Genomic DNA, 71,905 nt, shown 5'->3' with positions numbered 1-71,905 from the left:
AGGCAAAAAATATGCTGCACTGGGGCCAGCCCCTATCTCAGGGGGCAGATCCTGAGCCCCAAAGTTGTTCCTTGTGTTGGAGGACAGAGCAGTCTGTGCAAAACACACACACAGTGTAAAGGGAAGATTCAGTCTCCAGTTCAGTTCAGCTTCTGGATTTGGAGTGGGGGAAGTGCCAGCTTTTCCTTTGCCTCAGGCAGCAAAATGTCTTGGGTGAGCCTTCTTCACATTGTTCTCTCCACTTGCTATGGTGTGTGTGTTTTCTATCTGTAGCATTTGACCTGTACCATAGTAGACATTGGACACAGAAATTTACACCGTACTCCTATGCCAACTAACCCAGGAGTAAGTCCAGCTGAATTTACTGGTGCTTACTTCTGAGTAGACCTGCATAGGATTGTATTGTTGGGAGAAGAAGCTTTTCCTAGCATGAATGTAAATGGTGGGGGAAGCTTTATCTGTCAGACTTACATTTGCCAATTGCTGGTAAAGGAACAGTGGAGGAAAAAAGGCACCTCTGGAGGAGTTTTGTAAAAGAAAGTGGCTTGAGAGAGATTTTGCTTTCCACAGGGAACACACACATCTTCTTCTCCACTGACCAAACAGGTTTTGCAGGATTTTGAAAGTAAAAAAATAAAACCTACAAAACATGTTTACCAGAATCAAAAGTGTAAGAGGTGTGAGTACCACGAGCAGCAATTCCTCTTTCAAACCATTTTCAACTCACTGGAAACATGCCTTCATGTTTTTAAGATATTCCCTCATTATTATGGATAACTGTCAGTACCATTTTGAAAAGGGGGTAGACTTTCATGTTTTATTTTTGCATGTACTGTGTTAAAAAAACAACAACCCTGCAAATACTATCTGTTTTCACTGAAGCCTTTAAACCTGTTGACACAGTGATTGCATGAAGACTTGGGTGGTTGCAAGAACTTTACCTTGCATGCAAAGAAGCCAAAGAAGGGAAAGCACCAATCACAGGAAAATAAAAAATATAAATAATTAAAAGGGGAGAGAGAAAACATTCTAAATGTGCACAAAAATAACGATTTTATTGGCTCAATGTATTTTGAACTTATTTTTCCTGCACACTTTCTGTGCCCCATCTCCTCCCTGTTTCTCCATGTGTAGTATAATGTGACCTAGCAACTCTTGCACCATTAATCTCTAGTCATGCCTACCAACCCACAGAATGGGAGTAAAAAGTGTGAAGACTGTAGCTTTGATGTATTTCTGTGCTCTGCCACGCAGACTGGAGTTGAGTGTTAAAAGAGGAAATTCTCAGAGCATTGCACGCCCTTCGCCTTTTCCTGTAACACACCCGGCTAAAAACCATTCAGAGGGTTGCACACTGTATGGATTGATTCCCTCCCCCTCAAAAAAACAAATAAAAGAGCCTTTCAGGGTTAGAAGGCAAAATAAATTGGAAACAGACTGACGAAAGCTACCATTTGCTAGCATACATGTCTGGAGCAGGTTGTTTTATAGAGACATGATGCACCACACAATCCTAAACATCAAGGATAGCCAATGTTGTATCCTGTAGATATGTTGAACTCCAACTCCCATCAGCCCCTGGCAGTATGGCAGGAATGATGGGAATTGTAGTCCAAAGCAACTGGAGGGCACTGCATTTGCTACCCTTCTACAGATAAGTGGTAAGGAAACCTGCCCCAAAGAGTTGACAGTTCAAACAGAAAAAGGCAAACTGGATGTTTAAAGTGATCTGTTGATTTTCTGCAACATCTTTCCCCTTACTTTCCATGCACAAGTTACAATTTGCATAAATGAATGAGTGAATAAAATATGTAACTAGAACAATGGGCAATTAATTCCTTCTCCTAATCCTTTCCATCTGTAAAGTGGTCAGGGAAGGACAGTTGTTCTGAGTTACGTGCTTATATAGGTACTCACTAAGAGTTTCAGAAAAGGTGTGCTGGGTTGCTGTGCCATCAATTAACAGGTGTGCATTGGTGCCGAGAGGGGCTATCAAGTGTTGCTCATACTATGGATAATTATGGAACCCTCCCCTGCCAAATTTCTTCCAATATTTTGGGATTCTGAATTACAGTGGTACCTCGGGTTAAGAACTTAATTCGTCCTGGAGGTCCGTTCTTAACCTGAAACTGTTCTTAACCTGAAGCACCACTTTAGCTAATGGGGCCTCCTGCTGCTGCCATACTGCTGGAGCACAATTTCTGTTCTCATCCTGAAGCAAAGTTTCTTAACCCAAGGTACTATTTCTGGGTTAGCGGAGTCTGTAACCTGAAGCGTATGTAACCCGAGGTACCACTGGAATGTTTTACCAGCAGCACTGATGACATAGCAATACACATTTGCACACTTTTGGAAAGGCAGAACTGACTCCCTCCAAAGGTGGTGGACTCTCCTTCCTTGGAGGTTTTTAAGCAGTGGCTGGATGGATAGCCATCTGTCATGGATGCTTTTCTTGAGATTCCTGCATTTCAGGGGGTTGGGCTAGATGACCCTTGGGGTCTCTTCCTGCTCTATGATTCTATTAAATAACTCATTTGATGGTAGGGCTTTTGGTTGGTTGGTTTGGCTTCCTCCTGCTACAATGCTAGTATACTTCAATAGAAAGAAAATGTGATAAAAATCAATATATTACTATAATTAACAACAATAATGCAAACCTTAAAGGATTAAGCATTTATTCTGGAAGAAAAAAAGGGGTGTCATTTTATTTTATTTTCCTGAGTACATGCAAAATCATTAATGAACATCCTGAAATTCTCCTTTCTTATTTTTTTACATCATAAATGCCAGAAGGCATACTCTTGCCTTTTCTTTTTTATGTTGTTCAGGAGGCTTTTTTATGTTGTTCAGGAGCTTTCAACTGTTTCAGACATTCTCTTCCACCAACAGGACTCTGCTTGTGTTCACCCTTTTCTAGTGGGATTGTCTCCTCTTGTCCTTCTCTTCCTCTCTTTTACAAAATAATAATTTCCCTCACACTTGGGGAGTCTTCTACTTTGTCTGATGATGATCCGACTCCACTGCCACACTAGTTGGCACAAGAAACACCCATGTTTGCTATTAGAACATGTTGGCAGGATTGGTAATATAAACTGTATATGTTCGTTGGAATTCCTCACTTTCTTGTTGAGTCTGCTCTCTCTCTGTGCAAACAGTTTGATGCCAAGGAGGCTATTAAAAGCTCTGTGTGCCCCTTTAGATCTGGAATTTCATCTTGCAGGTTTCCAGTTACTACCATCTCTTTTGAAAAATTCCCAGTGAGAATTATGCGCCACTCCTACCTATTCCGTTTCTTTTTCCTCATCGAACATGCTGTGCCTGTACCGTTCTGCAGATCAAGAAAGAAGAGGCACATGGCAGGGATTTCATAGAACTATGCATTTTATTCTGTTTTATTTATTGCTGCAGCAATTAGGCCAAATCTGAGCAGCATTCTGCAAATCAGACTATTTCTAGCAGAATGGAAGAGATGAAAGAATTAAAGAAGTGAACAAGGATAAAGCTCAGACTAAGCCAGGATCTACATTCAACCATCACCTTTTTGAAACTATGAATTGTACCCCTCACCAGCTCTTTGCAATCTAATATTTATAGCTGATTGATATTAAAATGGGCCCTGGTGCCACGCACTGCTGTGCTTTGATAGTTAAACATTAACTGAAGGGAAATCAGAAGGAAAAGCTAACATAATTGTTCTTCATATTCTCTTGGAAGGTTTTTGAAAAATTCCCCTTCCAAGCGACAGTTGCAGTAGCTCAGCTGGTTAGACCGTGGTGCTGATAACACCAAGTTCGCAGGTCCAGTCCCCATATGGGACAATTGCACATTCCTGCACTGCAGGGGGTTGGACTAGATGACCCTCAGGGTCCCTTCCAACTCTAAAGTTCTAGGATTCTCTGTCCCCTGTTGACAAGAGAAAGGGAAGCCTCGTAAACCTGAAGTAAGGGCTGGGATCCGTGTGTTTGAGGGCTGACACCTTCTGATGGCGCTGAAGAGTCTATTTAGGTCAGAGGAGAAGGAGGCTGTTGTGCTTCAGGGAAAGAAGACATTAAGGAGAGAATGGGGTTCCGTTCTTGGCTATGGCTGAAACTTCCTGAGCATCCTCAGGCAAGTCGCATGGCTCTCTGCCATGTGGGGGCTTGGCAGGGTGTGATGAGGCTCCCTTTGTCCATTTAGATATTCATGCAGCTCTCCGTGACCTCAAGTAACATCAGATTACTTCCAATTGCAGAACAGGGAGATAACATCTTATAAGGCCAACCAATAAATAAATTGGGCTCTCAGCTGACACTGATGTGGTTTTGATTAGTTTGGTGATACAGTATAATCCACCAACTAAAGCTGTTGTAAGAAGGATTGAAATAAGAAAAAGTTGGCTCCAAGCAACAGAAATTTAGTTATGCCTAAATCCTGTTGCTGTCAATGGGGCATTACCGGGCCGGCCCAACAATGAGGCAAGGTGAGGCAACGGCTTCAGGCAGCAGGATCCCAATGTAGATATTTGTTCTTCTCGCCCCTTCTTGTGCCTAATGTAGATCTTCAGATTGGGGTAGGAGAACTGAAAATAACGCCAACATGTTTCACATCTGGCAACAAATGTGCCCCTTGGGTTTCAGGTGGTACATAGAAAGATGAGTTTAAAAATCCTAGGACACAAATTTTCACAATCCTCTATGCTGGCTCATTTACTGGAAGCAATGTACCATAATTAGCATTAATTCTGCAAATGTGTGCTCGATTCTGACCAAACTAAGCCTTCTGGTGTGTATATATATATATATATATATATATATATATATATATATTTGTTTTCGTAGATTTTCACGGGTACAGGAATGCAGGTTTTGGTGTCCTCGGGAAGACACCCGAGGACACCAAAACCTGCATATATATATATATATATATATATGCTTTCGTAGATTATATATATATAATCATAATGGAGTATACACTTGCAGAGTTTATACTAAATACAGGGCGTGAAATTTTTTGTCCCGGGCTTTTTAAACTCACCTACCCATGTACTATCGGAAACCCAAGGGGCACATTGGTTGCCAGATGTGGGGGGGAAATTGAGCTCTTCTATCCGACACCATTTTGTCATTTGCCTCAGGTGCCAAAAGATCTTGGTCTGGCCCATGACTAACCTGAGTCCCATTGGTGTCAGCAGGGCCTAAGGGAACCAATGGCCAGAAACACTGAGCCTTGAGTTTAGTCCTGGAGATTAAGGGGTATAGGAGAAAATAGTAGAAAAATGATACCGGAGAAAAGTAGTATCAGAACTAAATTACTATAATCATTAAAATGAAAGTCAGTACAATTCAATAGAAAGATATAATTAAGTTGCTTAACAGTCTAGACCAGTCATACAACATAATATAATTTCTTAACAGAGCTTCATGGAAGATTAGTCATACAAGCATGGTTTGTTGGTGTGCATATTTCCTGTTTTCCATCAACAAAGAAGCCACACAGGTCACATAACTTCAGAAATGACCAGCATTTCTTAACCCAACAGACAGGCTTAATGGGTATTCTTTTCCCCCTCAACAAAGTTCTTAAAACACTGTTGCAGTGGAAATGCAGAAGAATTGTAATTGAGGAGCTGTAGGTGGCCTTGTGCAATTAAGCCTTCCAAAGCTGACTCCTCCTCCTACTCTTGGAAATGGCCCAGCTGTGGATTGATTGTTTTGCAGACTTAGATCATGGGAGACTCTCTCTCTCTCTCTCTCTCTCCCAGGCCAGGTGATGACAACTGAGCAATTAAGCCTCACCTCTGGAGTAGATGAAAACCAGAGGGTTTGAGCCCAAGACCCTCTTGGGGTGTCAACACTGTGAGACCCTCCATTGTAGGGTTGGGTTGCATATATGATGTGTAAATAAACCTAAACACCACAGTCTCTATTGTTTCTCATTCTGAGAAAACCAAAGCCTGGGTAAGTGCCTGGAACCCCTGGAATCTCTTACTGCCTGGAGGGTAGGGTGGCATGCAACAATATTTTGGCTGAAATGATAGTAACCAATTTCTTAAATTTGCATCTATACAGATAGATTAGCATATGCACGTTTTACGCAACTATGTGTGGTCTTTTGCAGTGTTGCGTCTCTTCTTTTTCTCTTACTACTCCAAGCCTGGAATGTGCCTTCTGCATTGTAGCACACCTTTAAGATAATAAAAGCAAGCAAGCCGAAGGCAATGAAAGCATAGAGGAATAAAACAGACAGGCAAGTTAATCATCTCTGCAAGGAGAAGGTTTTTATTTAGCTGACACAAACAAAAGTCAGAAGCTGAATCCTATAGAGTAGTAACTTATCTTGTGGTGGTTTATCTCTGCCATAACAATTAAGGTTTGATTGACTGCAGTTCAATCTTAAATGAGAAACCCAAATTAAAGCTAATTTTAAAAGGGCCAAAGCACCTTTAAATTGAGAAGAGCCCCAAGCAAACTTAGCAACAGGAAAAGTTACTTTAGGCTGCAATCCTATGCATACTTACCTGGGAGTAAGTTTCATTGAACTCTACGTGGCTTAGTTCTAAGTAGACATCTAGAAGAGTGTACCTTCAGTACGTCTTGTGTGAATTAACTTTACTGGCTAAGGCTTCTGTTTCTTTAAAGTTCTATTTTAAGTTCAGTATAAAACCAGACAGTAGGTTCAGCAATGTGCTAATTTCACCAAGCTAAGCGGCCAAGGAAGTCCCACGTGGTCACATTTGACTTCTAAAGAAAACATCTAAAAATTAGGCGAAAGTTTAAAAAGGAAGTGGAGAGTCAAGAGGGTCATCTCTCTCCAAAACAGTGACTGCTTAAAACAAAAATAGTGGAAACTCGGTTTATTTACCCATTTGTGTATTGGCTGTGCTTGACTGCTTTACACCAAAGCAAAGCATTGGGCTGGACATGATGCTCATGTACCTTGTATGGTGTGGTGCATCCTGGTGGTGTGGATGCTTCATTTTGAGAAGTTCGACACTTACTTTAGATATATTGCTCAGGTGTTGTTTCTGAATTGTTTGGCACAAGAAACATTTGCATTGAAATTTTGTCTCTGTTCATCCTTTTACCACCTTATCTATCTTAGACTAGCCTTCCATGAGGGTATTGTTGTGTAGGCAGTCTTGCCGTAGTGCAAATGTCCATGTATTTACATACCTACTGCTGGAATCAGATAGGAAAAGAGGCGAGTCTATGAGCTCAGCACTACCAAATGCATACCCACCACAGTGGACACCCCAAAAGACTGAACAAGACAATTGTTTGTGTGTTTCATATGTCTCCAGGTTGGAGCTAGAGAAAACTGGTCAGCCATATAACCCCAGTGCAACATAGAAACTTTGCCACTGGGAAGCTTTAGGCAGGAGAGCTTTCATGAAGTGAAATCACTCTTGAAAATGAGCAGCGCTAGTTCATTGGGTGTTAGATACTGTGTTATGTAGTGTAGTTTCACCCTGGGCCAACAGGGGGATACTGTATATAGTTTTCACTCAGGTCTGTAGATAGTTTTCACTCAGGTCCGCGGCAGTTATTTTAGGCGGGAACTCTGGGCTGTTGTGGTTACAATGTTGACAGCCGGCTGCCTATAAATACAGGCCGGCTGAGCTGTTCGCAGTTAGTTAGTTCTATTCCAGCTTACCATAATAAAGAGCTACTTGAAGAAATCGCTGTGCCGGCTGCTATGTCAACCCACGACTTAACATACTTGTTCAATTGTATTGTATTATTTATGCAAATTAATTTTCTCTGGAGTTAAAGATCTGACTGGGACAAACCTTGTTATGTTGAGCTCGTATTTTGCACAATTTGTATATGGTGTCTGTTAGATAATGTGTGGTTTGCTATGCCTAATAAAGGATTATATTAAAAAAGATTGTTCAATAGGAGGATGCTAAGCACCTAGCCGCCTAATTTAAGGTTACCAGATTTTTTTTCAATGAATCCAAGGACACTTTTCAACTTCAATGGATTTTATATGGGGACTGATTTGTAAATCTGGGGACTGTCCCGGGGAAACGGGGACGTCTGGTAACCTTAGCCTAACTCCTCCCTCCCTCCCTCTTTGCTACTGCAGCCCCTGCTAATACTTGTGCTGAACAGAAGTTAGTAGGAAAGTGAGTTGCATTTGCAGTTGCAGAATGAGCTCTGCTAACAGCCCTTCCAGAGAACCCGACATGTTGGCAGTGTGATCTGTGGTAGGAAGTGGGGGAGGAGACAGAAAGCCATGACACACACACCCCGCACCCAAAGCACCCACATGCCTATTGTTTGTACTGGAGATGAGAATCAGACCTATCTATTCACGGCCTGTTCCATTGTAGAAATTCATTGATATGCTGTGGCTATAGCAAAAACCAGACGTGTGTTTGGAAACAGGAGCCATATGAAAAGTTGCAAAACTTCACAAGCTTTGATGATAAGAGCTGGGGCAACAGTTGTCCTGGAAGCCCAAGAAAAAGTGACTAAGCCTGAGCCAAGGGTCACAGGAAGTGCAAATAAAATACCAAAGAGATTTGCCCCCTTGACATCCTCTGGTGACATCTATTGGTGCTCCTGCTGCTGTTTTTCCCTAGGGCTGTTCCTCACAGCATTGTCAGGCTCATGATAGCCTTCAACAGCAAGTCAGAATCAGTCTGGGAAGGTGGGGGTGCAGATGTATATAATATGAACACTGAACTTTTTGACGAAGCACCCATTGCGGATTTCGCTTAAATGTACAATCTTCTCTCCTAGATCAAACTTGGTTCTGTATGTTTACTGCAGAAGACACGTGTGCACTGCGCTGATTGGCTTGGAAGCCTCTGTTGGCACCCCTCCTTCACAACCTCCACTCCTCCCTGAAGCAATTTCTCAAGGTATTTGGATTTTATACTGCCTTTTAAAGGGAAAGGGAAAGAGAAAAAGAGGGAGGCCCAAATACACAAGTCCATTCAGCCCTTTGAAAACAAAACAAGTCACACTGCCTGCCTGAATCAGGATTTGATCCATCAGTTTGATTCATGGTAAATTTGAAAGGTGTGATAAGCTAGTTTCAAAATGGGGGGCGGGGTTGACTACAGTTATACCTACATGTGGTAAATCACCACCCCCATTTTGTGGCATCATTCACAGACTATTATTTTTATGTTTTGCATTTTATTTTCTTCTGCAATGTTTTATTTAACATTTTAATGTAAGCTCTAAACGGCTTTGTTATTCCCCCCCCCCAAAAAAAATAAAGCAGTATAGAACTGGAATGAACAATAAAATAATAATGATGAAAAGCATGTGGCATTTCACCTTTTGTGAGAGGAGGTGAAACCTGCCAGCACTCCTGCTACTTCCAAATGCCTTTTTAAAAATGTCACATCACAAGAGCTGTTGTAATATTGTTTGGACATTGACAGTGGGGCATTGCTGTCTCCAATGGCAGTTGCCATTTTCCCACCCCAGCTATTGCTTGGACAATAGCATAGTGCCATTCCAGATGATTGGGGGGGGGGACTCCCCTCACCTCCCCCCCCACCTCCTGAAATTTGGCTCCTGCTTTTGAAAAGCAAAAGGAAAGGGGAAGGGGGGGGGGAGTGTCATCCCTCCTGTTTAGGCCAGGCTTCTGCCAGTTCCAAAGTTCAGCCCCAGCCTATACAAATCTTGAGTTACTGGCCTGCACGAAATGCCTGCTTTAAACCTTTGCCCCCCGCCAAGATGTCATTCAGCTACAGCTCCCGCCCTCCCTAGTTATGGGTCAAGGGTTAATGGGAGTCCAACATCTGAAGGCTCCAGTGGCGTAGCGTGGGGGGTGCAGGGGGGCCGGCCGCACCGGGCGCAACATCTGGGGGTTAGGGTTAGAGGGCGCAAATCCACGGGTTAGGGGGCGCAAATCCACGGGTTAGGGGGCGCAAATTACTTGCCTTGCCCTGGGTGCTGACAACCCACGCTACGCCACTGGAAGGCTCCACCGGGTGATCTTGAGTCAGTCACTGTCTCCCAGCCAACTTACCTCACAGGGTTGTTGCGAGAATAAAATGAAAGCGGGAGAGCCATATATGTCACCTTGACTTTGTGCTGTGGAGTGTCATAGTAGCCTTACCAGCAGAGGTCTTTGGCTAATATCTGAAGGGGATACCCAATGGCAGCCTTGCTTTACCTTTCATCTCCCACCTGTTCAGGGGCTGGTGAGAGGAATCTGCACACGAGACCCATGTGCTCTGGGCAGCAGACGGAGACCCAGCAGGCGAGGGGAGTGGTCTAACATCCCACCCGCCCTTCCTCCAGCCATGGAGCAGATCAGTCAGTTTTTCCACTCGATCTGGACTTTCATCCTCTCCAAACACCAGGAGGGGGTCTACAACACCGTCTGCCTGGCGGTGCTTCTGGGGCTCCCCACCCTCGTGCTCCTGGTCGGCATCTTTGTCTGTTGCCACTGCTGTTTCTGTGGCGGTCGGAGGAAGGACAGCGGTAGCTACAGCACGAGTGAGAAGAGAAGAAAGAAGATGAGGAGGAGAAAGAAGGAAGAGGACCTGTGGATTTCTGCACAGCCCAAAGCGCTCATGCTGGAAAAGAGGCCATCGCTGCTGGCCTAGAGAAAGGGAGGGATGGACAGGAGCTTGTGTGTACACACACACACACACACACACGCCTTCTGTTAAATGTCTCACATTGCACTTTGGGCCACATAGCCTAAGACTGAGGACAAATCCTGCTGGGTCCCTCCCCTTTAAGCACTGACCTTCAGCTGTTTCCTCTTTTTTCCTTTTTATAAAGGTGTTTGGATTGAAGAAGCTATCTTGGCCCATCACCGGGATGATCTGGGGAGTCTTCAGTTGGGCACACATTTACATGCACACTGATGATCACAAACAGGTGGCGTGAGCTAACAGCCATGCCAGCAGACATACTAGTCCAACGTGTACATAACGACTTGCTTGAACAGACTTGCCAGCCCTTTTAGCAGTTAAGGAACAGGTATCTGTGACTCTTAAACAAGCCTTGGACTGGCACTAGCAAACTATGCCCTGACAAACTACCACATGTACCAGCGCTGTCACCATATGCATACCCACAGGGACAGAGGACTTCTTCAAAAGGTTTTATATGGGCACTGGCCTAGATGGCTTTAAGAGGGGATTAGTGGAGTGGGACATGGCCATCAGTGGCTTTTACGCTCAGTTTCTCAAATTGGGTCCCCACTGTTGTTGCACTACAACTCCCATCAGGGCTAGTGGTCAGAAATAATAGTTGTAGTCCAACAACAGTGGGGACCCAGGTTTGAGAAACAGTGGCCTAAGGGGATCCTCTAGGTTTCAAGGGAGTGTAAGTCTTTGTACCACACGCCGGGAGACAAATAATGAGAGAAGGCAGCGACCTTAACACCCTACCTGTGGGCTTCCTGGAATCACCTTGCTTCCTCACTGTTGGAAACGGATGTGGAATTGCATGCACCTTCGCCCTGACAAATGACAAGAGTCCCCTAACCCTGATGACAGATTTCACAAATCCACAATATCTGCCCAAAAGGCTATAATTTGGGCTTTGTGTACTCCCTATTGTTGCCACAGAATTCCATATAACCAAGAATTTCAACTCTTCAATGGGTTCTAGGTTTCTAGCCCACAGTCTCACGAGTCTGGTTAAATCTTGGGGAGGGAGCCTTGAGCAGGATTTCTAGGCAGTGAGGTTCAGCGCCTCCGTCCCTCCCTTTTTTTCTTTCTCAGTTGTAGAAGTGGTGTCTCCATTTCCGTCTTCATCCCAAAGCTTCCTTTCCTCTCTGATCCTGGACAGAGTTTCTTCCCAGGTTCCACACAGCAGATCAAAGCCTCCCTCAAGCCCATATCTAACTCCCTGGAGTTACTGACTGTCACCCTGTGTGTACTTACCTAGGAGCAAGCCCCTTTGATACAGTGGGACTTGCTTCTGTGTAAACGTGAATGGGGTAGAGCTATGAAACTCGTTTCTATGAGGGTCTCATACCCATCAGCATATCTAGGAATTTGGGAGAAATTTCAACTTGGGCCAACATTTCAGGTCGTCTGTAGATGGAATGCTAATGAATTCCCTGACAAGGAAATTGCTGGTATATTTTTAGATACTCCTAGGAAGTCCACCTGATGATCTGCCCTAGTCTTAGGCAGTGGTGCAACTAACTGCCTTTCTTTCATCAGTACTTGTCCTGTGCCTTGTTTTTGTATATGCATTCTGAGATTGCCCTTATATTGCACAGTTTATGCACACATGCAAAACAAAAAAACAAAAAAAGCACCCAACCCAACAAGCCTTTTATTTAAAAAATAAATTTATTTAAATGAAACTAACCTGATTATTTATCGTGTCTCAGCCTCTACTTCTCATTTACTGGGTGGGAGAGAAAAGAAAACAGTTTTATTATTTTACTGGCCGCAGGGAAGCGGTTTGCACAGAGATGAAAAGGGAGCTGAAATGCTTATCTTTTCTTAGCTGAAATCTGATGACAATCACAAAAGCTGTCGTCCACAGATTCAGGCCTGCGCAAATTGTAACCTATCAAGCATAACACCCAGTTGTGTGTGGTGTGCTGGGTGCTTGACATGCACACATAGGGAATTTGTAGCTTTTTTGGTAAGGCAAGTGGTACAGGCCTGTCTGGTTCTTGTTAGTCAGCTGTTGTGCCTATAAGTAGGACTGCCAGGCTAAGCAGAAGCCTAAACAGTTACCCAAGAGTACAGTGGTACCTCGGGTTAAGTACTTAATTTGTTCCGGAGGTCTGTTCTTAACCTGAAGCACCACTTTGGCTAATGGGGCCTCCTGCTGCTGCCACACTGCTGGAGCACGATTTCTGTTCTCACCCTGAAGCAAAGTTCTTAACCGGAGGTACTATTTCTGGGTTAGCGGAGTCTGTAACCTGAAGCATATGTGACCTGAAGCGTATGTAACCCAAGGTACCACTGTAATTCCAACTGAATTCAATGAGACATTCCCTTGTGTGTTTAAGTTTATAGCCATATTATTATTCATTACTTGTACCCACCCCCCATCTAGTTGCCCCAGTACTCTGGGTGGCTTCCAACAGACTATAAAACAATACACAGTACACCAGACATGAAAAGCTTCCTGACACAGGGCTGCCTTCAGGTGCCAATGGAAGGTCGTATAATTGTTTATCTATTTGATGTCTGAAGGGTGGGCGTTCCACAGGGAGGGTGCCACTACCAAGAAGGCCCTTTGCTTGGTTCCCTGTAACTCCCCTTCTTGCAGTGAGGGAATTGCCAGAAGGCCCTTGCAGCTGAATCTTAGTTAAGTGGGGGTCAACTTAAATTGAGTGATGGAGTTAAGGACATAGCTGTTTACTTTTTGAGATTGCTGTGGTGCCGTTTCTGTCACAGTAAATGAAAAGATACTACAGGTGGCCTAGCTTCTAATTAAGAGTGGTTTTCCATGCTTACTTCCATTGTGTTACCTCACAAAAAAGGCACAGATACAGAGATTTTGGATATGTACAGTTACATAAATGTAAGCAGTGAGTCAATTAATTTAGTCAACAAGAGAATTCTTTCCATTGTGGCAGTAATCATTCCACAGGTTTATTACCAATATATTGGTGGGTGGAAGACTGCAACCACTAATCTTCCTAGCTCATCCCTGTCATGCGATCAATTCCTGTGCTTCACAGTTTTAAAGGACTAAAGCAGATGGTACAACTTTTAAGGTTGTTGGGCCAGGGATGGGACAGTCTGACTGGAGCAAGCCTTGATGTTGTCTGTGCCTGCCTCTCTCTCCTCCTCCTCCTCCTCCTCCTCCTCCTCCTCACAGGGCAGATGCTCAGCTGTGGCCGTGCCTCGCATACTGGCATATTCACAAATCATGACATCAGTGCAACATCACAACCACAACGTGCGATTCTTGATGTGCTGCAGCAATTCCTGTGCCCGAGTCAAACTGGTCTACTTGTTGTTGCAGATAATCTTCGCTTAGCTTAGCTTACAGGTATTACTCTAAAGTGTAAAATGTTTTGTCAAAACAGAGCATGTGTGCGGACACTGGCCAACTAAGTTGGGCGCTTTTCAGATTTGAGAATCCATGTAAGTTCAGCAGGTACATTGGCTTCAACTAGATGTGTGCTCCTTTGCACAACACATGAAGAACTCTAGACTAAAACTGCCATTTTATGTTCTGTGTAGGTTGGATTGCATAAAGAATTCTAAGAATATAACTTTAAAATATCTTTATTTATAAGTAATAAGGATCTCCCCATTACATTCTGTGGCTAAAGTATAAACTTTGCTAAACAATGTGAAATATTTCTGAAATGTTTCAAGATCCACAGTATCAAAATTGGCAATCGTATAGAAATGCATTTTTTCTAACAAGCATAAGTAATTAACCATACTGGTCAAAAATAAAATTTAAGCAGAATGCAGAAGCAAACAAGACAGGTACTAACTTGATTACGGCAGAATTTAAAGCTTTCTTTAAACTAAACTATTATGTTTCTGTCTATAAAGAGTTACTTAAAAACAAAAAACCAACAAGTTAGATACTTGGGGCCCTGTATAGTTTTGGTGAAATTTGTGTCTCCTGGACTTCTCGGTATTTGTTATTTGAAGTGTTTTTATATCAGTTTTTGTAGTTATTCATTCTCCCAAAATCTGATATCCATTTTTAAACTGGAAGTTAAGAAACACTTGTCCAAGACTCTCCTCTGTGTTCCTGACTCAGCTGGGATTTAAAACCAGGCCACTAGATAGAAATCTAATCACTGACCCACATTTGCTTTCACTGTGACTTGCAACTGATACAACTACTAGAGATTACGAACTTTGTTTCACATATGCAATAGGGAGAAGTTATGTTTTTACTAAAGAAAAAGAATCTTCCCCTACTCTCCACAAAAGTAAGAGTATCCTGTTGGGAAAATTCTGGTAGTGGGAGGAGAGGGACATAACGCTCATCTTCCTCTCTCCCTATACACATAAAATTATAAGGCTGTCATCACACAGCCCTCATTGGAGGATTTGTCGTGCTGCACCACAATACCAGAATTGCGTAAAATCAGCTTAGCCATTGGAGGATATGTAGGGAATCATCACAATCCCGGATTTGCATGAAGTCGGGGCTGGGAAGGGGGTTAAAGGGAAGGCAAGTTGCACAATAGCAGTGCCCACGGAATGGGACTGAGAAGGAAGAGCCACTCAGAGGGGGAAAGTGGTGGAAAGACAATGAGAGGGAAATGGTGGTTTAAAACAACAGCAGAGGTATGAATAAAGCAGGGATGGAGAAAAACTGAGCGGGAAAATGTGGCAGTTTTAAACAATGGCAGGAGTTTGAGCAGAGTGAGGAAGGAGTACCAGTGAGGAGGGAAAATGGCATTTAAAACAAAATTTGAGAACTATGAAAAGGGAGTTGGGAAAGGCTCTGCTGTGTTAGCTTCTGGGTTGAACCCATCTCTGCTATTTCTCCTTGGTAAACCTGGTTTGTTTATGATTTAAAGAGTAAGCCCTCAGTGTACATCTATCCCTGCTTACACAAACCTCTGCTGTTGTTTAAAACCACAATTTTCATCCCAATCTCTTTCCATCTCTGCTTTATTCAAACTTCTGTTATTGTCTGAGTACAATGAGAAGGACACTGCCAGAAAAAATGGCTATTTTCCCTCTTCCATTCCTCAGCTGCCTCATGTGAGACAGATAAAGGATGTGGAGCCCTCACATATTTCATAGCACCTTCATACAGCCTATTTGCCATATGAAGCAAATCTGAACATTAACATTATTAACAAGCAAAAACCCAGACATGCGCCACATCCATCAACTGAAGTTAAGCTTCTCTAACTAAGCAATTAGGTAGAATAAAGGTACGAAGGTTATCATGATGTGGGAAGGGGAAGGGGAACATGAGGGGAAATGGGGAAATGCAAAAGAGATTGCAAAAAAGGAGGGAGTATGAGGGATGGAATGACACTGGAGATGAAAGCAGGGACATGAATGGTTCTGGAGCACAAGAGGGGATGGTGGCTTCATAAGAGAAGGTGAAAAGGATGCTTAATAGTTGCAATATACAGGCAACCCCCATTTTAGGTGTGACCGATATGTGTGCAATCACACACATAGCACCAAACCCGGAAATGACTCAGAAAGGTAATAAAAGACATCACTAAAAGGACAGAATGGGGGCAGAGTGGGATGTTTCAATTGCATGCGATTTCACGCAAGCGCACAATGACCCGGAACACAACCATGCACAAGTTGGAGGTTGCCTGTATGGAAGAAGAAAGTTGTGGGACACTGCTGTCAAACATAACTATGCACAACTGATAGTTAGTGCACGGAGGAGGAAAGGACTACAGAGTTGTATTGCTAGATAGACTCAGCTAGGTCATACCCGGGAATGGAGGAAGTAAAGCCTTTGTACTGTGTGTGTGTGTGTGTGTGTGTGTGTGTTCGCGCGCGCATAATGTAACAAGACGGAGATGTGTGAGCTTGCTCCATAGCTCACAGCACACGTTTGGAACTATATTCTGTATTTTCTATGGAGGGGTATCTTGCCTGAATTATCCTTGCTGCTGCATGGAACATTGCATGATTAGACCTTGAATCTGCTAAGTAAAGCATTTAAAACTTAAAAGGTGTGTGGTCTGCTCATTGCAAGAGGGGTAGAAAGAGGTCAGCTGATGGAAGACACAAGATCTACCCACTCTGGAAGAATGGCAGATGAAGGTGATCGACTACATGGAACTAGCTGAGATGACTGGCAGAATCCGAGACCAGGGAGAAGAGTCGGTGAAAGAAGACTGGAAGAAATTTAAAGACTACTTAAAGAAATATTGTAAAATTAATGAATGTTAGAAAGATGTTGGATAGAAATTAAGTGGTTTCCAGCTGTAATGCTTTAGGAGATATGAAAAAAGGATTATAAATGGGTAAAAGTTCTATGGTAAGGATTTGCTGAACCAACAAACTGAACTGGAATACAAAGAAGGGAAGTATGAGGAGGTCGGAGGAAATAAGGATATGGAAGTTATGTTACTGAAAATTAATGTGTGTTTTTAACTGCTTATTATTTTGTATGTTTATTTTTCATTTTTTCTTATATTCAATTTTTTTCCCAATAAATATCTTTTTTAAAAAAAAGAAAAGAAAGAGGTCAGCTGCTGTGCGCAGATGAACAATCTATAGTCCTAATGTTGTACTGCAGCTTAACTTTTGTGAGTTTAATCTCTGCTACTGGGGCTCTCAGTATGCTAGCCCCAAATTTTGAATCTGGGCACCCAGCCGATTCTTTTGTTTATCCACACACGTAGGTCCTCAGGGAATCATATATTAAATTCCCTCAGAGATGATACACAAGATTACTCTGGGGATGGTTTGTGTACAGGGAGGTTGCAGAAAGAGAGTGCAGAGGAAGTATAGACATGAAAGCGAAGGTGAAAACAGGTGTGCAAAGCAGGCCTGAAGAACAGAAGTGGCTTCAGAAATGGTGTTGAGAAGGTGAAAAATTGAAGGAGTGAAGGCCTGGGGGTCGGGGGGCATTTTTCATTCTTCCTAAATGCACCCATTTTTGCTTTTTGTCTGACAAAAACCAAATAAAATATAAGAAACTTTTTCTCAAAGAATATTGCTGCTTTGACTTTTCATTTCTGGTTGAATTCTGAGTCCCTTACAAAATGAGCTTAGCAGTTGAACAGGGTGGGAAGGGGAAGCTGGAGGGGGTGAACGTGTTGGTGAGCAGAACAAGGAGGAGCGCACCCCCCCTAGTAAAGCATATATACAACATTAGAAATACTGACTTGCTATAAGCCCCCTTTTAGTCATACTTGAAATCAACATTAGGTGGTGCTATAACTAAAGTTTTACACATGGCTTGGCAAGCTTCTGTCAGGGCTGAGTCACTTCAGGCTGCAGAACAGAGGCTTAAAAGGACTGTATGCTTCTCCATAGCACAATATCTCTGCACGTAGAAAACTACATGTCTGAGAGGAGTGTTCCCCTTAGCAAGGCATTTGGGGCAGGAGGATATGAAATGGTACAGTTTTGTGACTTAGTACAGAAACAATTTCTCAAGTGAAAAGAGCGTGGGAGAAAAGGGGATGAAACAATTTCTCACATGGGAATGGAGCCAAAGAACAAGTCCGTCCGTCCGTCCGTCCCCCCCCCCCCCCGGTCCCTGCTGAACCCTGCCTCATCTGCGTTGCACAGCAGTGCTGGCTTCCAGCGAGATCTCACATGCTCTGTGAGATCTTGCAATATTTCAGTGAGATCATGTGAGATTCGGTGCGATCTAGCCAGAAACCAGTGCTGCTGGCACTTCTCTGCCTGCAGGGTGGGGCCCTACCTCATGGGCTTCTGCCGCCTGAGGCCTCACCTTGCCTCACCTTGCCTCATGGACAGGGTCGGCCCTGAAAAAGAGCAAATGGAAAGCTAGAAAGATCATGCTTTATTTAGGAGAGGCATCTTTGAGATACAACCGCATCATTCTCAGCAGCGCTTGAGAGTTTGATACTGTTGGCTTTTGGTGTCTTGCAGGGAACACCATGGATAGAAAAATATGTTAAATTAGCACCTTGGGTTTTGCAAAGCTACATCTCAGAAATCAGAGCGCAGCAGACCAATCGGGTCCTTGTTGAGCGGAATAAGCAAAGCACCCAAGAGACAGAGCAAAGAAGGAAAAGAGATGGTGTGGTGACTTCTTTGTTTTCTCTGGCAAGGAAAAACAAGATCCTGCTGTGGGGGAAGTTCTTGTCAAGAACATGGAACAATTGGAGGGCTGGAATGGGCCCTCCTGATCCATGGTAGCTGTCAGAACCAGAGGCCACTACAAGCAGAGGGAGCGTCGATAGACATGGCCCTCCACAAGAAGAAGAATTCTGAGCCAGCCCTTAGTCCCCTACCTTATTCTTTTCAAATTGCACTCACAGTGCAGTGCAGGTTCTGTGCTGATCCCAACCAATTAAACCAGATAATTCTTCTGAGGAAGCCTGTAACCAGTTGTATGCGATTATAAATGTACAAAAATAAGCAACCCAAGGTCACATGGTTTACATGATAATGCATCGCCATGTTTCACTTGACAAGCACCACATTTCATCCATTTTAAACCCTGGGTTCCTTCCCTGCTAGAGATCTCCTTTTTCTACCCAAGATTGGGTGTGAGCGTGGACGGAACTTCATCTCGGTGTAAGGGATGGAGAACAAGTGGCCTTTCCATGGCTCCCAGTTAATTCCCTGGAAAGAGAAAAACAGGTATTCAAGCATCACACCGGAACAAAGGACACTGCCCTGAGCTATACCAAGTCAGACCACTGGAGGCTTGTCCTTGTCGACTGCTTCTCTGGGGCTTCAGGCAAGAGTTTTTTCCAGCTCTTAACTGGAAACACCAGGGATTAAACCTGGGATCTTTTGCATGCCAAAGAAACTGCTTGAATCTGTGGGCAAAAATTAAAACTCCTGCCCAAATTTATAGTAGAAATAATACCATTTCAACCATATTATTTTTCACTTGCTGTTATGGATAATAATAACAACAACAATTTATTATTTGTACCCCGCCCATCTGGCTGGGTTTCCCCAGCCACTCAGGGTGGCTTCCAACAAAGATTAAAAATACATTGAAATGTCACACATTCCCTAAACAGGACTGCCTTCAGATGTCTTCTCAATGTCAGGTAGTTGTTTTTCTCTTTGACATCTGATGGGAGGGTGTTCCACAGGGCGGGCGCCACCTCCGAGAAGGCCCTCTGCCTGGTTCCCTGTAGCCTCACTTCTCGCAATGAGGGAACTGCCAGAAGGCCCTCGGTGCTGGACCTCAGTGTCCGGGCAGAACAATGGGGGTGGAGATGCTCCTTTGGGTATACAGGACCGAGGCCGTTTAGGGCTTTCAAGGCCAGCACCAACACTTTGAATTGTGCCCGGAAAGGTACTGGGAGCCAATGTAGGTCTTTCAGGACCGGTGTTATATGGTCTCGGTGGCCACTCCCTGTCACCAGTCTAGCTGCCACAACAGCTCCACGGATTAGATTCAGTCCCCAAAACCTTTCAATAGGTGTTGATAAACTGCCATGCACCTATGCCATGCACCTATGAAAGTCTCTCCAGATCAGAGTGTCCCCACCAGCTTATTTTTGCAGGTCTTCAGAGCACAGATGGAGAAACTCTGTTTGTCTAACTGTCTAAAATGTTTCCTGCTCCACTGGCTTGAACATTGATGTCATATCCTATTGTTATCATGTATTACTGTGAATTGTGGTTTTAATTTCACTTTTATACTGCATTTTATGAATGTTGTTAGCTATTCTGGTCTCTGTATGAGGAAGAGTGGAAAGAGGAGGAGGAGGAAGGAAAGTGGGCAATACTTTTGAGCATAGTAATTCCAAGTCATCAAAGCATTTCACATACACTGTCTTGTAATCTAGCAAGGTAGGTCAATATTAAAGGTAAAGGTAAAGGTACCCCTGCCCGTACGGGCCAGTCTTGACAGACTCTAGGGTTGTGCGCCCATCTCACTTAAGAGGCCGGGGGCCAGCGCTGTCCGCAGACACTTCCGGGTCACATGGCCAGCATGGCAAGCTGCATCTGGCGAGCCAGCACAGCACACGGAAACGCCGTTTACCTTCCTGCTGGTAAGCGGTCCCTATTTATCTCCTTGCACCCGGGGGTGCTTTCGAACTGCTAGGTTGGCAGGCGCTGGGACCGAACGATGGGAGCGCACCCCGCAGCGGGGATTCGAACCGCCGACCTTTCGATCGGCAAGTCCCAGGCGCTGAGGCTTTTACCCAGAGTGCCACCCACGTCCCATAGGTCAATATTATTAGCCTCTTATTCTTTGGGCAGGAAGAGCTTGCCAAAGGCTACCACCTGGCTGTGAGATTCAACCTGGGGAGGAAAAGCCTTTCCTGAGTCATAGTTGTCTCTAAACCACTAAGGCGCTGCTCTGTGGCGCCTCTTTCTCCATAAATCTGCTGCAATGTGCTTTTCAGCAGAAATGCGGCAAGAGGGCACAAGGGCTCATCTTCCCATCTTTCAGGCTCTTTGTTCCAGACCTCAGCAGCCATTTTCTGACATATTCGGGGGGGGGGGAGTCTGTGCTCGTGATTAAGTTTTGAGAATTTCAGTTTTCAGATTTTCCTAACAACTGTATGAGAAAACCTAATACTGCAATCCTATATACACCTGTACCTGGGAATAAGTGTCCGTGGGGCTCACATTTGAGTAGACATGTGTAAAAATGTTTTAATGGATGGATCCAATGAAAAAAAACAAATCAAACATTGCAGCCCAAGGAATAACAACTCCTGATATAAATTCAGAGTTAAGAAATGGCAGAATAGAAAGGGTTTCCATTCCATTGTGAGACAGGTAAGGCAGTTCCAAACTTTTAATGACAACCGCAGGGAAGTGCCTCATGTTGCCAGCATTTTAGTAGGCACTTGGGGGAAAATCGCATACCTGATATATAAAAGGAGAACCATACAGCAGGTGGGGGGAACCTGTGGCCTTCCAGGTGTTGCTGACTACAACTACCATCAGCGCCAGCCAGCATGGCCAATGGCCAGGGATGATGGGAGTCGTGGTTCAGCAGCTTTTGGAGGGTCAAAGGTTCCCCACATCTGCTGGGCAGAGTGCCCAGTACTCACCTCACTGTGCTTGTCTTCGCCATATTTGCCATTCAGATTGGCCAAGTGGCAGTTCTTATACCACCAGCCACCGTGATGTGTGATTGCGCAGTTGCTGAGAGCGATGTCGCTGTCCCTGTCCCAGGTGGTAAATCTCCAACCATTGTGGTAAGTCATGGCATCCCCTGAATTGGGGGAAGGAAGGCAGCATTAGGACTACGGGGATCCTGGCTTCATTAAAACCCGAGTACACCTGGGTACCTGAAATAAGAGCTGCGAAAGCCTGCCTAGAGGAATCAGAAATGCAAGGTAACTTTTCTCAACTACACAACTACTGCTAAAAGGAGAGAACACAAATGGCCAACTATACAAGATTTGTATCAGCATCGGCTTCTCCTGCATAAATGTGCAGCTCAGATGGATGTTGGAATTGTAGTCAGCTCACAGTGGACTTTATTCACTGCTAGTAAACCTACATGGTTATACAGATATACTGGAAGTAAATTATTAAAAGTATTATGGGGAATTTGCTACTGCAGGATTCTGTAATGGCCCCTTTTTTGTTCTTCTGAGCTGGACATACTTCTGAGTAGACAGACCTAAGACTGCACAGTTAAAGGAGTAACTAATAATGAAGCAAATAAGTAGCTAGTAATAAATCTCTTCATAGCACCTACCACTGAGGCACCAGAAAGTATCCCTCCTGGCAGAGGAGTGGCTTTTGGGAAGTTGAGAAATCGTTACACTGATGAAGTCAACAGACACGACTGGAGTATGAGAAAGGTGTTAAAGATGTTTTTCTGTCAATATGCTATATCACCTACTAAAGGGAATAATGATTTTTGTTGGAAGGGTAAGGCAAAAATATTACTGGCCCCTTAAGTGCCAGGGTCATACTCAATTTAGGCATAAAATTTATGTTGTCTGTGCTAGTGTTGTCTCTTTACACATATTCCCACTTATGTATATAGCACACAGGTGTGGTTTTGCTCCATCTATAAAACCACACATGTATATCTCCCTCTTTGTACGCAGGTCATAAAGTGATTTCATGGGGAAGAATTGCAAAGAGAGCTTTTTGCTTTCTATAAGACTATACTGTTAAACCAGCCTTCTCCAACCTGGTGCCCTCCAGCTGCTTTGGACTACAGCACCATGTGCTGGCTGTGGCCCAGAAGAGCAGCAGAGCACCAGGTCAGTACGTAAACTATTTATATTCTGGCCATTTTAACACCTGACAAGCTAGTTAGCTCCACCCAGTGAAGGGTGTCTCACTGCTTCTGTGTCCAGTGTCTACACATGATACTGCCAGCCAAATAACGTTTTCCTTACCAGCGGTGCCTCTGTACTTCCCCACGGAGAGCTTGTATCGCTCCCTGCTGGAGCCCACCTGGAAGAGGTCGTAGACGGCGTAGGCAGACTCATTGTGCGTTCGTAAATCCACCCTCAGTTCATAGGGAACGGGGGCGCTACTGGTGAGCTGGTGCAGCTTTTCAAGGCCTGAAAGAAACAGTCCAGAGTAAGTTTGCAGACAACCACAGTTCCAATTGTCCGTGGCCAGTAAGAAATATTTCCAGGCAACAAAGCCAGAAAGTTTTCATGACAAAGCTATAAATTTCAGTATGTCCAGAGTAAACTTAGCTGAACTCCACCCATTGTTTTTGCGACATAAATGCAGACCGAGAGCTCTTCAGAGGCAATGTGCCTTCACCTCTCCTGCTGCCTGGGGGCTGCTCCCTGCGCCTGCTCCGCCAGCCTGTGCCAAGCGCAAGCCGGCTGGCCAGGGCAGTCTGTTGGCCAGCTTGACTTGAGCGGTGAGGCAGGGTAGCTCAGAGGCAGCGGGGACAAAGTTAGAGGTGGCAGTGGCAGCTCAGCTGCAGCTCTTGCAGGGGACTCACCAGATGTGTGTGCTCTCCTTGGGGAAGAGACAGGGCTGGCGGGGGGGGGGGTTGAAAACCACCCCCCAGGCACACCTGGGTGAGACCCAGGGATTTGCTTTGAGTGATTTGCTTTTCCCTGCTTGGAGCCCTCGCTCCTCTCCACTCCGCCTGTTTGCCCTTCCTCTCCTCTACCTGCTCAGCTCCTGACAACTGATTTGAATGCAAAGGGAGCAGCTTGAAGAGTCCTCTAGCACAGACAGGCTTCCAGCACACCCACGCCAAGAGCTGAAGACACACACACGCAAGGGGAGAAGGACTTTTGGGGGTGTCGGCAGCAGCAGCAACATCCACCAATTGAAACCAAAGAAAAAAAGCACTAAGAGACTCACCCTCTGTTTTGTGGTTCCTTTCCTTCCCACTCCCTCCGTTGTGCATCTTCTCCAATTCAACTAGCTGGCGATACTGGCAGTTGCACCCCTACAAATCTTGCACCCAGGGCCACAGCCCCTCTCGCCCTGCCCACCCTAAGCCACTGAGCTCACCTATCCATAGCACTGGCCAGAAAGACCAGATAACTATATATGCACGAGCAGTGGCACTTTTTACAAAACCTGTGGCACCCTTCCCTGGTCGCATACAGAATGCAGATACAGTACCAAGCCAAAATTCCCCAGCAGGGTCTCCAAAGCCTTCAACATAATTCCTCCAGCGCTTAAAGAAATCCAGCTGCCCTGTGTTCCGTCTCTGAAACACCTGCGAAAGCAAACAAAAGCCAAGTGATAGGTCTAGTCCCTTGAACACAGAACACCAATGATAGGATGATAGATGGAAACTGAAGATAAGAAGGCTCAAACAACAGGCACAATAAGAAATACCTAACCTGATGAGGCCAACTTAATTTGACCATGAATTATAGAATTCTCCCCATCTGAATATCTCTATTTTGTTTGGGGAGTAACACCAATGCCTTTGTGATCCAATCTTTCTTTCTTTCTTTCTTTCTTTCTTTCTTTCTTTCTTTCTTTCTTTCTTTCTTTCTTTCTTAGCAGTTCTATGCAGCTTTTGGTTCTCCTCTCCCCCCCCCCCCACTTCAACAGGTTATCAATGAGCTCAGGCACATGTAGTTATTGATTAAATCACAGGAGGAAAAGGAACTCCTTCTCTCACCAATATTCCTTTTTCTGCAGAGTTTTAACCATTGCGTGCATGAACCTGTGCATGTCAGTAAGCTGTAAAGGCAGGGAGGGGAGAGAGACGAAATAAACAGCGTGGAGAAACCAGTTCCCAAATTAGAAATTCTCCTGGTTAAATGATAATGCAGAAAAGAGGAAACCAAGGGACAGAACCAGCCCACAAGCAATAACAGGAATGCCACGCAGGACATCCACTCACCCCTAACAAGGAAACTTCAAGGTAGGCTTTTTGAAGCATATGAAGACCCTGCCTTGTACTGTTGCATTTCTGACTACCACTGCTAACTTTCCAGGGCACCCCTAACCTGTGGGGTTTGTGCTTTGACCTGCGTGCTGCTACTCACCTCATCCCCCACAATACTGTCTGAATTTTGGTGCAGGTGCTGCAGGGGCAAGTATGCTTTTGGTGTGGTTCGTTGCAATATGACCACCAAGTGATAGTATGCTGCGTCATCCCCCTTGGCGAAAAGGGCCAAATCTGTCGCATGAGTGCTTTGTGAAAGGATTGAAAATAGGGCTGTTTAAGAGCAGAACTCACTATCCATCCGCCTCCATCAGTGGCCATGTCACAGTACACCTGCAGGGGTCTGTTGACGTCACCGTTCAGGTAGATGGTGTACATGCCGCTGGCAGAGTGTCCATTTTCCTGGGTCTGGCTGCAGTCCGCAGGGAAGGGATAGCGCAAACTGACTGCAGGAGCAAAGGAGGGGGAAAGCCAAGTGAGCAAGTTCAAAAAGAAAGATGAAAAACAAAGAATATTTGTACAGCACAGCAATATAAAGGAGGCCAAGGCAAGCGTTTCCCTAAATTTTCCAGTTTTCCATTCTTAAGTTCAGTTTGCAAAAATGTTGGGGAGGGGGAATTTGTATGCAAGTTCACATGCATTTTCTGTGCCTTCCTCCTAATACACATTTTTGCACACAGCTTAATCAAATGCATTTTATGCATTATTTTCACTAATGTGTGCATTTTTGTGCACTCTCCCTGTTTTTTTTATATACGGTTTTTTGTTTTGACAACTGCTTTGCAAAATTTGGAGAACTGCAAATTTCAATTGATAGCTGCATTTCAGTTTGTGTCGGAAAGAGCAAGAATAGGCCAAATAAATCTATCCCCTGTCCTACACAGACCACGAATGGCAGAGAGCAGGGAGACCTGAAGGGAGGCATGAACATGATCAAATGCAGTTCCATAAACCAAGGCTAAGGCTGCCAGCCTGTACATACTTACTGTTAGCATTTGTTTGGAACACCCAGCAGAAACTGTTGGTATTAAAGGGTTAAGAAGCTCTAATCAAGACGCTCTAGTCACTGAGCAGCTGAAGGTCGTTAGGCTTCCAGGAATGTGAGTTTGTATAAATAGTCAACTCACTCCTGTGTTTGCCCCTCCTTTTCCCCCTTCCCCTTTCTTTTGGGGCGTGTTTGCTGAAATGTGTGATTCTTCACCAGGGTTTTTTGTTTTGTGTAAATAAACCTTTTATTTGAGTTCCAAACCGCTTGCTCCAAGATTCCTTTATTGAAAAGATGCTGACTCTCCAGCCCTTCTTGAGCCGCTGTGCGAAATGCTCTGCTGTAATGGGACATTGTGGTATCGGAAGCGCACTGGACATTTGATTAGCATTAAACTAATTAAAGTTTAATGGGACAGGTTATGGCTGTTTGTACGTCAAGAAGGAGATAAGGAGTGCAGTTAAGAGTGATTTATGCAAGGACTGGAGCGAAGACAGAAGCGGTTGCCGACAACGAAAGCCTTCAAAGCAGCTTGAGTCCTGCAACGTGCCTAGGAAAAGTTTTAAAGAGGCACTGCGCAGTTTGTACTCGCTGGAAGACGCCTTATTCCTCGAGGAGCCACCTCAGCAGCTGGGAGACGGTCTACAGGTCTGTGAGTATCGTTCCTAAGCCCCAGGGAGGATGGCAGAGTCCCAGGAAAGTTTTGCTGTCCCATTTACGCGACTCAATGGGAAAAATTGGCGAGATTGGAAGGCTAGAGTAAGGGTTTGGTTGCAAGCAAAAGAGTTGTGGAGTTGTACTGAAGCACCGCCTTTACAGGCAGCTGCAGACGCGTCTGCAGAAGACAAAGCAGCAGCGGCAGCTTCTCAGAAACGTGACAGGAAAGCCCAAGGTCTACTAGTTTTGGCAGTGGGACCAGAGCAAATGCCTTATGTTTCTGAGTTAAAGAACACGCATGAGGTCTGGACGGTTCTGCAGCGGCTAAATTCCAGAAACACTGCGGGGGCCAAGATCCATACTACAAGATGTTTGTTTGATTTACGTCTCCAACCGGGAGCGTGTGTGAAAGAACATATTGCCAAAATGGTGTCTGCCTTTAACCAACTAAGACAGCTGGGCATTCCTTTCTCTATGGAGCAGCAGTCATACATATTGTTGTCTTCTCTTGATAAAAGCTATGAGACTCTAGCTTTAACTTTGGAAGCTATGCCTTCAACTGAATTAACCCTTGAATACATTTCTTCTCGACTTGCTGATGAACAGGATAAAAGGCAAAGAGAAAGAGGTTTGTCTTCAAAGGGGAGTTATGCTGTGCCTAAGAGTGGGGATGCTGAGTTTGAGAACACAGTAAATGCTTTTGCAGCTAGACACTGTTTTCGCTGTGGTTCCTCTTCCCATTTAATCAGGAATTGTACACGTGAACCTGGTCAAGATAGCACCAAGGCCGTTGCCCCTAGTTACCAGACAAGGAGTTCCAGGGGACGTCGAAGAAGAGGAGGAGGTCGTGGCTACTCCCACAGCACACAGCACATGGCTTCAGCAATGGCGTTGATGCAAGGGCGTGGCCAAGGCAGCAATCTACGCTGGTTGATCGACAGTGGTGCATCTCACCACCTGGTGGCGCCATCTAGTGTCCGTTTGCAGAATTGCAGACATTTGCAAACCCTTAAAGTTGTGACAATGGCAGATTCAACTAAACGTTCCTTAGAGACCGTAGGCACAGTGTTTTTGAAGTGTTTGCAAACAGAAATTGATGCCTACGTGCTAAAGGGAATGAAGGGGTGTATTTTGTCTGTGTCAGAACTTGATAGAAATGGGTTTAAAACTGTGTTTGAAAATGGGGTTTGCACTATTTCAAAGAACAACGTATCTCTTTTGCAGGTGGAATGCAGAGATGGGTTATATTATTTTGAGACAAGTCCAGATGAAGTTGAACAGGTTCATGCTGGTTGTGTGAACTCGCCTACCCATAATTCTTGTGTTCATTTATGGCATCGCCGTTTGGGACATATTAATTTTCAGTATGTTAAAAGACAACCTGAATTATCAGAAGGGTGCAAATTGAACAAATGTGCTAAGTATTTGGATTGTACTGCATGCAAAAGGGCGAAGGTTCATAGATGCAGCTATCCCAGTTCAAATAGGAAATCTGACAAAGTATTCCAACTTGTGCATATGGACCTATGTGGCCCAATGCCTGTTGCTAGCATGGGAGGTTCGAGGTATGCACTGTGTCTCTCGGATGACAAAACAAAAGTCACATGGTTTTTTCCTCTCAAAACAAAAGCAGATACTGCAGAAACAGTTAAAAATTGGGTTCATGCAGTAGAACTTGAATTCGGTACTAGAGTACTTGCTTTTCAGACAGACAGAGGGTCAGAATTTACCGGGTCTGTGTTGCAGAATTTCTTTAAGAGAAAGGGAATTAAGCATCGTCTGTCTACACCTTATTCCCCCCAAGAAGGAGGTGTGGCCGAACGTAAGAACAGGGTTCTGCAAGAGTTGGCAAACTCTATGTTGTTTGATGCTAAACTTCCTCAAAGTTACTGGGCGGAAGCCTGGAAGACGGCTACTCATGTTCTGAACCGAGTATATAATTCGGTAATTGATACTACGCCATATTTTGCTTTATATGGGAAGAAGCCCAAAGTTAATTACTTTCGGGTGTTTGGATCTCAAGCCTATGTACTTATCCCAAAAGCGTTAAGGAAAAAGGGAGGTCCAAGGGCTAGGAAACTCATCTTTTGTGGGTACGAACCACATGCCAAATCTTGGAGGTTCGTGAACCCAGATGGGGATACTACAAGAGTGATCCTCAGTAGGAGCGCTGAATTTTGTGAGCAATCCGGATGGACTCACTTACATGCTAACCCTGACATTTTGAGAGATGATTTAGGCATATATGCTGAGAATGAAAGTCCAGAGGGTGATGAGCCAGAAGGGGACGGTGCACATGGTCCAGATGCAGATTCTGACCAGGCACAAGGTTCTTCTCCTAAGGTAGAAAAGCCAGAATCTAAGAGTGTTCCAACATCGCCAGTCAGTAGGCCTAGCAGACAGCAAAAGCGAAGCAGGTCGCCTGCAACACCAAGCCCAAGGGAGGTATCTAAACGGAGGTCTTTATCCCTAGAGGCACGTCCAGACATAAAGTCTGAGACAGATTCTGACAGCCAACGGTCAGAGGGGGCACAAGAGGAGCAATTGCGCAGGTCAACACGTGCCACAAAGGGCAAGCCGCCAGAGCGGTTTAAAGTGACAAGTGTATACGTAAATATGGCACAGTGTGAGCCAGATAGCTATGTAGAGGTACAACAGCTTCCAAGCTCAGAAGCCGCAAAGTGGCAGGAAGCAATGGAAAAAGAGATGGCTTCAATGAAGTCTCTCGGTGTGTTTACAAGTACAGAGCTTCCAAAGGGGCAACAAGCTGTAGGTTGTCGATGGGTATATCGTTTAAAGCCCACAACTACTGAGGAGTTGCAATATAAAGCCCGACTAGTTGCAAAAGGGTTTTCGCAGCGCAAAGGAGTTCACTATTCTCAAATTTATGCCCCTACTTCAAGATCGGAGTCATTAAGAATGCTTTTAGCCTCTTCAGCTAAGAAGGGAAATAAGCTGTTTCATTTTGATGTCAATGTGGCTTATTTAAATGCAGACTTACAGGAGGAAGTCTATATGACGCCACCACCAGGTTTTGAAGGAGACAAGCCAAACCAAGTCTGGCGCCTACACAAATCCATTTATGGGTTGAAACAGTCCGCCCGTAATTGGAATTCCTGCTTAAACGATGCTCTAGAGAGCATGGGGTTCAGAAAGAGCGCAGCAGATGCGTGTCTTTATCTAAAAGGCTCGGGATGTGAACAAGAAGCAGTCTTGATATTTGTTGACGATTTATTATACAGTGGAAAGGACGATAAACTTGCACAACAATTTGCCACAAAGCTTGGAGAAAGGTTTCAGATAAAATCACTAGGCAATGTATCTGTTTATCTAGGAGTTAAAATTCAGCAAGATGAAGATGGGAACTATTGGCTCAGCCAAGAAGCTAAGATCCAGCAGTTGCTGGAAAGGTTTAAAATGGACAACTGTGCTGGTGTTAAAACCCCAATGGAGTTAAGTTACACAAAGGATGCTCAAACTGAGCAACAGGCAGAGTTCTGTAATCCCGGGGTTTACCAGTCAGCGATAGGCAGTCTACTCCACATTGCACAGTGGACTCGGCCCGATATAACATATGCTGTCAACATGCTGTGTAGACAAGCTGAAAAACCATCAATGCATGCTTGGCAAGGAGTAAAAAGAGTTTTAAGGTATCTCCAAACTACCAAAAGGTTTCGCTTAAAACTATCAGCAGAGGGCAGCACACAACTTGAATGTTGGGCCGACAGCAGTTGGGCAGATGCTGGACCAGATAGAAAATCAGTGTCAGGAATGGCGATAAAATTTGGAAATGCACTAATTGGTTGGAGATCAAGAAAACAATCACTTATAGCTTTAAGTTCAACTGAATCTGAGTTCAATGCATTATCAGATGTGTGTAGAGAACTGGAATTTTATAAACAAATGGTACAAGAATTGTTTGGAGAATGTTCCCTACCTATCAGAGTGTGGGAAGACAATCAACCTTGTATTAAACTAGCTAAATCAGGTCAATTCAAGGCACACACAAAACACTTGGATATCCGTTATCAAAATGTATGCCAAAGTGTAAAACAAGGTTTAATTGAACTAAAGTATTGTCCAAGCCAAGAAAATCTCGCAGACGGTTTTACAAAAGCTTTGGGTCCGCAATCTCATAAATGTTTCTGTTCAGGTTTAAATTTGAATTAAGGTTGGTACAGCTCAGTGTTACAAGAGAGAGGGGGTGTTGGTATTAAAGGGTTAAGAAGCTCTAATCAAGACGCTCTAGTCACTGAGCAGCTGAAGGTCGTTAGGCTTCCAGGAATGTGAGTTTGTATAAATAGTCAACTCACTCCTGTGTTTGCCCCTCCTTTTCCCCCTTCCCCTTTCTTTTGGGGCGTGTTTGCTGAAATGTGTGATTCTTCACCAGGGTTTTTTGTTTTGTGTAAATAAACCTTTTATTTGAGTTCCAAACCGCTTGCTCCAAGATTCCTTTATTGAAAAGATGCTGACTCTCCAGCCCTTCTTGAGCCGCTGTGCGAAATGCTCTGCTGTAATGGGACATTGTGGTATCGGAAGCGCACTGGACATTTGATTAGCATTAAACTAATTAAAGTTTAATGGGACAGAAACTGAACTGGATATAGAATCCCTGCTGGAGGAGCACACTTTACCCTGCATACAATCACACTTGAGACACACTGAGTTTAGGAAAAGAAGCAAGCTAATATTTGCTACCAGAAATGCAGGCTCGACAGGAAATATCTCTAATTCTATCTACCTACAATGGAGATGCAAGAAGCGATGCTTGCTTTTGCACCTCAAGAGGGAGAGCTCAAAGTCATCAGGGAGGCATGAAGGAGAAGGAAGGTGAGCAGGAAGGGAAACCACGAACCCTAAGATTATCAGTCTGAAGGAAGGTCAACAAAAGGAGGACAGCCTAGGAAGTCTGGAGTTTCCTCTCTCTGTCTTCTCTTTCTCATGCAGTTACATCAGTCTGCAGTGCAAATTGATCAGCACTCTGTCACGTCCAGCACTTACCTGGGAGCAAGTCCCATGGAATGCAATAGGATTTACTTCTGAGAAGACATGCATAGGATTGCACAGCATTTATGTCTAGCTGTGTTTGCTTATAGCCATCTCTCCAAACCCTTGTCTTTCCTTCTCTCTTACTGTTTTTCCCACTGTCAGTTTTTCAGATTATATGCTTCTCAGGGAGCAAATGAAGGATGGAGAATCCAATCAAATGAACAGTAGGTCTGTGACCCTGATGGCTTTGTCCATATATCTTACTGAGTTGAGGCAGTGTAGCAGATAACCCAGCATGACTTGTGAGCTCCCACTTCAAATCTCACTTGAGTCATGAACTCACAAAGACCATATAAATGGATAGATATTATAGTAAATTGTTATGTACTAAGCTTGGATCCTAGAACAATAGGCAAGTAGGATCCTAGAATGCAACAACTGATTGGCTTGCAGGAGAAGACTAATCAGGCTCCAGGAGGGAAGCAGAATCAGCCAATCAGCCGGGACTCATTGTGTAAATAATATATATAAAAGCCTGAGGTTTGGGGGGAAATTCAATCACGGTTTTACAAGTTGCAATAAAGAGCATGAAATCATTGCAGGACTCCGAGTATATTTCATAAATCTAAATGGAAAATACTCCTGTTTAAGTTCAAAGAAGGGATTTTCTGAACAATCCAGCTTTAAAGCTGTCTACTTGTTATTAGACAACTGTTTTGTGCTTGCCCACTTAATTCTTAAGTATGCCAACATTTTAAAAAATGGATTTTTTTGTAGCTTTTGTCAACTTTAAGGTTACCTTTGGCTCCATCAGCACACATTGGTTGTTCAACAAATTATCAAATGCCCAAACCTCTAGCCATTTTGTGTAAGGATGTTATATTCAAACACCAGTCTGAATGTAAGATTTCATCACACTGAACTCTTCTTCCACTGTATTCCCAAATCTAGTAGCATCAAACAAGGTTTTATACTGGAGCCTCACCTTTTAAACTTATTTAATAATGATGTAAACATCTGAATTAAAACAGGGTCCCTACTTTCTGGTCATCTCTGAGCTGATGATAAGATTCTCCCATCTCATTCTCTGTTGAGGCTTCACAGATGGTTAGCATCCTTGAATTCGTTTTGCCAAAAAATGTCTCAGGTATAAGCTAAAACAAAAGTCCTTCTTGCTCACCACAGATGAGCTCTTCCTAACTGGTGCCTTGATGATCAATCTCATAAGTGAGTTTACTTTTCTTCAAGTTAAGGGGCTCAGCAGTCACATCTACATTATGGAAAATTAAAAACTAGACAACATGTATGTGGTACTTTGAAATTCTGGCATATTTACTATGAAAGTGCCACCAGTTCTTGACCTGTTAAAACTTATTCCACTATTACTATTCACATCTGACGTGCAAAATCATCAAATTTAGAATGTCTTCAGAATAGGCTATTAAGACATTGTTCTTAGGATTCTTTTAAATACACCCATAATGTTTCTCAGATCACCAGAAACAGTTGTTCAACCTCTCAAAGCAAAAATACATGTTAAATGGTGATGGGCACATTCCCTCAGCTCAATTCAGTACTGGGTTTGGCAAACAAAACTATATTAAGTTTAATCTGAGCTCAATTTGCGTTCCATTCTGCTCCTGATGACATCATCAAATACTTGGTTATAAAAATGAATGTGTATGATTTGTGATTATGGTTTTCAGTCACATATTTTCCTACTAAGATTCGGTGTGGTGCAAATTACTTCTTCCCCTGGAGACCCCGGGAAGGCGGCTAAAATCCTGAAATTTCAGATCCAAACCCTGAGACCAGACTGACCTACTCCTTGAACTCCGGGCCTTTTTCCAAGCCTTCATAATACAAAAAATCCTCAGAAGATCAACACAGATTCAGCTGGCAGTGCCACGTGACCCATTTTGAGGGCAAGCACCATCTTGAACAACAGGTCGAGGAAGTTTTACTGCAGTTCCCAAAGCCTACCTGTAGAAAAGGTGGTGGTTGTTTTTCGACTCCAGCGGTCTCCCTTAAAGGCCATGATATGTATGGTGTATTTGGTTCCGCGAGTAAGGCCTTCTAGGACAAACCTTTCCTCATTAGGACCTAACCGCACTTCCTGACACACAAAAGAGAGGCAAAAATTATATTTCATTGACAATTTGGCTCCAGCCCTTCTTGACCTTCGCCTCCAATCCCTGTGAGAGGCAGGGAGAGAGATGATTGGCTACCCAAGGATGGTTGTGATCCATGGGGAAGTGAAAAATGCAGTTTCTCTAGAGGAAGATAGTGGAACGTGTTGCTGGATTGCAGCTTCCATCATCCCTGACCATCAGGCATGCTGGCTGGGGCTGATTGGAATTGATCCCACAGGATCCAAAGAACCACAGACTGCCCTTCCTAGAGGAGCAAGTCAGATGCACACAGTACTCGCTGAATAATAGTTGAGGTTCGTAGTTCAAAGCATTCATAGAATAAGTTCCAGTATTTGAAGGGAATAGGCTGTATTTATATTCCCAAAACACAAGGATGGGGCAAGTCAAATTAAAAGCTTCACTTTTAATCTCTGAAATCAACTGTTCTTTTTCTGTTTTTTTAAAAGGCTGTTAAAAATACTGTTTTATCTCTAGGCTGCATTTCAAGATTGCTTTTATAACTGCTGTTTCTATAATTTGCTTTTATGTGGTTTTAATGCCTTATTATAATTGTATATCATAAACCATCTTGCGTGTGGGCTGGACATTTTCAGAACTAAAATGAGGCAAAAGGGGGCCCCTGACTATATACTGGCTACATGCCAAATCTTCATGATGATTCAGTGTTGCTTTACAGTTATGCCACCTGTACCAACTTTTCATATAACTTAAAAACATTAAATGCAAAGCATATGTAGCGAATCTCTGTATCAAATCTGGGTTCATGGGTGAAAAGCTTGTGTGTTTTTGAACTGTTGGCTTAGCTAATCATACATTTGCTCACATAGCAATTTACAGACTTACCTTGATAGTACCATCTGGTTCCCGATAGGTGATAAGATAGCCACTGATCTGAGCATCGGGTGGTGTCCAAGTGACCAGTCCACTGGACTGTGTTACATCTGACACACGGACATTCCTGGGAGGGTCAATTTCTAGGCAAAAGACAAAGTGGGTGAAGGTGTTTTAACCTGCTATATGGTTTGTTCATTACAATAACCTGTGTAGGAAGAAAGAGATTTGAACTCCCCATATTCCTAAGAGGAATTGAACAAACTACTGGAAGAACCATTTTCCCCTCCACAATTCCCTGAGTGGTTAGAAATTCCAAGGTCTGCCTTTATTTTCCTTGTTAGGAGTATTAAAATATTTTGCAAAACAGTCTAAAGCAGCATCAGTCCCACGCACCCCCCCCATCCTGCTTTGCGAAAGACAGTAGCAGTTTCTCCACCTCTGCTTCATGCCACCTCTGAGTTAGCATACATCATCTTATTTCCACCAAGATGCTGTTTTATTCAGCCTCCAGCCCAAGGAGTTTGGGGATGCTGCATACAGTGGTGCCCTGCAAGACGAATGCCTCGCAAGACGAAAAACCCGCTAGAAGGGTTTTCCGTTTTTCGATGCGCTTCGCAAGACGAATTTCCCTATGGGCTTGCTTCGCAAGACGAAAACGTCTTGCAAGTCTTGCGAATTTTTTCGCTCCCCCCCTTTTTCTAAGCCGCTAAGCTGCTAATAGCCTTTTAGCCGCTAAGCCACTAAGCCTTTAATAGCCGCTAAACCGCTAATAGCGCTAATCCGCTAAGCCGCTAATAGGGTTGCTTCGCAAGACAAAAAAAACGCTAGACGAAGAGACTCGCGGAACGGATTATTTTCATCTTGCGAGGCACCACTGTACTTCAGTGCCTCAAAGTAGTGAACCAAGCCATTAGAAACATTCAGGGCCACCAAGCTATCACAAAGTGTTTACATTTGATATAAGTAAAAAAAAACCTGCTCCTTTTCCCTTATGGGGTACCCAAGAGCCCATATAGAGTCCTTTTGTAGGTTCTATATCAAGGGGGAGAAAATAACAGAGACAAACCAGAGGATACTGAGAAGCAAAGCAGCTAGTAAGCCTGATCTTTATTGACTGCTGCAACAGGGTCCTGCCCCCACACGCAGGAGAAAGGAGGAGGAACAATGGCGCGCATGGCCTTATATATCCATGTTGAAATTCCCTGCCCTGGAGCTCCAGACCACCCCTCCATACACACATCACAGAAGGGGTGTAGCCCAAGATCACCCCCCACAAACATCATACCTACATCACAGAAAAGGCGGTCTACAACAGAAATTTGAATGTTGTTGTTTTTCCTGTCTGCCAAGCTATCTGATAATGCCTTATCTGATTGCCTTTTCTGGTGGTCCAGCCATTCCTTTGAGATGGCAATTACCTAATTCCTGATACAATGGGAAGGTTTTTTTTCACCCCCTCCATCCTTGCAGAGAAACACTTGGTCAGCTTGGGAGTCAAAATGGTTTCAGGACTGTCCCCCTGCGCTGCTCCAGACACACGGTTCACACACTCATGTATGTGCCTGCCTGGTACATTTATGAACATTTACAGTGGTGCCCCGCAAGACGAATGCCTCGCAAGACGGAAAACTCGCTAGACGAAAGAGTTTTCCGTTTTGGAGGTGCTTCGCAAAACGAATTTCCTATGGGCTTGCTTCGCAAGACGACAATGCCTTGGGAGTTCCTGCGGGTTTTTTTCCCTCCCCCCCCCTTTTTCTAAGCCGCTAAGCCGCTTATCAGCTGATCCGATCAGCAGATAAGCCGCTAAAAGCCGCTAATAGCGCTAATCCGCTAATCCTTCAATGGGCTTGCTTCGCAAGACGAAAAAACGCTAGACGAAGAGAATCACAGAACGGATTCTTTTCGTCTTGCGAGGCACCACTGTATTATATATCTAAGACCTTAAAATTCTTATAACACGTTATTTAGAAAAAAAATGTCAGGATGGAACTAGACTTGTGAATGTGGTTTCAGAAATTATTTAGAGCCACATTAGATTTTACATGGCAGTCTCACGGTTTCCCCCCCATGAAAATCAGCTACATGGGAATAGCCAGGGGGAGCAGGGGGTGTCTGCCCCCCCAATCAAGTAAATAAATATACTTAACTAAGGTTCTCCCCCCCCCCTCATGCAAGAGGCTGTACAGTGGTGCCCCGCAAGACGAAATTAATTCGTTCTGCAATTTTTGTCGTCTAGCGAATTTTTCGTCTTGCGAAGCACGAAATCCCATAGGAATGCATTGAAAATCAATTAATGCGTTCCTATGGTCAAAAAAAGTCCAAACAAAGCCAAATTTGGTACAACAACAGTTTATTAACTGCTCTTTAAAGTCACACATACTGTAAAGAGCAGTTCAAAAATTGAAGGGAAAATAAATTAACTTTATAAACATGACAGAAAAACATTTAAAAATCAACAAAGTGTACAGTACATTTTCTAAGACTCTGAGGGACCACTCGAAGAAGGCTCCTCTTCCACTCTTTGCTTCTTGGTCAAGAACCTGTCCATAGTCTGCTGCTTTATCCGCCTTTTCAGCAGCTCCCTGAAAGACGACATGACCCTCGTATCATAAAAGTTCCCAGCGTCATGTGCCACGTGCTTCTCATGGTGGTGTAGATCTGCAAAAGTCTGCACCTCCTTCCACCTCTGGCAAATGTCCCTCAGTCTTTCGGAGGACAGCCGTTCCTCAGTTGCTTCCTCCTCTTCCAGTGAGGCCTGCTCCTGCGCAGCCTCTGCCTGCAGTTCGACCAGCTCCACGGTGGTCAGCTCGTCGTCGTGCCCCTCCACCAGCTCGCAGACGTCCTCCTCCGTGACCTCCAGGCCCATGGTCCTCCCCAAGGCAACAATGTCCTGCACCACTGTTGACTCTGGTGCATCAGAGTCACTTGGTGCCACACAGTCCGGCCACAGGCTGCGCCAAGCGCAATTCAAATTTCTCTGGCTGATCCCTTTCCAGGCCGTGTTGACCATCTTCAAGCAGGTGACGATGTCGAAGTGGTCCTTCCAGAATTCCCGCAGGGTGATGGTGGTGCAGTCAGTCACCTCGAAGCATCGCCTGAAAAGCTCCTTGGTGTAGAGTTTTTTGAAATTGGCGATGACCTGCTGATCCATCGGCTGGAGCAGTGGCGTGGTGTTAGGCGGCAGGAACATGATGTTGATGAAGCTGAACTCCTCCAACAAGTCCACCTCAAGGCCTTTAGGATGGGCAGGAGCATTGTCCATCAGAAGCAAAGCCTTCAGCGGCAGGTCGTTGTCCAGCAGGTACTGCTTGACAGCAGGGCCAAAAGCAAGATTGACCCAGTCCACAAACAGCACACGTGTGACCCAAGCCTTGCTGTTGGATCGCCACATGACACTCAGCCAGTGGCGTAGCGTGGGTTGTCAGCACCCGGGGCAAGGCAAGTAATTTGCGCCCCCTAACCCGTGGATTTGCGCCCCCTAACCCTAACCCCCAGATGTTGCGCCCGGTGCGGCCGGCCCCCCCTGCACCCCCACGCTACGCCACTGCACTCAGCCGCTCCTTGTCGATCTTGTGTCTCTTGAAGGCCCGTGGGTTCTCCGAGTGGTACACCAGCAGGGGCTTGATCTTCAGGTCGCCGCTTGCGTTGGCACAGAAGAGCAGGGTCAGACGGTCCTTCATGGGCTTGTGGCCAGGCAGCCTGGACTCCTCCTGAGTGATGAAAGTCCTTTTGGGCATCCTCTTCCAAAACAGCCCGGTCTCGTCGCAGTTGAAGACCTGCTGCGGAACGTAGCCCTCCGTCTTCACAAGCTCCAGGAACTCCGCTGCAAAGTCTTCAGCCGCAGGAACATCAGAACTGGCAGCCTCTCCATGCCTGACCACGCTGTGGATGCCAGATCTTGTCTTGAACCGGTCAAACCAACCTCTGCTAGCCTTGAAGACTTCTGGCTCGGCTGAGGTTCCTGGCTGTTCCCGGATGAGGTCAGCGTGCAAGGCCTTGGCCTTCTCACAAATGACGGCCTCAGACACTGTGTCCCCTGCACGCTGCTTCTCTTCTATCCAGATGAGCAGCAACTTCTCGACCTCCTCCAGGACAGCTGGGCGGTTCTTCACGATCCTGGTGACTCCCTTGGCTGCATCAGTCGCCAGGATCTTCTCCCTCATCTTCAGGATGGTCCTGATGGTCGATGGGTTCCTGCCGTACTCCCTGGCGATGTACGTCACACGCATTCCGCCGTCGTGCTTCCGGATGATCTCCTTCTTCATTTCCAGCGTCACCTTCTCCTTCTTCCTCTCGCCGGCCACCGCAGCAGCAGTCTTCTTGGGTCCCATGGCAGCACAGCTCCTACCTTCGTAAACTCAGAAACAGAAAAAAAATCAGTGATGTGCTTCAAACCCAAAAAATACAAAAGCACCCAGCCACCCACCACACAGAAATTAAAACCCAGAACCAAGGCCTTGAATCCCAAGCACCCCAACCCCAAATCCAAAATCCAAAAACCCCCCAAAAAGTTTTAAAAGTTTAGCTTACCAAATGGATGAAAGAGAAGTTCTGGAAAAGCTTCAACAATCAACCACCGAAGTCCTCAGAAACCTCAAATGGCTGAAAAATAAGTTTAGGAAAAGCTTCAAAAATCACCAATGTCTTCAAAAACCTCAACTGCTCCCACAGACACGCACCAACCCACCCACAACACAGAAATTGCAAACCCCTCCCCAACTGCTCCCCCAGCCCCTCCCCAACTGCTGCAAACCCCTCCCCAACTGCTTCCCCACCCAGACAAAAAAAAAAAAAAATCAAAAAATAACAACATGGCCAGCACTCAGAAATTCAAACTCAGAAAATTTTTTCAAAAATAAACAACCATGCCTAGTGGTCACAGAAAATCATAAAAATTCCAAAAAACCCCCACAAGCCCCCAGATTCCTGCAGAAACCTCCCCCACTGTTCCCCTAGCCAGCCAGCACTCAGAAATTCAAACTCAGAAAAAAAATTGAAAATAAACAACCATGCCTAGTGGTCACAGAAAATCATAAAAATTGCAAAAAAAAACCCCACAAGCCCCCAGATTCCTGCAGAAACCTCCCCCACTGTTCCCCTAGCCAGCCAGCACTCAGAAATTCAAACTCAGAAAAAAAAAATTTGAAAATAAACAACCATGCCTAGTGGTCACAGAAAATCATAAAAATTCCAAAAAACCCCCACAAGCCCCCAGATTTCTGCAGAAACCTCCCCCACTGTTCCCCTAGCCAGCCAGCACTCAGAAATTCAAACTCAGAAAAAAAAAATTGAAAATAAACAACCATGCCTAGTGGTCACAGAAAATCATAAAAATTCCAAAAAAACCCCACAAGCCCCCAGATTTCTGCAGAAACCTCCCCCACTGTTCCCCTAGCCAGCCAGCACTCAGAAATTCAAACTCAGAAAAAAAAATTGAAAATAAACAACCATGCCTAGTGGTCACAGAAAATCATAAAAATTCCAAAAAACCCCAAATGGTCCCAGATTTCTGCAGAAACCTCCCCCACTGTTCCCCTAGCCAGCCAGCACTCAGAAATTCAAACTCAGAAAAAAAAATTGAAAATAAACAACCATGCCTAGTGGTCACAGAAAATCATAAAAATTCCAAAAAACCCCCACAAGCCCCCAGATTTCTGCAGAAACCTCCCCCACTGTTCCCCTAGCCAGCCAGCACTCAGAAATTCAAACTCAGAAAAAAAAAATTTGAAAATAAACAACCATGCCTAGTGGTCACAGAAAATCATAAAAATTCCAAAAAAACCCCACAAGCCCCCAGATTTCTGCAGAAACCTCCCCCACTGTTCCCCTAGCCAGCCAGCACTCAGAAATTCAAACTCAGAAAAAAAAATTGAAAATAAACAACCATGCCTAGTGGTCACAGAAAATCATAAAAATTCCAAAAAACCCCAAATGGTCCCAGATTTCTGCAGAAACCTCCCCCACTGTTCCCCTAGCCAGCCAGCACTCAGAAATTCAAACTCAGGAAAAAAATTGAAAATAAACAACCATGCCTAGTGGTCACAGAAAATCATAAAAATTCCAAAAAACCCCCACAAGCCCCCAGATTTCTGCAGAAACCTCCCCAACTGTTCCCCTAGCCAGCCAGCACTCAGAAATTCAAACTCAGAAAAATTTTCAAAAAAAACCAACCTGGCCCAATGGTCACAGAAAATCATAAAAATTCCCAAAAAAACCCCAAATGGTCCCAGATTTCTGCAGAAACCTCCCCCACTGTTCCCCCAGCCAGCCAGCACTCAGAAATTCAAACTCAGAAAAATTTTCAAAAAAAAACAACCTTGCCCAGTGGTCACAGAAAATCATAAAAATTCCCAAAAAAGGCCCACAAGCCCCCAGATTCTTGCAAACCCCTTCCCAACACCAAGTCCTTGAATCCCAAACACCCCAACCCAAAATCCAAAACCCCCCCAAAAAGTTATAAAAGTTTAACTTACCAAATGGATGAAAGAGAAGTTCTGGAAAAGTTCTGGAAAAGTTTTGGAAAATCTTCAAAAGTGAGCAAAGTCTGAGAAAAGGCTACCAAACCACGTGCTAACAGTTGCTCCTCGAAGCCAAGTCGCAACTGCAGCTGCTCAAGCTAAGCACCCTTGGTTTTAACGGTTTTTACACAAAGGAAACAAAGTCGCGAGACGTTTTCGTTTTGCGAAGCAAGCCCATAGGGGAATTCGTCTTGCGAGGCAAATCGCGGACGAAAAAACCTTTCGTCTAGCGAGTTTTTTGTCTTGCGAGGCATTCGTCTTGCGGGGCACTACTGTAGTCTTAAGTGGAGAGGGGGAAGAGGCCATAGCTATGTCTCTTCTCCCATTCATTGAACAGAAGCTTGGGGAAAGAAATTTGGGCAGAAAAGTAATCAGAGGGGAAATAGTAAAGCAGCTCTTGTGCACTATAGCTCCTCTGCTGAAGCTCAGCAAGATGGCTTTTGGGTAACAAGGAAATTGACTTCCCCTTGGCCTTCTCGGTGGTGGCCACCAGTTCCAGAATGCCCTCCCCAGGGAAGCCTGCCTGGCGCTGAGGAGACTTTCCTGACTGAAAGGCTGTGCCCACTCCAAGTCAAGTTCAAAGGTAGGAAACATGGAAAAGGCTAGCAGGGGCCTTGAAGCTGCCCTGGGGAGCTGAGCAAGCACAGAGGTGACCTGGGCACAGACTCCCCCTGCTATGGATGGAGACACGGCGTGTTTCAGCTGCCATCAGCCCCAACCAGTAGTGCCAATGGTAAAGGACTATCTGGGGGGCCAAAGGGTAGCAAACCCTAATTTAAATTATAACAATTATCTATAAATTTGTAACTATACTTATAAATTAATGTATTTAGATTAATGCAAAAATGAACCCGCTGTTGTCATTTTGAGGTGATGCAGTTATTCTTTTTTGGTAATGCATAAAGTGCCCCCCCCAAAAAAAATGATAAAATCATTTTAATTTATCCATGCTTTTCAAGAGTTTCATTTTCTTTCAATTACAACTGAATTTTAATTTTTGTTTGAGTCCTCTGCTATTTTTGTAACATGTTTGCTGATTTTATTTACTTTACTGCTCTCAAGCTGCTCTGAAAGTTTTAACTGAACAGCAGGGTACCGAATTCATATAATAAGTAACTACTTTGGCCCCTACGCTGGGTAATAAATCAGTATAACATGGGAACCTGTTTCAACCTGGCTTAAGTAGGAAAAAAATCTCACAAGTTCATTTAAAAAACAGATAGTATACCATATTTTTCCATGTTTAAGACTATATTTTTTCCTAAATTTCTGAAGTTTAAGATAAGGAGTCGTCTTATACATGGATAGTGCATACTGCATTTTCTTAATTTTGAGTCCCAAAAATTAGGGGGAGTCATATATGGGGGCGACTTATACACGGAAAAATATAGTAATGAGTACTTCAGATCTGTGTGAGAAAGAATGGGTAGGTTTTATTTTTGTCAGACTCGTTATCTAAGAACTTGCTTACATAAATCAGTTTCAGAAAAGATTTGCGGCAGTTGAAGAGGCCGGAAGGCCTTCCATGAGGGCAGGCAGCCTCTTATCTTGTGCTGAAACGCCAATATTATGAATTTAGCTCTGCGCACAAAGCCGCCTGTGGTTCTGTGTTCTCTGGCTGCCCTTCCACATGTCTGGAACTCTCATCTTGGCTGGCAAACTGGCAGACAAACAGCAACACACATGCCAGACCAATCCATGTTTCTGGCTGGTAGCTCAGCCCATAGGCTACTATAAAATAAAATTTAAAAATGCCAGGACACATAAATCAATGCTTTGCCAACCTCCTGTTTAGTTGACTCTTGAACTGCAGCTGTAAGAGCAGGCCGTGCTATTTCAAGGCAAACATACAACATAGAGTTGATAGTGACAACATAGCGTTGTCACAACTATCAGATCTCCATAGCCATACAGCTACAAAAAATTACAGAGTATCTGTAAACATCACCATCCAAATTCAATCCCACTAAAACAAAACTTATTTTCATGAGCATAATAAAGCTCCTCTTAGTTTTTAAGAGTAGTTTAATAGAGACTTTGATTCCCACCATGGGTTCACACGTATCTTTCATCCCACAGTTGCATTTGGTCAAACAAGTTTTGCAGTTTTTTGAAACAATATAAGAATCCACAAAACCTGTTTACCAGAGGTGATGTGGGATAAATGAACACATCAGCCAGGAGCAGGGTGAGAATACATTCAGTTCATTCTCCCATGAACACTTACCTGGAGGTAAATCACACTGAACTCAATGGGGCTCAGATCTGAGTACAGTGGTACCTCTGGTTACATACTTAATTGGTTCCGGAGGTCCGTTCTTAACCTGAAACTGTTCTTAACCTGAAGCACCACTTTAGCTAATGGGGCCTCCCGCCACTGCCACGCCGCTGCCACACGATTTCTGTTCTCATCCTGAAGCAAAGTTCTTAACCCGGGGTAATATTTCTGGGTTAGCAGAGGCTGTAACCTGAAGCATATGTAACCTGAAGTGTATGTAACCCGATGTACCACTCTATACATGATTAAGCTTGTTTGTAAGCTGACTGTGGGTCTAGCCAACATGGTGCCCTGCAAATGGGTTGGACTCCAACTCCCATCAGTCCCAACCAGCAGGGATCACCTGGCCAGGTCACACATTAGCCAAATCTGATATAGGGGATGTTCCAGCTTAAGAAGTGGTTTAGTCCTGCTGGCCACATGACCTGGAAAGCTGTCTGTGGACAAACACCGGCTCCCTCGGCCTGAAAAGCGAGATCAGCACAGCACCCCATAATTGTCTTTGACTGGACTTAACCCTCCAGTGGTCCTTGACCTTTACCTTACTGTCCCTTAGAGAAGTCAAGTTCCCAGTCGTGCGCACACACACATCCCAGAAAAGTTAGTGTTGTCTAATAAGAGAGTCCAGCTAGGTATGCATGAATTTGGCAGTTTAAAAAATAAATTATGCTGTAATATGAAGACTCTGAGCAGGCAATATTGGCTGCAGGAGAGGGAAACTGGCAGAGGAACAGGCTGAAAAAATGTCCAGTGCAAGCTTCTTCACATGTGGACAACAGAGGGAGCTGCAGGGCCTCAAATTCACCTTCCTAGGACAAGGTATGTCCGTAGGCTTGCCATTAGTATTGTGCAGTACTGCTTCTGCAAATTTTATAGTATCTCACTATGTCCATAATACTGCTATTTGTATAATGAAGGAAGCTCCATTAGTATTCCATTATAGCACGGGTGTCAAACACAAGGTCCGCGGGCCAAATCCAGGCCGCCAGACCTCGTCATGTGGCCCGTGTAGCCGCCGCCGGCCGCCAGCCTTCACCTTTTATTCTCGCTTCTTCTTTTTTTTTTGACACAAGAAAGCCGCCTCTTCAGCGCATGCGCGGCAGCCTACAAGCCAGAGAACGTCTGCCCTCTAGCGGCGCTGGCCGTTCTACACAGGAAACCTCCACTTTACATGCATCCAGGAAACCTCCACTTGTTTTTATATTGAGCACATGCCATCCTGTGATGTGATAATTGTACATTTGAATATCTACTTGCCATTATTCTGACTATGTTTCTGCTTTCAGAGCTAGTTATTACTTACATTATTACAAAAAACAGTAATAATTGAATGCAGTGACAATAATTTATGATAATAAAGAGTGGACACATAGTCCTACAGATACAACCGGCCCTTTGAGGGTGACCAAACTGCTGATGCGGCCCCTGATGAATTTGAGTTTGACACCCTGCATTATAGTGTTGGGAGAAGTCCATAGAGCAGATACCCATATTGCCCTTTGGTGTGATGTAGCACAGAGCCAGAAGCATCACTGAGAGCAGAATTTTTTCAGTGCTGCCTAACTGCTAAGCCTTAGCAATGCTAAGGGTCAAAGCATACATGGTGTTAGAAATGTGGTTTAATCTCGCTTGTATCACTGTTGCTTTTTTAAAATAAAAACCCTCTATGATTCTGTTTTATGGCTTTAAAAATGAGTTGGGCGCTGAAACCAACACAGAAACTAGTGGAGATATCCGAACACAGCTGTACAATGCCCAGAGTGGCAAGTCCACTTAACAAACTGACCACTACATTCTAGACCAGCTGTAATTTCAAAAACCTCTTTTAGAAACAGCCCTGCATTATTATGATTTAATTAAGAGAGGATAATACTCCTGGGCGTTGCATTATACGACTGAGGAACAGATTACTGAAATACGGTATTTTTCGCTCTATTGGACGCAGTTTTTCCTCTCCAAAAATTGAGGGGAAATGTGTGTGCATCCTATAGAGCGAATGCAGGCTTGTGCCAACGGCATGGAGAGGCTGCGTGGGGCTATGGCTTCTTTAGCCCCACACAGCGTCTCCCGGCAAGGAGAGGCTGCACGGGGCTAAAGGGGAAGCCAAAACAGCGAGCGGGATCCATCCCACTCGCTGCCTTGCCTTCTTCCATAGCTGCACGCAAACCCTCCGCAAGGAGAGGTTGTGTGCAGCCTGTACGCTGCTCTTTGGGGCTGGGGGGGGATTTTTTTTCCTTGATTTCCCCCCTAAAAACTGGGTGCACCCTATGGTCCGGTGCGCCCTATGGTGCGAAAAATACGGTAAGTATTATTGTCAGCATCACCCAAAGAAGCTCTGGAGCCAATAGAGATTTGACAGCCTTGTTAATGCTTAACTCTAGTTAATACACGGAGGGGTTAAGACCATGGAGTAAGCTGCCCTGCCAGGCTTAGCTGGATCACATCCCCTCACCTTGGGAATAAGGGTTACCAAACTCTGTTCTCTCACCCTCCACCATGTGAACCTGACCAGTAAGGATGTCTAAGCTGGATGGCTTTAGCAAGCCACATTTGTGTTTCTATACAGATAATTTAGAAACTCTTACCATTTTTGAAACTAAGTTCTACTGCCCATCTTTTCTTGCTGCTTTATGGAAAAGCACATGAATCTAACCTTTGAAGAGTTTGTAAGTAAACTATTTTTAAATTGCCAAATGTGTGGTCTCTTTGCTAAGGGAAGGGGGCGACTTTGGAAGGGGTTTAGAAGGGGAGATCTTAAAGGTCTAACACAACATTTCCATACTTTGCTGCATGTTTTGCTATCTTAAATCTCTGCCAAGCCTCTCCCACCAAAGAGTACTTGCCCCAAACCTGGATCTAGGCATCTTTAACCACATCATTAAAAACCAACAATCCCATCACCTCTCTCCACTGCTCCTCACTTAAGTTACCTGTCAGTGTCTTTGTGATTGTCCTCTTGCTCTGCTGGCTCCCCTTCATAGCCCAGATGTAGATGACATACTCCATGCCTGGCTTCAGTCCAGTCAAGGTGGTGCTGGTCTTATCCTTCCCAACTGTGATCTCTCTGGTGTCTCCATCAGCAGAGGTGTAGCTAAGTATGTAACGGTCTATAGAAGCCAATGCCTTATTCCAAGAGATAGTGGCTGTGTTCTCTGTTGCTTGGTCTGTTTTCAGGTTTGTAGGGCCGTCTATCTCTATGAACCAAAATGGAGGTATTATTATTGTTTTCTTTATCAGTTATAACCTTCTTGAGACTTTGTTCTGCAACTGTAAGTCATTTGTTATATTGATCTGTGGGACTTTACTTTGCTATGGCTAGAATGGCAAGTAGATTTTTTACTCAGAAGTAAAATGTCATGCATACGTGCATCTTGATGCATAAGAATTTTAATTAATGTGAGGGAGCAGGGCAGAATCTGGGAAGGTGGAATTATCCATTGATAATGCAACGCGGGTGGTGCTTGGGACGCGGATGGCGCTGTGGGTTAAATCACAGAGCCTAGGACTTGCCGATCAGAAGGTCGGCGGTTTGAATCCCCGTGACAGAGTGAGCTCCCGTTGCTTGGTCCCTGCTCCTGCCAACCTAGCAGTTCGAAAGCACGTCAAAGTGCAAGTAGATCAATAGGTACCACTCCGGCGGGAAAGTAAACGGCATTTCCGTGCACTGTTCTGGTTTGCCAGAAGCGGCTTAGTCATGCTGGCCACATGACCTGGAAGCTGTACACCGGCTCCCTCGGCCAATAGAGCACCACAACCCCAGAGTCAGTCACCACTGGACCTAATGGTCAGGGGTCCCTTTACCTTTACTAATGCAACTAAATTACTTAACAGAATGCTTGTCCATCAAGGAAAAGGCAGGAACACTCTCCTTCTAGCTCAGATCAGTTAGCACAGCTGAACTGGAAGCATTCACAGAGATCAGGTGGTATCATATATGACCCTTTCTGGCCTAGAGTAGTCAAGAAATTCCTCACTGGTCTGGCAGTAGTTCCTTCTGTTGGCCTGAGCTTGGCAATGAATCTCCATCTGGCACGCTTCTAGACCTAAGTTCAGAAGCTTGTCTTCACAATGTGAAAAACTCTCAACTCCTTCCATCAATGACTTACAATGTAAGTGCTCATCCTCCCCCATGAACTGATCCTAAAATTTTATAACATTTAACAAGGGCTGCATACTGTATGAAAATAAGAAACAAAATACAGGCAGAAAGGAACACAGCACAAAACTTCATAATATCACATCTCTGGCTTACCTGTTTCAACTGTTATGCTTGCCTTCCTGCTCTGTTGGGTTCCCTTCACAGCCCAGATATAGATGGTATACTCCATGCCTGGATGTAAACCCACCAGGGTAGTGGTTTTCTTGTCCTTCCCCACAGAGATCTCTTTGGTGTCACCATCGGCTGAGGTGTAGCTCACCACATATCTATCTATTGGAGCCTGGGCCCCATTCCAAGAAATGGTAGCTGTGTCTTCTGTTACTTGGTTGGCTACCAGATCAGTTGGGCCATCAATATCTGTGAAAGGAATAAGGACTTTTAGTCATGGCAGTGATCCTGACAAGATTTCTGTAAATCTCCAGGAGCCATTTCTTCGAGGCAAACCAACTCAAAGCATTTTGATGCACAAGGGAAATCAATGGTAGTCGTGTCAAAGCACCTCCTGGAGCTTGATCAGGAGACTTTTCCAGTGATCAGTTCTGTCTGTCTCCAGCTCAGTCAATCCACCAGTCAATCATTTAATAGGGAAGCTTTTAATGTCTGATGGATTACTGTATTTTAATGTTTTGTTGGAAGCTGCCCAGAGTGGCTGGGGAAGCCCAGTCAGATGGGTGGGGTATAAATAATAAACTATTATTATTATTATTATTATTATTATTATTATTATTATTATTCAAAAAATTACCACCAAAGGTTGCTCCTTCACCTTATTTCATAGCAGAAGCATCTTCTGCATTTGATTTCAAACACTTGCCAGCACCTGTCTATATTATGAACCCTTTCAGAGTTTGACAGTAGCCCCCTCCAGGCATTCTACTTGCATGCAGAAGCAACATGTGAGCAAGGAGACAAGTGTAGGAAGCTCCTCCACCACTCCGCTGGCATCATGACTGTAACACTCCACAGGTTGGAGAGCAAAGTTCTGAAGTGGGGAGCTCCCGTACTGGGGAGATTCTCTGGGTGGTTTGGTGTAAGGGAAGGTCAAGGGTCTAAATTGTGCAGGGAGCCGCCATACGTACAGGAGGCTCCCTTCCACGCTGGAGAGGCCAAAGAGGACAGCAGGTGGGCGTGTTTGAAGGTTAATGCACTCATTCCTGATCTCATCTTGCTTTTACATGCAGGCAGATTGCCCAAACGGGGCTAATATGACTCACAGAGACCTTACACCATGGTCAACCATCCAAGCAACCTTTAAGAATGAAACACTTCACACTTTTAAAAATAGAGATGTTAAACCAAAGAGTTGCACAGTGGTGCTAGAGTAAGACTTCCCACATTCCCATCCGTTTGAAGGACTGTGATGATCCTGAGTTTGAATGATAAGATTAGAGCCATTTTATAATGCTCAGATTCTATTCCAGGAGGCAGCAAAATGACTCTGGCTTGCATTCACACTGCTGCTTGCTGTGCTCTCACTGCATTTCCTGAGCTGGGTTTCTAATCCGTGCTCACATGGCTTTATCAAAATGTGTGTGTATCTTTTGTCATTTCTCAAACCAACTTCATACCAACTAGAGTCCTTAAGCCGTTCCTGATTCATCTCTAGCCAAGGTGTGAACACCTTTGCATAGGGTAAAGACATCTCAGTCCCCTCAATGCACCCTGGTTTAAACGCTAACAGAGATGGATCTGACACTAATGAAGCCGTGCTGATGTGAACAGCTAGGTGGGGAAAGAGCAGGTGGGAAAACACATTGGTGGGGGGCAACTTCACTGCTGTCTAAGCCATCACTCTGTGTTCAGCCGCACTTACCTTTTCTCCACTCTTTCCAGGCATGGTTTTAGATTTAAAGCTATGATCTTACCCACGAAAACCTACTCTAAATCCAATCCTTTAAAACTCCAAATTGATGTTTGCTCCAATTAAGCGCCAAAGAGTGGGTTAACGCAGGGCCTTGTTATCCAAACAGCATGGGAGTCTCTTTTCTGTGAGTGGCTCCCATGTAGCTGGGAGAAAATGATCTAATCCCATGGGCAGGGAATGATGGGATGAAATCTTTCCCAAAAATGGGCGCCCAAAATCCTCCCAGCAGGCTGCCAATTCTCTTGTTATGATCTGTGCAATCTGTGCCTGTCCACGTGGTTGCGTTGTGCACATGGGTAATTCTGTGCAATTCTTGCAAAGCAAGTTCTGGAACTTTAATTGTGTGTGGCAGCTTTTTCCTGACACCACTCATTGCTATATAGGGTGCGTAGCTTCGGTGTAGCAGAACAGTTTGTAACAGAAAATGTGCACTCTTTCTGGAGCTTGAAGAGCAGCCCACATGGATCCAAACAGCTCTTGCTTTTACAACCAAACCACTGGACAGTTTGTATTTTTGGCAATATAGACCAAACAGTTGGCTTGATATATTTTGCCTTTCAGATTCCCTTCCCAGTTTCTAGGAACTACTTTGCTGTAGCTACAAAGGAAGAAATGGTGCTTCTCATGTCCAGCCCAGAGCACAACATGTTCAAATCAAAACTGTTAAAATGGACACATCATCTGCAAAGTCAGGACATTCCACAGCAATGATTTACTGCCCAAGAGGAAGCAGAATTTCAGTGCTCTAGTCTGACTTCCTCCCACTGGCAAGAAAATTCTGAAGACAGCAGGAGTAAACAAAAACACTGATCCAAAGTCAAACCCAAGGCTGCCAACTATAGGCATCTGGTGCCGCCGGGTCTGCCCTCCTTTGAGAAAAAACAGTGGTCTGGTAATTCCATTGATGAATCCCTACATTTCCAGTAGCAGAGGGAGGGCTGTTAATTCATGGCCTCTTCACAAATCAGAGCAAACATCAATCTGGAGAATTGCTGTTTGCTCCAGTTGAGAGCTTAAGAGTGGTTTTCCCTGGGGGAAAGCAGTGGGACAAGGGGAAGCGTGGATGAGGCCATGCTGAGATGTTGCAAACCCTTCTGAACCCAAGCTCTGGGCAAATGACTAAACTCTGTCTACAATTAACACAGAGAGGAGAACTGGGATTGCAGCGGCAGGCACCAGCCCCAGCCACCATACATTGGCCTATTGTCTTGAACACAGAACCTCTGTGTGTACAAGCTGCATGGTGCGCACAGACACTGTCCTTGGCAGTGGAAGAGACTATGCACAGAAGCTTTGTGCAGAATAGCCAAACAACACGGAGGGGCTTGAAGTGGTGCCAGGGGGTGAGATCCCACTCTCCCTGCCCATTCATGTACTGATTGTACACAGATTTTAGTTAACTGTGAAGAGAGACATCTGGAGAGAGTAATTGGGACACTCTGGAAGGCTCAAAGGATCACACTGTATGAGCGATTGCTACGGCAATTGTGACAACCAGTAGCAGCTGTGCTTGTGGAATGATGTCGCCAAAGCCCTAGATTTATACCTGTCCAGCCGTTCACAGAGGACGGCTTCCCTTCCATCTCATCCTTCATAGATATGACGGTGATCACATACTGGGTTCCTGGCTTCAGGCCTATAAAGAGAACAAGAGGTAAATTCTTCTGAGACACAGCTGCATCTTTGATTTCTCTCCATATTCCATACTAGATGTGTTTCAAAGGCTTTCCTTTGTTGCATGTAGGATTTGTCTAGCCTGATCTGAGAGGAAGGGGAAAACTGCATCTCTCCTGTTCACAGTGAGATCCATCCCAGAGGAAGAAGGCCTTGGTCTGCAAGTGGGAAGATCAGCCCTGAGACTCCGTTGCAGGGCTTTCCCTCTGAAATCCCCTAACGGTTGTTCTTTGCAACACTTGTGTCACCAGCTGGAGGGGAAACGTGTTTGTCTCAAAAGGCATTTATTTGCTGGAGGCCTGCAGCTTGTTGGCTCTGCGTTGTCCTGTTTTCAGTTGGTTTTATCCATCTAAGTACTTACTATTCAGACAGATCCATTGAAATTAGTGGACCTAAATAAGTCATGCCCATTAATTTCAGTGGGTCTGCTCTGATCATGGCTAATGCTGGATACAGATGACACTGGGCTGGGTTTTTATTTTTAAAATGTTGCATAACACTTTTGTAGCTCATTAAATGAAACAAACAAAAATAAGTTAATGTTTGGAATGCTCTGTCCCACGAGACTAGGGCCCTGCAGGACTTGATCTCCTTCCACAGGGCCTGTAAGACAGAGCTATTCCGCCTGGCCTTCAATTTGAATTAGCCTGATCCTCTATTCCCTTTTCCCTTTCCTTTTTTATGAAGAAACCCTTCTGGGACCCCACACTTAAACTCTTCCCTGGTCTCCTTCTGGCCCTAGTAGGACCAACTTGGCCAGTTAGCCCTGGTGATCATTTGATGTGTACTAACTGGGGGTTTTTTCCTTAAAATTTTTGAATTTTATTGACGTTGATGATGCATTTATGTTGTAATTTATGCTGTTTTTAAGTCATATTTTAAACAGTGTTTTGTATTTGCTGTAGCTGCCCTGAGCCCGGTTTTTAAACCAGGAAGGGTGGGGTATAAATAAAAAAATATTATTATTATTAAATGCACATAAATCAGAACTCTGTAAAAACTGCTTAGAGACCATGTTCAGTACAGATGCCTAGACCTATATAAGCATATTTTTATTTTATTTTATGCAAGGGGCAGGTAACCTATGGCCCTTTGTGTGTTGCTGAGGAGAAGAAGAAGAAGAGTTTGGATTTGATATCCCACTTTATCACTCCCCTAACATTCTCCTTTCCCTTCCTCCCCCACAACAAACACTCTGTGAGCTGAGTGGGGCTGAGAGACTGCAGAGAAGTGTGACTGACCCAAGGTCACCCAGCAGCTGCATGTGGAGGAGCGGAGACACAAACCCGGTTCCCCAGATTACGAGTCCACTGCTCTTAACCACTACACCACACTGGCTCTGAGCTACAGCTTCCATCACCCCTGACCTCTGGCCAGGCTGGCTGGATCTTGTGAGAGTTGGAGTCCAGCAACATCTCTTAACAAAATTACAATTCCCTTGATTCTTGCAGGGAAGCTGTGACTGGTTGGTGATATGGTAGTGCTTTCAAAGTATAGTGCAGATGGGGCCTAAATCAACAACCAAATGTCAGTTCTCTTTCCAGTTAACAGTGAGAAAAATCAACAGATCTTCTCCACTGACCTCATTCCTGATCGTAAGAAACTTACCACATCACCACTTACCTGTGATAACATATCTGCTCTTGGCATCACTGCTTTTAGGGACCAGCACCTCCTTCTCCTCCCCTGGCCGGAGCAAAGAGCTGATCCTCAGCTTGTAATAATCCACCTCTGTTGAAGGATTCTCCCACTCCACTTCCAGGGAATTATCTGTCTCTTCTGTCACCCATATAGCACCAATGGCAGAGACCTCTAGAAAAGAGAGAATAATCGAAAGCAAAGCTGAAACAGCACATTATTACAATCAATCCCCTTGCTCTCTAAGGAATAATTATAACAGAACTTTGGATGTAATGCACTTGCTTAGATGAAAGGCAGATAGGGAAAGGGAGGAATTTGGGCCAGCAGTTTCCCCATTAACTCCTAAGAACACAAGAGCCCTGCTGGATCCAGCTGGATGCCTTTGGGAAGTCCGCAAACAGGACTTGAGTGCCACAGAACTCTTCCACACTTGGGCTTCCCCTCAGCTGGCATTCAGAGAGATGCATGGCCTTCAACGGTGAGGTGAAACTGTAGCCGCGTCTGCCAGCCTTATCCACCATGAATTTCCCTAAACTCTATTTAAAGCCATCTATGGTATTTGCGGCTATGTCTTGTGGTAGCAGATTCCATAATTTAACCATTATGCACTGTGTGAATATGTACTTTCTCTGGACTGTCGTGAATCTTCCAACATTCATCTGCATCGGATGCTCCTGGGTTCTTGTATTGTGAAAGAGGAAGAAAAACTTCTCACTATCAACTTTCACTGTGTTGTGCATGGTTTTATGCACTTCCGTCATAGTATCAGGTCAGACATTATACCAAAACTATGGTTTGAGTTTAAACATGCATAACGAGCAAGCCATTGTTTGGTGCAATGGTTTTCCAATTTAGACATCGTACCAAATAGTAATGAGCACAAATCATGGTTGGTAAACTGACTTCAAACCATAGTTTTCAGCTGTAGTTTGTCAGCTAATCGCCAATCATAATGTGTAAATTTCAACACCGCATCAAAATCATAGCAATCTTTAAGCAAGGTTGGAGTCATGCCTGAATTGAAGCGCTTTTTCAAAGTTTTCCCTTTGCAATCTGCTGGTGTGAACCAAGCACCACATAATTTAGGACTGGTTTTAGTGTTCTTACCTGTGCTGGCTTGCAGGAGTTCTGGGTCACTGGCAATCCCCTTCTTTACATTGCGGAGAGTAATGATATACTTTGTGCCAGGAAGAAGACCCAGAATCTCATAGGTGGTTTGATCTTTGGACACTCGCACTTGCTTCACAGAGGCTTCATACCCAACAGGAAAGTAGCTGATGAGATAACCATCCACATCCACCACCTGATCCCAGCCAATGGCCACGGAATCTTCTGTGGTCTTGAGGACTCGTGCATTCTGGGGAGCTAGCACTGGAGGGGGAGACGAGGGCATCATCAATCAAAGGGATGAAATAGTGAGTTCAACAAGAGTATATTCCCCAGTGCTGTAGACTGTCACCGTATTACATTCATTAATAGGAACAGTGTGCCAAGTTGGCTTTGTGAGTCAGAAGGTGAAATGAGGGTTTGCAGTCTAGTAAAATCTAGCAACTCTTAAGCTGCACTCTCAGTTTTCCCACATCCTCATGCAAAAATAGATAAAATGTGGGAGATCAATCATTGGATCTCCCAGTGTTTTCATTTTCTATTAGCAAATTACGGAGGTTATATAGATTTTTCAAAATGCATACACACACACAAAGAAGAAAATGCAAGGTAAGCCAGAAGCTAGTAATGTGTGTGTGATCATCCGTGTGCATTACTACAACCCTGTGGTTTAGTTCATGATGCTATAGGCTGGAGCGTTGACAACACAACCTTAACTTTACATGCTTTTGTATTGCCAGCCCACTTGGTTAAATGTCTTGGCCACCAACTCCATAATTTTGTAAATGGCACCGTAATTTGAAGTCACAATAAAGCAGTAGTCAACGTCATTGCTTTGGAGCTTTTGCAGTATGAATGCAGAGCTGTGACCACAACTTAAGTTCTGCTGTTATGACTACAACTGAAGACAATGCCAGTATTTGAGATCTGAGCTAACAGCAAAAAAATCAGTCTCGAAACATCTCTTGGTGGTTGATACTGAAGCAATTACCAACAAATCACACATACAGTATGTGTATATTGTAAACACATTACTGTTCCTGGCTTTCTGCCATTCTCTCATCTCATCAAGCCAAGCCTGGCATTGCAAGAACAGGTAGATGATCAAGATGCTACTTTTAACTGTTTTACAGTCTGGCTACAGCTCCTAGTTTGCACACACAAAATAGTGCCTAAAATGTAATATATTTTCCTTATTCCTGGTGATAAATTAATGGTTATTCTGTGGCATGGGGAATTTCAAATGTTATCTACAATGGCAATAATTTAACACATTTGGCACAAAAAACAATTGCTTAGGTAATGATCATGACATCAAGTAGAATGATAAATAATTTTAATTTGCATTCATGGGTGAGATTTTCCCTTGAAACAAATTGGGTTTCTTATTTCCCCTTTTCATTACTGCCCGTTAAATGTTAGCATTGCCTAAACTTACAAATTCCTCAGTCACTGTTTGCAGTTATAGTGTTCATGCAAAGAGGAGACTTTGCCCATTCCTCAGTTCATGTTACAGGTAGGTTTTACAAGTTTGGACAAGGCATCGCTCCCAACCTTTAAAGGAACGTGCAGAAGCTTTGAATGTAGTGAGGCAAGAAGTGGAGACAATGCAGAAAGAGTTGTTTTCATAGATGAACAGGATGGAGGAGGAAAGAAGAAAAATAGTTTGGGGCCAAACTTGGATTTGTGTCACTGAATCCTTTTAAAATGGTGGCGAGGAGGATTTACAAGACGGCAAAGGCAGCAGGCAGGGCAGGGTAGCTGAACTACACTGCTTCTGCCCCAAAACTGCTTATCATAGCCACTCTGAGACAGACTGGAACCACATTTGAGTGAAAAATAACCAAATACAGTATGGAATGCAAACACATGAGTTCAACTCCCCCCCACCCCCCACCCCCGCTACTGCCCATCCATGCAGCACTTTTAATCACCTTCCTCACATCTCTGCAATTGAGCCCCATGGCCATGGTATCTAGTTGTGCTCTCGTGTCTCCTCTCTGAGCCTCCCCTCTTTGTTGCCCAGGTTGTTCTTGGTTGACCCAATTGGTGCAATACTGAGTTAAGGACAGGGAGGACAACACCAAAGGTTGGGCGGAGGGGCAGATGATCCAGAGAAAGGGGCCACTGATTTGCATGGTTCTTGTGTCACCTGTGAGGTGGGGGACAGGTTGGGCACTCCAAGGCAGGAGGAAAGGAGACGGGGGGGAGCTGCAGGGGGCACACAGGTGAAAGAGATGGTCCCAGAGAATCTCCTCTGTCCCCTCACCCACTGTCTCCAAGGACAAGGAGGGACAAGGAGGGAGCAGCAGATGATGCCGTGCAGGAGAAGTCCCTGGTTGCTTGAGGGCACCACGTCAGAAGTGGGGGTTTACATGGGCTGGAGGAGGCATGGCGCACAGTTTCTCCAACTGCTGGGATCAGAAAAGAAGGAGGTGCTCAGCTAGTTATTTTAGCAGGAGCAGTGCATGTGATTCTTGCACCTTGGGAGCTGATTATAATTGAGTGCTTTGCCAATAAAGAAATAAACTTCCAATTGTGTGTCTGCCTCCGGGGAGGGTGGATGGGTTTGCTCAGGACAGACTGCAACCTTAGGCTTGCTACTTAGGCCACTTCTACCAGTTCGGCAATTAGTGCCTGGACCAACAACCTGGGCATCACCAACAACATATCAAATATAGCAGACCGTCCAGTGGGCTCTAAGCTGTGTCCAGTATGATTAAACCAGAAATGAGCCAAGTCATAATTCCAATTATTTGGTCTCCACCTACTTCTCAGAACACCAAGGACCTATGGGACTTCAGTTATGTCCTATGTCCTCTGACATATCCGTGTCTAATGGTTGGAAACAAGCAACTCATCTCTCAGACCCCACATTAACAAGAGCCTTGTTTCTTGTCTCTAAAACCAAGTGGAGGCTCTTGTGCTAGAGCAATAGGGGCACATATCTGTCAAAGAGGTAAAAGGTAAAGGTAAAGGGATCCCTGACCATTAGGTCCAGTCGTGACTGACTCTGGGGTTGCGGCACTCATCTCACTTTATTGGCCGAGGGAGCCGGCGTACAGCTTCCGGGTCATGTGGCCAGCATGACTAAGCTGCTTCATACAAACCAAGATGGCGAACGGCACTTAGTCAGCGTGAGTGTGAGCTCCTTGATTTATCTTTTAACATTGTTTTAATGAGTATAGAAACCTTTTAACTTTTATCTTTTAACTTTAGTTTTTAGTTTTTAGTCTTTTAACTTTAGTTTTTAGTCTTAGTTTTAAATTAGTAAGTAGGAGGACGCCTTTTTCTATCGGGGAGACAACCATTAACCTTGAAACTGAGGCGGTTGCATGAAGAGTGAAATGACTAAGCAACTATACAGCCCTGCTTGTGGGAGAGGAACTGGGAAACGTACCAGAGATTCCAGAGATATAGACGACACAGAGGAACTGAGATGCCTGCCTCTTGCTAAACAAACGAAAATTAGTGAATCTGAAAGTACAAAGGATATTTTTAATATCCCGGTTTCAAACTCTTTCACACTGCTAGCAGAGATGAATGATGAGGAACCCAGTGTGAAAGAACCTTTTGATAACCTGCCTACTAAACCTTCAAGCAACAATAATACTGGCATCCACTCGAATGTTTGCACTAGAGCCCGTGAAAGCTGCATTGACGAGATACTATTTGAACACTCGACTACTTTAGACCTGGTTGCTAGAACAGTGGACTACATCTTTAAATACATAAAAGACATCCGAGGATCCTTGGAGAAGATTATCTCGCTTGTATCCCTACCAGGTAAAGACAGTTCCCCTGATGTACCACCTGAGATGAAGCCCTTACAAATGCCCAGAGCACCCGTTTTACCTCATACCTCCTGTATAACTCCTCAAGCTGCTGGCAATCAGAAAAGTGAGCAAGGTGAGCAAAATAAGAAGGAACAACACTCTGCACCTCCTCACAAACTGCTGCTGCAAGCTACCAAAATCTGCCTAACGGTTTGCCCCTTTAGAGGCAAGGTGATAAACTGGCATTATAAGAGTGATATAAGGAGACACCTAGCGGAGCTTCTGAGGGTAACCCCTAGCTCTATCGACCTGAAGCATATTGATCATATTAGCAGCAGACCTCAGAGGCAGAGAGTGCTGCTCTCCTTTAAAACTAAAAAGCTCCCTGCACTTATTATGTCCTCAAGAAGCCTTCTAATTAACTATGGAATCCTTGCTACAAGAGTCTTTACCAATACCAAGATCTGCCCCCTCTTACCAAACTGCTTGTTCAAAAAGAAAGCAGATAAGTCTGAGGGTCCGCCAATTGCCACGACCCCAACTCCCCTGGCCGCAGACCTAATCAGCTGGATTGACGCCCCCCTGCCTCCACTGACAAAGGCTATACATCTGGAGAATTCTACGGAGCGTGAGTTACTTCTATCCTTCTCCCAATTGCCAAAACTGGAGCGGACTGAGATAACAGACAGATTGGACGAGTTGCTACTCTGTCTCCGTAACTCAGAAGATCATGCTCATGTAAATAAGATGAATTCCTCCCCAATTGTAGATCAGTCTACACAAGCCCAAGTGGTACCTGCTTTAACGACCTTTGATCTGCAACCTGGCTGTGCACGGCCTCGGGATGTCAAGTCCGGGCAGGATACAGTGGAAGATTCGACAACCCTCTGGTCAAACTCGGAAGCTGTGGCAAGACTGGATGCTCTTTTGGAGGCAAACCGAAAAGGATGCCTTCCACCTGCCTTACACTGCATGTTCCCTACAGCATCTGCAGATCCAAAAGGCCCACCCCCCTCAATCTTAGAGCATACTTTAAATGTAGAGTCTATGGACCTGTCGTTAAGTGATACTCCTGTGCACCAGAATCCATCCCTGCAGCTACCAATAATTAAGCCTCAATCCATGGCTGCTGCTGCGGTAAGTGGTGCTCGGAAATTGCCTTGTAAGCAAGCTACAATTACTTCCTTCTTCCAGCCTATTGTCCCCCCTCGCCACATGCATTCCCGGGTGGATTCTGCCGTGCTGGTTCCGCAAGGCCCAGCATGACTCGAAGGGGTGACCAGGAGATTACTTACTTTCTTATCCTGGAATGTAGCTGGCATTAAACCTAAGCTGATGGATCCATCCTTTGTCGCCTACATAAAAGGCAGTCATATTCTTTTGCTGCAAGAGACCTGGGCTTGTGAGGGCTTCTCCCTATCAGGGTATAAGGGCTTCTACCTGAATGCACAACAGAATTTACTATCACCTGGCAGACCACAAGGTGGGTTGGCTACCCTAGTTTCTTTGGCCTTAAACCTGCAGGTGGAACAAATCGACATCCAGTCGTCATCCATGCTGGGTGTAAAGCTACAAACAGCGGAGGAAGAGTTTGTGGTGATTAATGTTTATTTGCACCCAATCTATAAGAAAAACCTGGTGGACCAAAGATGGAGGGAAATTCAACAGACTCTTGAAACTCTCCTAGAGAAATATCCTGAAGCCACCTTCCTAGTTGCAGGAGATTTCAATGGCCGATTGTCTCACTCTGATAAATCATTATTTGCTAAATATAATAAATATCCCTCACTACCCATTTTAACCTCAGACCTTTTACCCAGGAATTTTAAAGACAGTGTTTCTACATATGCAGGTTTTAAATGTAGACAAACTTTGATGGCTCTTAATTTTCACCTTTTAAACGGAGCTCTCAGTTCTGATTACCCTGCCGAATTTACTTTCTGGTCAGGCTCCCGTGCCTCTACCATAGACTTTATCTGGACATCAGTAGACCTAATTCCCAAAATTTCCAACTTTAGGGTGGTAACGAGGCTGGAAAGTGACCACTTTCCATTAGAACTTTCTCTGACCCTGGATGGAGAATTGGCTACCTATTCCTGTGTGCCTATTACAAATAACCAGCTTCAGATGAGGCCCACTGCCTTAAAATGGACCGACAATATGGCTCAACGGATAAATGAACTCCTCTGGTCTGACCAACTGCAAGAGACAAGGGACTCCCTTATCCAGGCAGTTGAGCCACTGCCAATATATGACAATTTAGTAGAACTGCTAAAACCTTCGTTGGCTAAGACCCCGGTAATGAATAGTAACCATTTCTCTCATAAAAAGTGGTTTGACGAGGAATGTAGGCACTTCAAGAACAACCTATATAATGAATTCTTGGCATATAGGGCATCAAATGACTCCGCACCTAGCAGTCACCTTATGAACCTCAAGAGAAGGTATAAAGCACTATTAAAGGAAAAGAAGCGTGCGGCAGAAAGAAATGATTGGAAGAACCTTCTAAAAGCTGCAGAAGATAGAAATCCCTCCTCCTTTTGGCACCAAATTTCCAGATACCTGGGTAGACCGTTGTCAAGGATAGAACCCCAAATTTCAGCTGACACCTGGGAAAGCTTCTTCTCCATTTTATATGCAGCTCACGCAGCCAGCGGAGGAAGGTTAGATTTGGCCCCCTTGCCAGAGTGGGATCCTGTTACCTGCTCTGAAGTGGAAGCACTTATAGGCCAATTTGAGGCGGGCAAGGCACCCGGAGACGATCTTATTTCCATAGATGTTATTAAAGCCAATAAGGATTGGTGGTGTCCACCCCTAGCAGCTCTTTTTACTTATATAAACAAAACAGCACAATTTCCTCCAAGCTGGAACTCTGCACTGATTGTGTTAATTCACAAGAAAGGGCCGCGCACAGACCCGGCCAATTTTAGACCAATTAGCCTGCTAAATGTTATCGGGAAGATCTATTCAAGATTTCTACTTAACAAATTAACGACCTGGATGGAAAGCAACAATATCATCGCAGAGGAACAGGCGGGTTTCCGCCCCGGAAGATCAACAACAGACCAAATCTTAATCCTAAATCACTTGGCCACCAAGTACGCTGGCAATGGCCTAAAAGCCCTCCACGTCGCCTTTATAGACTTTAAGCAGGCCTTTGATCTAATCCCCAGGAACCAGCTATGGACAAAATTGGCTGCGACATCTATCGACCGCCGCCTTCTCTTGCTGATTATTAATTTGCATACAAATACCCTCTTGAGGATTAGGATAGATAGTAAGGGGCTAGTCTCCAATCCGGTTGCCACCACTAGGGGGGTAAGACAGGGCTGTTTGCTTGCCCCTGCTCTGTTTAACTTCTATATTAATTCGCTAGTGGTGCACATGGCAAATGCTGATTTCCATCCACCAAAACTGGCAGGACGAGCCTTAAATGTCCTACTGTATGCGGACGATGCCGCCCTATTAGCTACCTCCCCCATCGGATTAAGGAGGATGCTTCGAGCTCTTCATGAATATGAGACCCAACACGAGCTCCAATTAAATTATGCCAAGACCAAAATAATGGTCTTTGCTGCTCGACCGAAACCTAATTTATGGTCAATTAATGGTACTCCTTTAGAGCAGGTCAGTTGCTTCAAGTACCTGGGTCAGGTTGTAAGATCAAATAGGTCCTTCCTGGCGCACAGAGAATACATAGCCTCGAACGCATCCAAAGCAGCCCTGATGATTAGAACCCTGTACTCCAAGAAACAGGCACAAACTGTCAATGTTGCCTTACGACTCTTTAAAATGAAAGTCCTCCCTCTTCTGCTGGTGGGCATTGCCTTGGGCTCACGTAGGGATTTTGAAAAATTGGAATCTATCCAAACCCAATTCCTCAGGGCCATACTCAGGATCCCCCCCTCGGTGGCAGGCGCGATCATGAGACTGGAAACCGGTTGTCAAGCCTTTAGGTATGTGGCCCTGAAAGCGAAGTTATGGCTATGGCTCAAGCTCTGTTTCAGACCGGTGGGTTTGGCCCCCTTGATTCTGAGGGATAACTTTAAATCTCCATGGGAAGGGGAGATAGTGGAGGAAGTGCAGAAGTGCGGGTTGTCCTCCCTTTATATAGAGTCCATGACGTACAGCCACGCAAAGGCGGTGATCGCGCAAAGATTAAGGGATATTGCCAGACAGGAGGACATAGCCCGTGTGAAACCTGGGTTGTTTCTGGGGGAGCAGTTGTATCGGGCTGCTCCAGCTCGCTACCTGGCGGATATCCACTACGTGGAATACCGCAGACTATTTACTGCGGCTAGGCTGAATGTTCTTGACTCGGCGGTCCTGAAGGGAAGATATGGAGGAGTCCCATATGACCAGAGATTATGCCACTGTGCATTGGGTGAGGTAGAATCCACAGAGCACATTTTATTGAGCTGTCCCTTCTACAACGATTTAAGACAGTATCTTATAACTCCATACTTAACCCAGCTCAGTTCCCAACAAAGAGGAAAGCAGACAGCATATCTGCTAAATAAGTCTTCTGGGAAAACAACCTTGTCAGTGGCTAAATTTCTTTTCCTGGCACTCAAGTGTCGGAAACGTATAACTGAATGCCTTGATGTGGGTTATCTGTGAGAGGTCTAGTACTGTGGCCCTACCTTACTTATGTACCTCCCATGATGTTATAGTTTATAGTTTATAATTATTGTGTAATGTTTTAATTCTGACTATCGGTCGAATAAAGATATTGATTGACTAAGCTGCTTCTGGCGAACCAGAGCAGCACACGGAAATGCCGTTTACCTTCCCGCCGGAGCGGTACCTATTTATCTACTTGCACTCTGACGTGCTTTCGAACTGCTAGGTTGGCAGGAGCTGGTACTGAGCAACGGGAGGTCACCCCGTCATGAGGATTCGAACCGCCGACCTTCTGATCGGCAAGTCCTAGGCTCTGTGGTTTAACCCACAGCACCACCCGCATCCCTCTGTCAAAAGAATCCCTCTGTCAAAGAATAGTAATCAAATATATATATATATATATATATATAATTTGCTTGCTATGCAGCTTTGAGAGTTGGGGGAATATATATATATCCCCCAACTCTCAAAGCTGCATACTCTTTCCTGCCCCCCATACATTTTATACGATACTTCCATTTGAATTTAGAGGGGCTCCTGGAGGCATTTCTGCCAATCTCCTGTTCTCTGGCTAATCAGCTCTCTGCATCACTCAGCCCACCCCAATCCAAAAATATTGCTATGGCAAAGAGATCCTTGTTGCTTTGTTAATTTACTGCTCTTAATGTGGAGTCTTGATTTCTGTGTTTCTGGTTTATCTCTCTCTTTATTCCACACACACCAATCTTACAACAAATATTCCTCATATTAATATGGAGTTAATGAAAAGTAATATGCATAACTGGTAAGCAGTCAGCCTAGAACATAATAGGATCTCTACAAAGTGTTGTGCCTAACCAAGGCTGTTCATAATATGTACATTAAAGTTAATTTTTATTAACATAAAACAAATTAATCCAGCACCAAAACCCAATTCCACACTGTGCACAACATGAATTTTTCATATCAATGTGCAACATATGCTGTGAACATTTTCCATCGCTTATCCTGAATTGCCAAATCTGGGTTTTGCTTCATTTTGTAAGAAGTGGTGAGTGGGACCCACAACAAAAACGTTGCCCTGTGCAGAGCTTCAGTTCAGGATCCAAGTCTCTCCTTTCCATTTCCCCTCCAATGGTAAACCATCATCCCACTGAACATGCCCAGTCATATGCCTGGTTTAGGGGAAAGGGTTCCCCTTACCTGGGGGGGGGGTGTTTGCTGGGGGGGTTAATGTTTTACATATTTCGTCAAACCTTCAGGTTCCCCCAAGCCTGCTTCATATGCATGGATGGCTATATCAAAACCAGCCCTTGGAGAATGGAATTCACTGTTCCTAATGGATTGTGATGGTGCGCTTCCAATCATATTCCTATCACGGCATCACAACGCAACAGGGCTTTGCAGATATGGGGTGTCTCGATTCTTAAAGGCTCCCACTAAATCAGGGGTAGACAAGGCTTACCGGGAACGGGCCAGATCACTGCCATGGAGATACTCCATGGGCCGGGCCGGCGCAGCATGATGCTGGGAATCATGTCTGTACATGTCCACGGCGCCAGAAACCGCTTCTGCACATGCTCAGACACTGAAAATCGTGCCTGCCCGGAAACAATTTTCTGTGTCTGGGCATGCGCAAAAGCGATTTCTGGTGCTGCGGACATGCACAGACGCGATTTCTGGCATCTGGGCATGCACAGAAGCTTTTCCGGAGCCACAGAAGAGAGTCCCCATGCTGCACTGTGCCGGTTTAGCGCAGTGCGTGGGGACTCACCAAGAGGGAGGCTTGGTTCAGGGGTGGCTTCTGGGCCAGTGAAATGGCATCCGTGGGCCACTTCCAGCCCATGGGCCTTAGGCTGCCAACCCCTGCACTAAATTATATGATAAAAAGTGATCTTCTACCTCTCCTTCCTTATGTGCCTCCATCCAAAAAAGCGTGTGTGTCTTACCTTTAGAGCAGTCGAGCCCAATGAAGCCGTCCTCACAGTAACACTCGCCAGTGTCACAATATCCATTCCCACTGCAGTCGTTGGGGCACCTCTTCTCACTGCAGTCCTCACCAATGAACTCCTTGTAGCAGTGACATACGCCATTCACACAGAGCCCGTTTCCACTGCAATTCTCAGGACACAGGAGCCGGCTGCAATCCTCGCCAGCATAACGTGCATTGCAGATGCATCGGCCACCAACACAGCGCCCGTTACCATTGCAGTTTCCTGGGCAGGTAGGGCGGGAGCAGTCCTGGCCTTCCCAGCCTTCATCACAGTTGCAGGCACAAATCTCTTGGATGAAAACTCCGTGGCCGCTGCAGGATGAAACTTCTGCCCAACATGAGAGATAGAACCACAAGAAGCAATAAGGGAGACAAAAGAGCCAAAACTAGAAAGACAACGAACACAAAAAGCATCCTAGTAAGAGCACAACCATGGAGTTACCAATTGCTATATGCTGGTGGCGCTGTGGTCTAAACCACAGAGCCTAGGGCTTGCTGATCAGAAGGTCGGCGGTTTGAATCCCTGCGACGGGGTGAGCTCCCGTTGCTTGGTCCTTTCTCCTGCCAACCTAGCAGTTCAAAAGCATGTCAAAGTGCAAGTAGATAAATAGGTACCACTCCAGCAGGAAGGTAAATGGCATTTCCGTGCACTGCTCTGGTTCGCCAGAAGTGGCTTAGTCATGCTGGCCACATGACCCAGAAGCTGTGTGTGGACAAACGCCGGTTCCCTCGGCCAGTAAAGCGAGATGAGCGCTGCAACCCCAGAGTCGTCTGCGACTGGACCTAATGGTCAGTGGTCCCTTTACCTTTACCTTACTTGTGAGGATTTCCCCCTTTATATCAGGGCCTATATTGGGTATAGTACCCTGAAAGAGAAATCCTGTGTATTTTGTACACTTTGAGGGAAGTTAAAAGTGCATGGCAGACGCTATACCATGAAAGCCCACTGTTCCAGAACAAAAACTGTGCCGCAGTAAGCTGAATCCATCCGACACACATATGAGAGTTCAACAAGTCTTTTGACTTTACTGCTTGCCTAAGGCTGCAAAAACATGGAGTGGGGGGAGATTGTCAACCACCCAAAAGGCCATAAAACATAACTAGTGGGCTGCATTTGACTTAACCAGTCACAAGTTGTGCTCATCACACATGGTTCTTACCTTGGGCTCTGCCACAGCACCTCTGAGGAGCACAGATGCCCCTCAGATGTCGCACTTCCAACTCTATCTTCTCCAGCCTTTCCAACAAAGCCTTGAGCTGGCCTAGGAGTTCACAGTCACCTTTGGGAGTCTGCAGACGAATGTTGTGCCTGAATATAATATTTTGCTCCTCGCCCTCCTGCATTTCACCAGTCGACAGCAGTGTGTGACTGTCATCTTGGAGGGGACGTGGGTCTGAATCCACTTTGATCTGAGAGGACTTGGGCACGTCAATCTTGTATGAGTGACTGAAGGAGATCTGACTTTTGCCAGAGCAGTTTTCCGGTTGAGTCGGCAGCTGTGCCAGAGCTCCCTGGAGAGGGCAGTGCAGCAGAAACCCCAGAAGGAAATTCCAAAAGATCATCTTGTTTCTGTTAATACTACGAAATGAGTAAGGCTAATTTGGAAAGAGCAAAGGTAGTGTTATTATGAAAGCAAATACTCCAGGAAAGGTATCATCCAGACAGCCCTTTTCTGGGAATTCACGGTCTGACAGCTGATCTACACATGGAGTAAAGTCATGCAACATAGCTTTTCCTGGGCAATCCAACCGTGCAGACAGTTGAACTCTCATTGGCACATAGGCTGAAGGCTATCCTAACTAAACCCCTTCCTTGACAAACCATATTACTACATGTGTGGAGCAATTTTTGGGTTAGAGTTTCCAACTTACCATCTGATGAGATGCATTCAGATGCTTCAGATGAACAATGTTCCAGAAGGACATTGTGGGCCAGTTACCAAGTGGCGATTAAATGCTACTTTAAATTTAGAGCTTTGTCTTAAGAGACCAAAAGTTTATCAAGGATTGGGGGAAATATGTAGATTACCTGGAATATATTAGTAAAGGTCAAATAACGTTAAGGGGATTCAGAGAAGCACTGTGAAAGACTAAGAGGTATTGTTTAAGGAAAATAGAGGAAGAGGAATGTGTAACGACAATACAAACTAGGCAATGTGTATATTTGATTTTTATTGCGGAAGATTTACGGGCGGGCTGAAGGAAGTCCAGAAAGAAATGACAATGTTAATTTGACAGGTGAAAACCTTTTATTGTATACACCGTGCGTTTGTTCTGTGCTTTGTTACTATTCTTCTTTTTATTCTTATGCTTGCTGTAAGTGTTTCTTTCTTTTTCTTTTCTTTTGGAAAATCAATAAATATCTATCTGAAAAAATAAATAAATTTAGCGCTTTGTACAACTATCCATAATTTGATTTCGCTATAGTCATTATGCCAGTAAAGACTTTTGAACTTATTTCTAGTTAACCAGAGAACTACAAGGAATGAATTAATTTTAAAAGGTTCTCAGGTCAGGAGCCCAAAAGTACCTCCCAACCAAAGAGGCTGACCAGTGTATTGTGTGTCTTATAGCACACTCCTATGAATCCTTATTTCCTAGTGCCTATGTTAAGAATTAGGGATGCGGGTGGTGCTGTGGATTAAACCACAGAGCCTAGGACTTCCCGATCAGAAGGTCGGCGGTTTGAATCCCAGTGACGGGGTGAGCTCCCATTGCTCGGTCCCTGCTCCTGCCAACCTAGCAGTTCAAAAGCACATCAAAGTGCAAGTAGATAAATAGGTACCGCTCCTGTGGGAAGGTAAACGGCGTTTCTGTGCACCGCTCTGGTTCACCAAAAGTGGCTTAGTCATGCTGGCCACATGACCTGGACAGTGGCGTGGTGTGGGGGGGTGCAGGGGGGGCCGGCCGCACCGGGCGCAACATCTGTGGGTTAGGGTTAGGGGGCGCAAATCCACGGGTTAGGGGGCGCAAATTACTTGCCTTGCCCCGGGTGCTGACAACCCACGCTACGCCACTGGACCTGGAAGCTGTACACCGGCTCCCTCGGCCAATAAAGCTGAGTCGGTCACGACTGGACCTAATGGTCCTTGACCTTTACCTTTATGTTAAGAATTACAGCTGCACTAGTCTGAATTTGCCTCCTTTAGATCACAAAACACACCCTGAATGTAATCTTAAGCAAAAACATAAGATGTGAGCTACTTTTAGGTTGGTTAATTCTGCCAAATCTTGGCATCAGAAAAAATTATTTGCACGTCAGACTGCTTAAAACGCCATTTTATTGTTTATATTACTGACTAGCAAAAAATATGTTTCTTGAGCACATGACTCAAGGTCATATTTTGTGTTCGTCTACTGGGTCTTGTCAGTTAAATTGTGTGATATTTCCATCAACTTATCCTGATATCTGTCCTAATTCACTTCTGAAATGGGGGCCTCAATGTTGTCTGAAATGTATTTAACCTTTTATTTTGTCTTTTTGCGATTATGTTGAGTGTTATTTTATTTCCTATAAAATATGAATAAAACAATTTAAAACACAAGTGATGTATCGTGTGAGCTGAGGAAGGTTGAATAAAATTTGCAAGTAGACTCTGGTAGAAACAAGCAAAACCTGTGTGACAATATTGTTTCTACCTCTTATCAAAATCATTCAAACCAGACATTATCTTTTATTTGTGTACACACCATAACTTTAAAACAACTGCCCCAAAAAGAAGAATGAGAACTGTAGTTTTTAAGGGTGCTGGCAACCATAGCTGTGTGAGAGGCAAACTACAGTTCCCAGGATTCTTTACACAGATATGTGCTTTAAATGTGTGGTGTGCACACAGCCTTTGCGTAAAATTGCAAGCCATTTGAATTCTATATACAATACTGCAAGAATTCTAGCACAGTTTTGGTGGATTGTGACCTCCATCATTATCCAAAAACAACAACAACCATCTTCATTTGGATGTGTTTTGCACAGAACATCAAGCACATTCTTCAACCGGGCACCTTTTACATTTAGTTAAATTAACTAATTCATTTCATTTAATTGCTATTTAAAATTTGTGACATGCTTTAAATTAGCTAATTATTTTAATTACTAATTAAATTTTGTGACATGCTTTACTTTTATGAGCTCTGAAATTAAACGTTATTGAGGCACAGAAGTGAACTGTGCCTAAATAAAAGAGACGCAATCAGACATTTGAGCAGACAGGTACCAAATGAAAAGTCAGTTTATGCACTGGGTGCGTTTTACCTCTAAGTGGGCTGTCATTCACATACTACAGTGGCCCTCCAAAGTCTCAGGTAGTTTTATGGGGCCTACCAATGAGAGCTGATCAAGATAGGACAACGGCCTGGACAGATCAGTTGCTTAGGACATGGTGCCAAGCTGCAGCTTCAATCCCCACATGGGAAGGTTGCATGTTCCTGCATCAAAACGACCTTGACAGATTAGAGAACTGGGCCAAAACAAACAAGATGAACTTTAACAGGGAGAAATGTAAAGTATTGCACTTGGGCAAAAAAAATGAGAGGCACAAATACAAGATGGGTGACACCTGGCTTGAGAGCAGTACATGTGAAAAGGATCTAGGAGTCTTGGTTGACCACAAACTTAACATGAGCCAACAGTGTGACGCGGCAGCTAAAAAAGCCAATGCAATTCTGGGCTGCATCAATAGGAGTATAGCATCTAGATCAAGGGAAGTAATAGCGCCACTGTATTCTGCTCTGGTCAGACCTCACCTGGAGTACTGTGTCCAGTTCTGGGCACCACAATTCAAGAAGGACACTGACAAACTGGAACGTGTCCAGAGGAGGGCAACCAAAATGGTCAAAGGCCTGGAAACGATGCCTTATGAGGAACGGCTAAGGGAGCTGGGCATGTTTAGCCTGGAGAAGAGGAGGTTAAGGGGTGATATGATAGCCATGTTCAAATATATAAAAGGATGTCACATAGGGGAGGGAGAAAGGTTGTTTTCTGCTGCTCCAGAGAAGCGGACATGGAGCAATAGATCCAAACTACAAGAAAGAAGATTCCACCTAAACATTAGGAAGAATTTCCTGACAGTAAGAGCTGTTTGACAGTGGAATTTGCTGCCAAGGAGTGTGGTGGAGTCTCCTACTTTGGAGGTCTTTAAGCAGAGGCTTGACAACCATATGTCAGGAGTGCTCTGATGGTGTTTCCTGCTTGGCAGGGGGTTGGACTCAATGGCCCTTGTGGTCTCTTCCAACTCTAGGATTCTATGATTTCAGAGGGTTGGGCTAGATGACCCTCAGGTCACCTTCCAACTCTACAGTTCTATGATTCTATGAACACTAGACCTACCATGCAAGTCTTCCCAATCACATATAAAATGCAGACTAGAGGATTCACATTTAAGAGTATACGGGGTGCACAGAAAAGGGCTTCTAAACCCTCCCCCACCCTGCTTACCTCCACACATTCTTCTCCCCACCAGACAACTGTTAGTATCAAAGCCCAGCAGAGGGGAAAGTGATGTCTGTTTCCTGCGGTTGTGGCTTTGCTACATGCAGGTGCACTTGTAAGAATGAATAACAAACCACCAGCTGCAGGAAACTCTCACTTTCCAGTTAAGAGTTGCTTAGAAAAATGAATGTAATATTAACTTGTTCTAATGCACTGCTACCACTGTGGAAGCATGAACAGAACGTAGTCACATCTAGGAATAGATTTTTTTGAAGCAGACAAATCCAAAACAAATAAGAACACACCCCAGATAACTGCAAAAAGCATTATGAAATGCTGTCAATATTCTAATCTCCACTTTTTTTCAAAGTTATAAGTTCTCTGACCTTTAAAGCACTCTATGACTTGGAACCCCTATGGCAACTCTTTTCTGTAGGCATTCCCCACCTGTGAAATTCGCTCCCCAGGGAGAACCACCTGGAGCCAGCCTTCCCACCCTTTCATCAACAACTTCGTTTTCCTGGTTGTCTGAGCAGCACCAATGACTGAATGTTTTCCCTCTGTTTATGTTTTTAATATGTTTGTGTATCTTTATTACTGCATTTTATTCTTGTTGACAATCATTCTGGCACTTCTTATTATGGAAGCAAGTCATTGATTCAATATGAAAATCGTAACCGAACAGGAGTTCCAGTGTTGAACAGTAGGATTAAATATCTCCTTCCCTCCCTCCCCCCCCCGCACCAATTTTAACATACTATTCTGCTGAAACAGCCATTCTCCAAAGCCTGTGGTTAGTCTGGCCACCTGTCATGCAAGGGACATCTCTGCTATTTCATTTTCCAAACTTTCCCCCCTCTTACCGAAATGCCACAGAAATTAGCTATCTCTGCAAGTGCTCCAGTCCTTGACATTCTCAGGCAAATCATCAAATGAAGATTGCGTCAAAGCTTTCGACTAAAGTAGCATTTAAGTTCCCCCAAACTGTCACCATAAACCTCAGGAAGGATTGTCCAAAATGTTGTTTTGCAGTATTTGTGTTAAAAGACTGCCAGGCCAAAAAGAGGCATTAAAAAAAGACGCAACACATTTCTGCAGCTCTCTCCTGGATGCCGTTCTCAGCCATAGAGGTGACTCTGCTTGTAATTAAACTCTATCCAGGGGCCACAAATTGATTCCAGGTTGGCTGAGTTGGCCGGTCTCTCAGAGTAAAGCCCCAGGACGCAGCTCTTTTAAACAGCATAATAAGAAGTTTTGGTTATTCCTGGAGTCAGAGCATCCAATAATTTCCTATTTTTAAGAGGCACAGGAAGAAGGATGGCCCATTGCATAACGATCTCAATGAATCACTGGCTATAGCTTGAGGAACAGAGGTGAAAGCAAAAGCAAAGGAAAATATTGCGTTGAATTATAGCAGGAAAGAATTCCCTAACAAGAAGATCTATTAAGGTTCTTCCAGACCCCGCAATAAGTTAGCAGCTCGGCAGTGGTGTATTACTAGCCAACACAAATAGTATTACTGTTGATATTACTGTTTGTTGGCCCTCATCCAGCCCATCATGGAGTCCAGGCACCAGCCTAGGACTTGACCACCCGCTCCTGATTCTGATGTTACAGAGGAAAAGAACTGTAATGTGCATTAATGCAATGCACTGTGTAAACTATCTTAGAAACTTACATCTGAAAGACAGTAAGGTAAAGGGACCCCTGGCCATTAGGTCCAGGCGTGGATGACTCTGGGGTTGCGGCGCTCATCTCGCTTTACTGGCCAAGGGAGCCGGCGTACAGCTTCCGGGTCATGTGGCCAGCATGACTAAGCCACTTCTGGCAAACCAGAGCAGCACATGGAAACGCTTTATTTATTTTATTTATTTAGATGTGTATATTTTGAAAGACAGTATACACATCTAAATAAATAGTCAGAGGCCTTTTAATTTAGGAAAAGGAAAAGGATGACTGAAGAGAGGGCATGAGGAACTAAGGGAGAACTTAGGCACATCCAAATATATTAATTGGTAGCGGGTCTTTGATACACCAAAGAAATAAGTTCTTGAATCCACTACCACAGGAAGTGGTGATGGCCTCTCGTTTTGAAGAGAAATTATACATATTAATGAGAGGCTGTCTGTTAGCTATGACAGCTACATGATGTTAAGTTGTGGGTTAAGATATCAGACGACACAGCGATTCTTCAAACAGCTCTTGTTTATTCACAGGCCAGGACAGAACTGAACTGAAGGGTTCAGTCAGCCTGCTTATATAGAGCTCCAATACAATGTAACTGTAACTATTTTCTAAAACTATCCAATCACTGAACATCACTTTCAATCCCTTATTTGCATAACTATCTACAGTATCCCCCTGCTGGCCCAGAGTGA

General features: G+C 44.5%; 3 protein-coding genes across 8 annotated transcripts in view; 1 reads left to right on the top strand and 2 right to left on the bottom strand.

Moving 5' to 3' along the window:
* The window catches only part of KIAA0040, a 20,259-nt gene extending 7,980 nt beyond the window's left edge, over window positions 1–12,279 (top strand). For 3 of the 6 annotated variants that reach the window (XM_083507278.1, XM_083507277.1, XM_083507279.1), the window contains exons 2-4: window positions 5,741–5,936; window positions 8,727–8,848; window positions 10,142–12,279. In XM_083507278.1, coding sequence (XP_083363404.1) covers window positions 10,250–10,555 — 306 coding nt within the window. In that variant the 5' untranslated portion in view covers window positions 5,741–5,936; window positions 8,727–8,848; window positions 10,142–10,249 and the 3' untranslated portion in view covers window positions 10,556–12,279. The remainder of the gene's footprint in view (window positions 1–5,740; window positions 5,937–8,726; window positions 8,849–10,141) is intronic. The other 3 variants (XM_083507276.1, XM_083507281.1, XM_083507280.1) reach the window with 1 other exon arrangement.
* Window positions 12,280–18,122: 5,843 nt separating this feature from the next.
* TNN (tenascin N) lies at window positions 18,123–66,025 on the bottom strand (the record flags this gene model as incomplete). The annotated part of the gene is made up of 15 exons (XM_083509827.1): window positions 18,123–19,165; window positions 21,574–21,737; window positions 22,885–23,052; window positions 24,089–24,185; window positions 25,164–25,315; window positions 33,484–33,616; window positions 34,497–34,627; window positions 46,214–46,477; window positions 47,536–47,799; window positions 50,853–50,942; window positions 52,604–52,792; window positions 53,729–53,992; window positions 64,056–64,427; window positions 65,260–65,611; window positions 65,972–66,025. The coding sequence occupies 15 exons, from the start codon at window positions 66,023–66,025 to the stop codon at window positions 19,034–19,036; spliced, it is 2,826 nt and encodes a 941-aa protein (XP_083365953.1). The 3' UTR covers window positions 18,123–19,033.
* LOC310709788 (tigger transposable element-derived protein 1-like) lies at window positions 38,024–39,238 on the bottom strand (the record flags this gene model as incomplete). The annotated part of the gene is made up of 2 exons (XM_083509828.1): window positions 39,018–39,238; window positions 38,024–38,844 (listed from the first exon to the last, which is right to left on the bottom strand). Exon 2 carries the CDS (start codon window positions 38,816–38,818, stop codon window positions 38,024–38,026), a length of 795 nt encoding a protein of 264 aa, XP_083365954.1. The 5' UTR covers window positions 38,819–38,844; window positions 39,018–39,238.
* Window positions 66,026–71,905: the final 5,880 nt, after the last annotated feature.

This window comes from Podarcis liolepis (genome assembly GCF_965112155.1).
Source record: "Podarcis liolepis genome assembly, chromosome: 6".
NCBI lineage: Eukaryota > Metazoa > Chordata > Lepidosauria > Squamata > Lacertidae > Podarcis > Podarcis liolepis.
This window is presented reverse-complemented; position numbering and strand designations above follow the sequence as displayed.